Source organism: Peromyscus californicus, unplaced genomic scaffold (assembly GCF_007827085.1).
Source record: "Peromyscus californicus insignis strain IS unplaced genomic scaffold, ASM782708v3 Scaffold_5__1_contigs__length_169319896, whole genome shotgun sequence".
Taxonomy (NCBI): domain Eukaryota; kingdom Metazoa; phylum Chordata; class Mammalia; order Rodentia; family Cricetidae; genus Peromyscus; species Peromyscus californicus.
This window is the reverse complement of record NW_026294573.1, coordinates 101,062,728-101,133,967: the sequence shown is the minus strand read 5'-3', so window position 1 is coordinate 101,133,967 and position 71,240 is coordinate 101,062,728. Positions and strand designations below refer to the sequence as shown.

Sequence of the window (71,240 nt, the reverse complement as noted above, 5' to 3'; positions counted from 1 at the left end):
ACATACACACACACACACCCCACACATACACCACACATACACTACCCATACACCACACACCACATACACACCAAACATACACCACACATACACTACACACACACACATGCACACATACACCACACACACACTCACATACATACACACACACCACACATACACCACATACACACACCACACACACACATACCCCACATACACACACACCACACATACACCACACCACACACACACACACACACACACACACACCCCACATACACCACACCACACCACACATCATTCTGAGGATCTTGGACTTCAGTGTTCATCCTCTTCCTAGGAAGTGCTGCCTCCTTGGTGGGCTTTGCCAAGACAAAATGTCTGTGAAAAAAACTTCTTGATGAAAAGGAATTTTGATGGCAGTCTGCACCATGAAGAACAGGCCAGGGCAATGCTGTTCCCAGGATCACATTGCAACCTACAAAAAAGCCGGGGCTCACACTTCTCAGGGCTCACACTTCTCAGGGCTCACACTTCTCAGGGCTCACACTTCTCAGGGCTCACACTTCTCAGGGCTCACACTTCTCAGGGCTCACACTTCTCATGCTCACACATCTCAGGGCTCATACTTCTCAGGGATCACACATCTCAGGGCTCACACTTCTCAGGGCTCACACTTCTCAGGGCTCATACTTCTCAGGGCTCACACTTCTCAGGACTCACACATCTCAGTGCTCACACTTTTCAGGGCTCACACATCTCAGTGTTCACACTTCTCAGGGCTCACACTTCTCAGGGCTCACACTTCTCAGGGCTCACACTTCTCAGGGCTCACACTTCTCAGGACTCACACTTCTCAGGGCTCACACTTCTCAGGACTCACACTTCTCAGGGCTCACACTTCTCAGGGCTCACACATCTCATGCTCACACATCTCAGTGCTCATACTTCTCAGGGCTCATTCTTCTCAGGGCTCACACATCTCAGTGCTCACACATCTCAGGGCTCACACTTCTCAGGGCTCACACTTCTCAGGGCTCATACTTCTCAGGGCTCATACTTCTCAGTGTTCACACATCTCAGTGCTCATACTTCTCAGGGCTCATACTTCTCAGGGCTCACACTTCTCAGGACTCACACATCTCAGTGCTCACACTCTTCAGGGCTCACACATCTCAGTGTTCACACTTCTCAGGGCTCACACTTCTCAGGGCTCACACTTCTCAGGGCTCACACTTCTCAGTGTTCACATGCATTCATAAGTATGGGGGTGGGCAGGAATACCATGAGTGTGCATTCTGTGGAACCCGGAGATGCGGGAGACCTTCCCACCATTTCACTAGCATTGGTATGAGAGCAAGGGAGACTCTGTCTAGCCATTATCCGCTGTGGTGGGAGCTAGGAGAGTGCTGAGGGCTGCTGGTTTGCAGTAGAATGCAGCTTTCAGGGCTGGGGCTTCTCTGTTAAGGCCCTCATTGTATGGATGGATACACTAGGCAGTGGTTAAAAAACCAACTCAAAACACCAGGAGGAGAGCAGAGTAGCTCCAGTTCTCAAAGCAAATGGAAGTGGCGAAGTGGGGGTGTGGCTCAGTGAGTAGAGTGTTAGCTAGTGTGCATGATATGTAGATAGATAGATAGATAGATAGATAGATAGATAGATAGATAAATAGATAGAGATTAGGCAGACAGATAGGAGATAGGTAGAGACAGAGATGATACAGGACAGATAGATGATAGATAGATAGATAGATATAGATATAGATATATAGATATATAGATATATAGATATATATCAGGCGCAGTGGTGCAAACCTGTACCCAAGACAGAAGTTCAAAGTCATCCTTGGCTACATAGTAAGTTCAAAGCTAGCCTGGGATACACAAGCCTCTGTCTCAAAAAAAAATTTTTTTCATTAAAAAATAAAGAAAACTGGCCAGGTGGTAGCACACACCTTTAATCCCAGCACTCGGGAGTCAGAGCCAGGCGGATCTCTGTGAGTTCGAGGCCAGCCTGGTGTACAGAGCAAGACCCAGGACAGGCACCAAAACTATACAGAGAAACCTTGTCTTGGAAAAACAGAAGAAAGGAAGGAAGGAAGGAAGGAAGGGAGGGAGGGAGAGAGAGAGAGAGAGAGAGAGAGAGAGAGAGAGAGAGAGAGAGAGAAAGAAAAAGAAAGAAAGAAAGAAAGAAAAAGAAAGAAAGAAAGAAAGAAAGAAAGAAAGAAAGAAAACTGAGATGATAGACAGAGAGGGAGCGGGAAGAGGCAGGTCCTTCATGATCATGAGCTGGTGCAAGTCTTCCCCTTTGTCCTGCGAGCCATTTCCCTGGCTGAGACCAAAATGGCCTTTGCAGTGGTGTGGTCCTCATTGCTTGACCACATCTGCTTCCTGTGGAGTTCAGCCTGCATGGTGCCAAGCCCCACACTCCACCCGTTCCCAGAGCCAAAGCTCAGATTTCTGGCTGAACCCAGAGGGCTTCCTAGGTCCAGGAGGGCAGAATCTGAGAAGCCTAGGGATCAGGGATCAGCCCCTCCCAGAGGGAAGAGGGGATGGGGAAGCTGAGTCAGGATGCATCTCAGGCTAGTGATATCAACACCTGGGAACCTGGAGCAGCTTCTTGACGGGGTGGGCAAAGCAAGGCAGCTATGGTTCTGCAGGCAGAGAGACACGGAAACGAAGTCTGAGGACCGTGCCTGACAGAGCTTAACCCTCCAGCCACTGGCAAGGGTCTCAAGCATGCTTCTGCCTCCTGCCTCCACCCTGCCCCCAAGGCCAGCCCATCAGGAAGCTAGTTTCACCCTGGTGTGACATACAGCCCCAGCTTTTCACTCTCTCTCTATACCCTCTGCCACCCTCTCCCTGCCCTCATCCCCCATAGCTGCCATGCCTGTCCCTTAAGCTTCAGCCACTGTGCATGCCATTTGCTATTTCCAGACACCTCATGAGCCCTGTTCACTGTGAATTTCCTCAGACCACTCCCTCGGTGACCCACCTGACCCTGCCTCCTGGCTCCAGGACCCATCACACGGGAGCCCCTCCTCTCTCTCAGCCTGTTCACAGAGCTTCCTGATGCCTCCTCATCTGTCCATCTGTCCTCACCTAGCAGACAGGGTGCATCTTCCGCTGGACCAGTCCCTTTTAGGGAAGGAGCCTGACCTAAGACGAGAGAGTTCAGAGATAGGGATTAATGTGTCAGGAACAGTCCTCATACTACGAGAAAACCATATTTTATGTATTTTCACTTTGCTTTCTCTAACTCCAATTTTTCGCCAAAACTTCACCCCACTATTCAGCTTTGTGTTAAGGGTCCTCACTGTCCCTGGCCAGAAGTTCATGGGGACTGGGCATGGCCACAGGGCTGTTTGAACCCAGGGCCTATGCATGGTGCACAAGCGCTCTGCCCCATCCCAGCCCCCAGTCCTTCTACTCTGGGCTTTTGGTGGTCCAGCTGGGGAGTGGTACAGAGTGCTGCTGGGGACAGAAATAAAGCACTCCATCTTCCCTCCGGTATATTCAAGGGGCACACAGCCAGCCAGCCACCTCCCTGCCTTCCTGCCTTCTTTGCACACATAGCCCTTTGGATGTTGAGTGTGACCCCTGGAAGCATGGCAGCCAAGTGAGGCCCAGGGTATCTAGCCTAAAAACACATCAGCCTGCCCATAGGGGCCTGGAGCCTGGGGATATCACCAAGCTGAACCAAACTGGAAGCCGCCATTCTACTGTGGGCTCTGTTGTTGGAAATAAACCATATCCATCAAGTCTGAGACTGTCCTTAAGTTTCCTGCTACCTAAAGCTAGGTGTATGTCAACTGATGCAGAGGTGACCTTTACCGGATAGGGTGTTGTGGGACAGACTGACCCTGGGTTTATTTCCCTAAGAATTCTTTTGCCATTCTTATCATCAATCACAGCCAAAAGATCCTGTAGTGTTACCTCATGCTTGACGGCAAAGAGCAGTAAGGCTAAGGCTAACATACCACAGTTCCTCTGTTAATTAATGTCAGTCACAGACCCAGGCCAGGACCCTTCCCAGCTGCCCAATGGTCCCTAACATCACCACAGAACCCAATGCCATGGGGGTTTACAAGATTTTTAACCTCTAGATTCTCACAACAGCCCTGAGGTGGACTAGACTTCTCATGTGTTCTTTGGGCAAGAAAAGTGAAGTGTGAGGAGGCTGGCTCTAGGCCACATGGTCTCTTCAGGACTGACAGCGTAGGTGAACAGAAGTCTGAGGAATTTCCCTGCCTGGATGTGCAGTCGGGACGCTTGTGTGTTAGTCCTGCCTGGAGCCTTCTCTCCTTGGGCCTCTGAGCTTGGCGACTCCACACGCCCATGACTTATCTCCACAGGGCGTGTGAGGCTTAAAGATGATGTATGTGGATCTAGCTGCCTGAGATGGTTAGTGCCAAAGCTGAAGGGCACCGGCTTTTCTGAAAAACAAGCCTGTCTTCCAGGGCCGGGGCCTTGTGGCAGGCCCTCCCGGCTTCGGTCTACCTTAGTTACGGCCGAACGGCAAGAAAAGGCTGGTGATTTATAGAACACCTGGAGAGGCTGGTTGTGGGCAGGTGGGTAATTTCCAAATTAATTGTGGGAGAAACCTAACAAAACAATCTGCAGGGTCAGCATCCCAGAGCCCTGCCCCCGGGGAGACTGACAGCTTGGAATCCAGAGAGCACAATGCCCAACCACAGGCAGGAGGGCCCTTCCTCCTGTGGGGAGGAGGCCTGACTTCCTTCCAGCAGAGGCGGGCCTGGGCCTGCAGCCGGGCCAGAGGAGAGCACGGCATGGAAGCAGCTTTCTACCCAAACCGCGATTCGAATGCGTGCTTTCTCAAAGAACTGCACCACTCTGCCAGGCTGGCTGGCCAGGAACTATTTTCTGACTGATGCTCACTGTTTGTCAGGAAGAGCTTGCAGGCTCCCCTGAGGGCTTCTTCTGGAGTTCTCTTCCAGAGACAGGGCCACTGCCATCAGGCCCTGCACACCACACCAGCAGGAAATGAACCTAGTCTCCATGCTGTCTCAGAATGCAGCTAGCTCACACCTGTAATGTGAACTCCGCTGTCTTCCAAAGGGCTGCCTGATTTCAAGAGAAGGGGCTCCGATCCTGCTCAACTTCCCCAGCAATTCAAAGGGAGCATCTTCCCTTCCTGGTTCTCCAAATGTCCAGGGCTGGCCTTCTGTGTTGGTTCCAGGTTACCCCACGGCCTCAGCAGCCCCAAAGATGGGGCTCAAGCAACAACCTCCCCCCCATCCAAGCAACCTGACTGAGAGCTGCCTCCAAGGCACTCACGATTGGGTAAGGCCCCAATCCAAGCTTTGATGATTCTGAACCCACAGGAAGATCCTAAACCCACAGTGGGTACCCATGTGCAGGGATGCAGGGAGATGGCTGAGCCTGGGGTCCAGCCTGGTCCTCTCAGCTTGCTGGCTTCCCCTCCCTGGACTTGGATTGTCTGTACCATAGAGTCAGTGTGGTAAGACTGCCTCATGCCCTCACCAGTGGGGCTTTGTGAGATAATGACATGCAAGGGCTTTGAAAGCCTAAGAACTGAGGCCCCTGTACTGGAGATGTAGCTCCGTGGAACAAGGTTTGCCTGCTGTGCGTGACACTCCGGGTTCGATCCCCAGCAGCACAAAACTGCAAAACAAACACACACAAACAAACACCTGAATACTGTCAACAGCCACACAAGTGAGCCAGGAAGATGATGATTGATCCCCAGCAGCACAAAACTGCAAAACAAACACACACAAACAAACACCTGAATACTGTCAACAGCCACACAAGTGAGCCAGGAAGATGATGATTCCGGGTCCATCTCAATGGGAACGTAGGCTGTGGGAGTCCCTGAAGAGGACCCAAGCGAGGCAAGCCACAGAAACTATGAGACGACAAATGCCGTTCTTGTGTGTCACTAACTTTCAGAGCAACTTGTTATGCAGCACTAGCTGACTGAATCACAGATGGTCACTCATGCCACAGTCTCCAACCAGGATGCTACACACACACACACACACAGACACACACACACAGACACACACATAGAGACACAGATACACAAACATACACACACAGACACACAGATACACAAACACACACATACACACACACACACATACATACACACACGCGCACATACTATATAGGGTGGGTAGGAGGACTTTTCCCCCTGAAGTGGAAGTTTTAGATCTTTCTTTGTGTGTGTGTGTGTGTGTGTGTGTGTGTGTGTGTGTGTGTGTGTGTGTACTCACACCTGTGGCACATGTGTGGCAGTCAGAGGACAACTTCCAGAAGTCTGTACTTAACTTGCACCTTGAGGCAAGGTGTCTCTTGTTTCTGCTGCTGCATTGTGTACAAGGTAAACTGGTTCATAAGCTTCTGGGTGATTCTCCTGCCTGCGCTCCCATCTCACCACAGGAGTGCTGGGATTTTAGATATCCCCACCACATCCTGCTTTCTCAGGAACTGGTAGCAACACCGTTACCTGTTGATCTATCTTCCCGCCCTTTAGCACCTTCAAGGTCAGCCAAGACTTGTCAAGAGCAACCTAGAACCTGGGGACCCACCTTCTGCAATACTGACAGTCAGAGGGAGCAGAGAGGCTGGGAGGTCCCTGAGTTGACAGAGGCAAGCATGATCAGGTGAGCTGACCCCCCCCCCCCCCCCCCAGCGCCCGCGAGCATTTGATGGTTTTTGTGGACAGGACCCAAGTTTCACAGTTATCCAGATCCACTTTGTAGCCTTTCTGAAAAGGACCGTGCATGGCACGGATAACTGCAGATTCAACCTACTGTCTTTTGGCTGTTGAATCTGACGTTAAGATCGGAATTAACCGCTCCCAAAAGAAAATGAGTAACAGCCATTACAGAGTGAGCAGAGGCTTACCTTTAGAGATCTCAGCCAGCCCTAATCTGGGCTGTGGCTCTTCCTGGCCCCAGCTGTTTGGACGCTTGGAGAGCAATGCCAAGCTTCCTAACAGGCCCTTCTGTGTGCTCACAACCAGCACCGCCAGGGAATCCAAGGGTAATGTCCTTCTGAGGGTTCTATAGCAAAGTTAGGAGGCTCTGCTATGTTTTTAACTCGGGCTGTAAACACACACACACACATACACACACACACACACACACACACACACACACACACACACACACACACACACAAGAATAGGGAGCCTGCGAGCCAACTAGGGAAGGGAGGGGAGGTGGAAGCATGTGTGAAGAGGGCTTAGGAGAACTAAGCCCATGAGTCAGGAGCGGCAGGAGCGGCAGCAAGCTGCCTTACATCGAATCTTATTGGAGGCTACATTTTAAAAAGTAGAGGGTCCAGAGGGAGGAGGTGATTTGACCTTTTTGAGTGTTTGGGTTGCCCCTCTGCCTCATATTTGTTGGTAAATATTGTTTAACTGGAACTAAATATTCCCACTGGGGGCAGCGACCTAAGTCCTGGGGACATGAGCTTTATGCTGCCTGAAAAAAGCCAGTCTGGGGCACATTCTCCTGTCTTATATCTGTGAAGAGCCTCCCAGGCAGAGAAGGGGGAGTGGGGTACATATAGAGGATCAGTACTGGGTCACATCAAATTCCGGCTAAGAAGAGAAAGAAATGATTGGAGGCAGTCAAGGGTGGTGCCGGCTGCCTGGGAGAATCTTTTGCTTCTGGAAGGGCCCCTAAGCAATGCTCAAGACAGTCAGTAGAGATGGTGTAAGAGAACCCACTCCGTGGGTGGAATCCCATAGGATTTCTAAAGACTTTTCCAGCCTCAAGCCTCTGGGATATTATCACACCCACTGAAGACTCATGCACACACACATTTCTCGGTTCCACGCCCTTCCCACAGGGACCTCCTTTCCCACAACACCATCAGTCAGAATACTCCGGCTGCAAGCAACAAATACAACCCTAAATAATTAAGCAAAAGCAGGGATGTAACAGAAGGCAAGGGATCATCTACAGGCAGTAATGAAATGAACAGTTTTGAAAAGACTGAAATTCAGGACAAATCAAGGACCCAGATCTAATGGATGGACCCTTCTGACTATAGCAAAAGCCAGGAGCCAGTAAGCCGCCAAGTTTACAGCCCAAAACCCAAGCTGTTTGTCCTGTCTCTACAGAATCATTCTCACTGTGGCCAGCAGGGGGCAGGCTATGCTGACCAGAGGGAGATATAGTAATCCTGATGCAATCCAAAGGCTGAGGGCCCTCCCCAAAGCACCGTCAGGAAGTAGAGGCCAGAAGAAAGAAACTTAACACCGGGTAGCACAGATGGCCTAATCTCAGTACCTGAGCTGGGGAGCAGGAAGATCAGGGGTTCGAGATCATCCCCTGTACATGGTCTGGCCAGCCTGGGGCACATGGCCTACCTGGAATACATGAAACTCTTTCATAAATAGGGAGGAGACTGTACTGATGTAATGAAGGATTGAGTGACTGGCATTTGGTCTTGGGAGAAGTCAGGCAGGAGTGATGTTTCTCCATGGCTCTCCGTCTTTCCCTAGCAGTGGCGGCCGCACGCCCCTTTGACTCTGTGAAAGGCACACAAAGCGGAGTGTATGCCTTTGCTGGAGCCGAGCCCTCAGAGTTCAGGGTGGATAACTTATATCCTTTGCCCAAATAAGTCAGCCTTGAAGCTAAAGGAGATAGCATCTCAGAACACAGACCCAAAGGCCTTCAGCGTCTAGTCTTCTTAAGCATGTAACTGGGGAGGACACTTCTGCTCTCCAGCAGTCAGACCACTCAAGATTCACCCCACCCACAGCGCTAGGCCAGGGTGGAGACAGGACCCAATCTGTGGCCCCAGGATGGGCCGAGTGGTGGTCCCCAGAGATGACCTCTGTGAGGGTTGTTATAGGCAAAAAAGACTGTGTCGGCAGGATGGGCTTGTCCTGCATTATCCAGGGAGCCCTAAAGGTCATCACAAATGTCCTCCTACGAAGCAAGCAGAAGGATATATTCCAGAAGGAGAGGTAAGGATGAACACAAGAATTAGGAGAGACGTGGCAATGGCTTTACTAAGAAGTTGCTTTAGCTCACAGGTACTGACTTTGGACTTCAGACCTCCAGAATGGTCAGAATAAATGTGTCTTCTCCAGGCTTGGTGGGGGCTGAAGCAGGAGAATGGCGAGGTCAAGGCCAGTCTGGGTAACTTAGTGAGATTCTATCTCAAAATACAGAATAAAAATGGGCGGGGCTATAGCTCAAGGTAGACCGCTTGCCTAGCCTGTGCAAGGTCCCAGGTTCAATCTCGTGTTTTAAGTCACCAACTCTGTGGTTTGGTGGCTTTCAGAAATTGACATAGCTGGGTTGTGGGGTATTTTGATCACACCCTGACACTCCTGAGACTGCCAATAAAGTTTACTTTGAGTCAGGGAGCGGAGCTGGCTACTAGCTGACCAAAATTAGCCACAGAGGTTTTGGAGAACCGAGTACATATAGAGAGACATGGGAAGTAGTGGGGAGGGCTTAGAAAGTTTCTCCGCCTTTTTGGATCGAGGAAGGAGAGAGAGAGGAGGTCACTGGTCCATTCTCTGCCACTTCTCTGATCAATTAGGTTATTACCCCAATATCTGACTCCCGGGTTTTTATTAAGAAGAATAATTAAATGCTTCATAGCTGTCTCCCAGAAACTCACTTCCAATTATTTGCCACAGTTGAAAGTAGAAGAATCTAAAATCTTATCTCATGTAACACTGGTCACAAGAAAAGGGTTGCACTAAGATTAGATAAGGTCAACCTCAGAGGAGAGAAAAAGAAAAAAACAACTAAGAACAAAGAGGAATATTATATGACAATGAACAAGTCAGTTAACCTAGAGCACGTCATAACCCTGAATGTGCAACACCAGAACAAGTAGGGGAAGCAGAGCTGGATAACACTGAAGAGAAAAACTCAAAAATAGAATTGGAGACTTTGGGCCAGGCATTGTGGCCCATGCCCGTAGTCCCAGCACTTGGAAGGTGGAGGCAGGAAAATCAGGAGCTTGAGGCAAGTTAAAGGCCAGGTGGACTATATATGTGACACCTTGTCTCAAAAAAAAAAAAAGTTATTCTAAAATGTAAAGCTGTTATAAGTCAGGATTGTGGCACACACATGCCGGCCTTCCAGAGGTGGAATCAGGAGCATCCTCAGCTCCACAGGGAGGTCATTGTCAGTCTGGGCTATAGACACTGCCTCAGATAAGAAAAGCACCGGGGGTGGGGGGTGCCCACCTTTAGTCTCAGCACTCAAGAGGCAGAGGCAGGAAGATCTCTGAGTCTGGGGCCAGCCTCTGTCTACACAGTGAGTTCCAAGCTAGCCAGGGCTCAAAGAAAAAAGAAAGAGTGAGAAAGATCGGAGATTTCAGCACTTATCTTTCAACAACTGGTTGAACTACCAAACAGAAAAGCAGGAAGGATACAGAATTCAATAAAACCAGCAAAAGGCTCTAGTTGATATTTCTAGACCATTCCACCCCACAACAGCAGAACACACAGGTCATTCAGGTGCGTATGGCACGTGTACCAGAACGTACCGTACACTGCACCAGGAAACGAGCCCCCAAACTTAAGAGAATTGAGATTCTACAGAGTGAATTCTCAAAAGTTCTCAGACTTTCTCTAAGAAAAATAAAATAAAAATCTCCAAATACTAGGCTAGAGAGATGCTCAAAAGATGACAGTTCTTGTAGAAGACCAAGTTTGGCTCCCAGCACCCACGTGGCTGCTCACAACAGTCTGCCACTCCAGTTCCAGAGCATCCAACACCCTCTTCTGGTCTCTGAGGGCACTGCACTCATGGTTCACATCCATACATTGCGGACAGGTGCTCCTACATATACAATAAAAATAAAGAAATCTTTTTTAAAAATCACCGAACACTTGGAAAACACGCCACACACCAATAATAACAATCCATGGGCCAAAGAGAAAATATCAGTGATGTTCCAAAGAAAAATCACAAACGTGAATCAAAGTTAAAATACAGCATCTGTGGGATTCAGCTAATGTGTTCTGAGAGGGACCTGCCATGTTAGATACACACGTTAGAAAAGAGGAATAGTCTCAGACCATTAGCCTGAACTGCCTAAGTGAGAAAGGATCAAAATAAACCTGAATCAAAGAGGAAGAAATGTGTCCATGAGCAGAAATCAGAGAAACTGAAGAATAAAATATCACAGAGAGCCGAGGAGCTGATTCTTGGGAGGAAAAAAAGAATAAATCAGACAAACACTCTAAATAAACCAGGGGCAACAGAAAGGGGACCCAGTTACCGATGTCTGCAAAAAAGCGGAGAGGACCCCTAATGGCAAGGGGTTCTACAAACACCCCAGCATGGAAATGAGGCGACTTACAAGAGGCACCCCTCCCTCAAAACATAAGCTACCTCAATTCACCCAATGCACAGCATTGAGGAACCCTCTAACTACTCAAAAAGTTAGCTTGTAATTTTTCAAAAATCCCATGGTGGAAAGATGGGTGAGTGTGTAAGAACGCTTCTCATGCAGGCATAAGGACCCGAGTTTACACTCCCAGCACCCGCCATAACCCCAGCACTACGATGGAAGTGAGACAGGAGGATGGCCCGGCCTGGTGTTTGCCAGCCTAGCTGGAAAACAGTGAGTCCTCGGTTCAGAGAGAAGGAAAGAGAAGAGCTGGCATCTCCCTCTGGCCTCTGTTCATGTGCACAGGCACATGTGCACCCCCACACATATACACACACATATATGACCACCACACATACACACACACACACACACACACACACACACACACACACATATAACCACCACATATGTACATACACATATAACCACACACATAACCACACACATACATAATCACACACACATAACTACCACACATGTACATACACACATATTAACACCACACATGTACACACACACAAATAATCATACACACATAATTACCACACATGCACACACACACATATAACCACATACACACATAGACATGACCACACACACACACATAACTACACACAATTTTCTTCAATTCCTAAAATGAAATGTCTACAATTGTATGGGTTTCCTGGGAAAACTCCACCAACTGTTTGAAGAATTAACTAATTAACAACAATTACACCATTTATTCCCAGAAATAGAAGAGGAGGAAATATATCTCATTTTATTTTGGGGAGCTAGAGTGACTCAGACACCGAGACTGTGTAAAGCCAGCACAAAAGGATCAATGCCATGGCTCAGCAGGAAAAGGCCTGCTCCCAAGCCGGATCGCTGAGTTGGATTCTCCACATGGTCAAAGGAGAGAACCAGTTGTCCTCCGACCTCCACACCCACATGCAGATAAGTAAGTAAATAAATAAATAAAGGCCCATTCTCATGTATGTGAAAATTTTTTAAAAAGATAATACAAAATCAGAAAACTGAGAAATCCTAACTCCTCATAGATACAAATGGAAAAACCTTAAACGAAACATTTGCAGATAGGATCCGGCGATGTGCAAAAAGTTGTACACTACGACGGACCAGAGCTTATCTCAGAGATGGCTGAGTATTAAACTGTATCAGGCTGAGTCGGCATTAAAAATAAAAAATTCAAATCGTGGTTCTCCGGGAGAGCTCACTCGCTTATAACTTGTATATGGTTAGATTGATTATAACAGACTTCAAGCAATACTTGCAGCCAGTCTTCAGTACAAAGACGGAGGTAGTCCTGAAAACTTTGACTTAAACTGTGGTCAATTGAATTCTCTTTACTCCATTCACAAAACAAGACATTCATAATGTAGCAAAAAATCAATATAATCTGCCATATTAACAGATAAAGAAAATCACATGGTTATATCTGCGAGTTGAGGAAAAGCATTTCACAAAATCAATGCATATTCATGAAGGGGAAAAATCTCAGAAAACAAGGAAATGGGGGAAACTTCCTCAACTTGATGGAGAACAGACACAAACCCCACAGTGAGCGGTCTAGTGAATGGTGAAGGACTGAAGTCTCCAGACAAAGGTGCCCACTGTTCTCCAGCACAGTGCCAAGCCACCCAGTCAGAACAGAAAGGATGCAGGGAAAAGAAGCGGTACTCAGGTTGGGAAGCTGCTGTTGAGCCTCATAAAACCAGATGTGGTGTTTTACACTGGCAATCCCAGCACCCAGAAACCCAAGGCAAGAGTATTGTCGGAGTTTGAGGTCTGCCTATCTCCAAAGGGAGTTAGTTCTAGGGCTACCCAGAGCTACACAGAGAGACCCTGTCTCAAAAATAAATAAACACCTTTAGTAGCATACAAGCAGGCATGTAAATAAATAAATCTTTTAAAAAGAGAAAATATCGGGCTGGAGAGTTGGCTCAGCGGTTAAGAGCACTGGTTGTTCTTCCAGAGATCCTGAGTTCAATTCCCAGCAACCACAGGGTGGCTCGCAACCATCTGTAATGAGATCTGGCACTCTCTTCTGGCCTGCAGGCACACATGCAGACAGAACACTGTATACATAATAAATAAATAAATCTTTTAAAAAAAAAAGAGAGAGAAAATATCTGAAAGTCACACATTTGACAAAGGATTCCCTTCTAGAATCTAGACCACTCTCAAAGACCAGCAGTAAGAAGACAAACATTCCCACTAGAGGATGCATGGAAGATAAAGAATTTTCATCAAGAGGACAATAAAAGGCACATGAAGAGACGGACAGCATTGTCCGCCACGCAGGAAGTGCAAATTAAAACCACAGATAAGGGCAGTGACGCCAACAGAAGCTGGCAGGGAGCCAGAGACTGCTCACTCAGACAGGGCTGTGGGAGTTCCAAGTGGGAAGGCCACTCGGCTTGGCGGTCCCCGGAAAGCCAAAACAGAACCACTGTGTGACTCAACATTCCAACTCCTGGGCGTTCATTCTAGAAAAAAAGATTTGTTCACACTGAAAACAGTTCAAGAGAGCTGGAGAGATGGCTCAGGGGTTAATGCTCTTCCAGAGGACCCGGGTTCGATTCCCAGCACCCACTGGCTGCTCACAGCTGTCTGTAACTCCAGTTCCAGGGGACCTGACTCCCTCACACATGCAGGCAAAACACCAATGCACATAAAGATAAACAAAGTTCACGAATGTTTGCAGCTGCTTTGCTCACATTAGCAAATGACAACACGAAAGAAGCAAGACAGTGGGAAAGCCAGAGCGGCGGAGAAAAGCACTCCCTGCTCTCCCGCAGGACTTCAGTTTGGTTCCCAGAACCCTCATCGGGTGACTCATGAGCCTCTGTAACTCCAGCTCCAGTGGATCTGATGTCATTCGCTGGCCTCTGTGGGCATCTGCACACCCATGGCATGCACTCACACAGACACATATGCATTCATATAAATAAAAATATAGGTAAATGTTTTTATCATAAACTTTCTTTTTATTCATTCTTTGTGTCTTTCACATCATGCATCTCGATCCCATTCATCTCCTGCCCCTTTGTATCTGCCCTCTGCCCTTGCAACCTCCCCACCAAAGTAAAATAAAATAAAATTTAAGAGAAAAAAAAAGAAAGAGAAAAAGAAGAAAAAAGACAGAAGAATTTCATCATAGAAGCTGTAGTATGGCACAGTGAGTCACACAGTAAACTCTTTTGTCCATATGTCTTTACTTGCAGTGTTCATTGCAAAGAGTCATTGGTCTGATTTGAGGTCTCTGGCTTCTGCTACACTATCGATGCTGGGCCCTTACTGGGACTCCTCTGCCTCACACATGTATGAGCACAAAGGTACATGAACATACATGCACACATACATATACACAAGAACCTTTCCAAAAGGCTATGGAAATTTAAATCAAATAAATTGAATAGAAAAGCTCCAAATTAGCCCCATTATAATGGTGCGTGTCTGTTATACCAGCACTTGGGAGGGGGAGACAGGAGGATCAGGAGTTCAAAACCAACCTCAGCTACATAATGAGTTCCAGGTCTGCCTGGGCTACCTGAGAGCCAGTCTCAAAAGAGAACATTAAAAGGGGACTGGAGACCACCAGGCGGTGGTGGCGCACGCCTTTGATCCCAGCACTTGGGAGACAGAGGCAGGCAGACCTCTGAGTTCAAGGCCAGCCTGGTCTACAGAGTGAGTTCCTGGACAGAGAAACCCTGTCATGAGAAACCAAAGGGGAGAGGGGAGGAGTCTGGCGAGATGACCTAGTTAACTGCACTCCCTGCTCTTGCAGAGGATCCAGTTCCTGGGTCATGGAGATCCTCCAGCTTTGGGTCTGCAGGACAGACCCTCACATGCTCCAGCAGATCATAGATGGGGTGGATGTTGGAGTGGGCCAAATCATAACCCTAGTTCTGGGCCTCAGTAGTTAATAGATATTTTTTAACTGGAAGAAAAAAAAAACTCATGTTCTTCAACACAATAGATAAACCATGGAACATTCATACCATGGAACATTACTCAGCAAGAAAAAGAGATAAGTTATTGACACACAATTGCCTGTGACTTCTAAAGAATAATGCTGATTTTTAAAGGCCAGTCCCAATAGGTCACATGCTTCGTGAATCTGTTTACAAAATGTCTGTCTGTCTGTCTGAGACACTATGTCCATATGTAGCCCAGGCTGGCTCAGACTTGCCAATCCTCCTGCTTTAGCCTCCCAAGTTCTAGGATTACAAGTGTGTGCCATACCTGACTTTACATAATTTTTATTTTATTTTTAACTATGTGTGTGTGTGTGTGTGTGTGTGTGTGTGTGTGTGTGTGTGTGTGTGTGTGTGTTATGCGTTGGTGTACCCACATGGGGCAGGGGGTGCCTGTGGAGGTAAGAAGCAGTCTTCAGATTCCCCCAAAGCTGGAGTTACGGGCAGTTGTAAGTCACCGGACACGAGGGCTGGGAACCAAACTCAGGCCCTGTGCAAGATTAGTCCATGCCCTTACCCGGGGAGCCTCCACTCCAGCCATCGCATAACACTTTCGCACTGAATAAATTATTGGAATAGAAAACCATTCAGTGACTACCGAGGGCTAGGAATGGATGCAGGTGGGAGGAAGGGGGGATGGATAGAAAATGGTGACCTGAGAGACCTGTTCACCCTGTCCAGGCCTGTGCCACCAACCTCCTTACCGGAGTGCCTTGCTACCCTGGGAAAGATGGGGTAAAGAACACACAGGGTCTCTGTGCGTGCTCCTAAAAATCATGCAAGTGTTGAGGGTAAACAGCGGGCACTGGAAAGGTATGGTTCTGTCGGTTAGAAGCATAGAATGGATTAAACAAACTGACACCATTCTCGCGTGGAGGCCACTCTTCCGGGAGTGATGTTAGAAAGATCTGCCGACTAGCTCAACACAGCCTCCAGGCGATCGGAGTGGCACCTGCTGTCACCAACACTGTGCCCGCCCGAGGAGCTGAAGAATGGCTGTCCTCCACACCACTGAGGCAGGACTCTAAAGAAGGACACAGGTGGCAGGGGGACAATGCAGCTCAGGGGTGGAGCATTTTCCCAGAATTTTAGAGGCCTTGGGTTCAACCCCCAGGACTGCAAATAGTGGTGAAGAGGAAGAAAATAATGAAGAGGATGATGATGATGATGATGACGACGATGACATCCACAGGCAGAAAGAAAGAACTGATTAGGGGCTGGAGAGGTGACTCAGCAGTTCAGAGCACTGGCTGCTCTTTCAGAGGACCCGTTCTATTCCCAGCAACCACATGGCAGCTCACAACTGTCTGTGACTCCAGTTCCAGAAGATCCAGATATATATGCATGCAAAACACCAATGCACATAAAATAAAAATAAATAAATCATTTTCTTTAAAGAAAAAGGAGCTGATTAGTCCCAACTAATTGGTGTTTGTGCCAGGAGAGAAGGAATCGGAGAGAAACATGGGAGCAGTTAGTCTATCCTGTCTTTCCTTAAGCTGGTTGACGAGTTCCAGAAGGTTCCTTTGGGGCTGCAGAGATGGCTCGGCATGTAAGGGTACTGGAGGACACAGGCTCTGTTCCCAGGATCACATAGCGACTCCAACTTCCGGTAATCTGATGCCTTCTTCTGGCCTCCATAGGCGCTGCACACGTGTGGTACACATACATACGTGCAGGCCAACACCCATACACATATGATAAAAATCAATAAATCTTCTGAAAGAAAGTCCGTAGGATGCTAGTTGTCAGCCAACACACAGCTGTAACCCTCGAAGGGAGCATGAGATGATTTCTTCTCAGCCAAGCACGAGAGGCCATAGCTCAGGAACACAGATTAGGTTGTCCTGAGTGACATGTTCTGCTGTGGAAGTGGTTACACAAGACTTTCGTAGTCACAGAACAACAACAACAAAAGCATCATAAGCCAAGGCACTAAACAAAATGCCTCAGAGGGGACAGCAGGTGAGCAGGCCAGAGCAAAGAGGGGTCGCTCTGTTACGGGCTTCAGATGAGTCTCAGCCTTTGGGTCAGGGAAGCTACTGTCTGCTAAGTTAGTACAGCTCAAAGGTTTTATGTGATAGTGGAAAGGACATCAGGTCAGACACAGAAGTGGGGTGTACAATGGCCAGTAGTGGGACTACAGATAGCCAAAGATGTCTGGATTTGCAACATTCCAACTCTCTACAGTCAGGGAGTTCCAATCAGTCAGCAGAGAGTCTTCACCTTGTTTACATGGTGATGGTGATGGATGCAGTGTCTATTCCTTCTTTTATGTGGATGATATATCTCCTCAAAACTATTTGTAGGCCTAGGAGGATAGCTCAGTCAGTAATGTGCTTATCATGGTGTGAAAACCTGAATTCCCAAAACTCATGTTTTTAAAAAGCCCAGTGTAGTGACAAACACTTGCAATCCTACCCTGGGGAAGGGGGAGACAGGCTGGTTCGGGGGCTCCCTCACTGGCCAGCCAGCCAGCCTAGACTAGTGGACCAGCTCCAAGCCATAGACAGACTCTATCTCAAAAATAAAGGGAGTGGCAGCTGAGAAATAACATTCAAGGTTGACCTCTGCCCTACACACACACACACACACACACACACACACACACACACACACACACACACCACGTGCACAGTCACACTTTACTAAGAATATTGAGCTCAGAGAGGTCTGACAAGGGCCTATAGAACAGGAACCTAGCTGGCCTCCTGAGCGCCGGAAGAGACTGACCACTGGGCTCCACGATTCCCTTAAGTCCCATCCTCTTGGGCCTCCACGGTTTTTCAATAATGCAAGTGCAGCTGGATGAACCAGGGGTTCCAGGACGAGGCCACTGTGTACATGACCATCTGTGTGACTGACTGGTGCCCCGAAGTGGGCAACATGGATCATACAACATGGTATCCAAATCTGAACCTTAAGGGAGATTTCTGAAGGAAAAAAAGAAAACAAAAGAAATTTACTGCAGGTTCAAGATTGCCTATCCCCTGCTGAGATGAAGGGGCTGGAGAGATGGCTCAGCAGTTACAAGCACTTCCTGTTCTTCCAAAGGACCAGGGTTTCCTTCCCAGCACCCATGTCAGGCAGCTAACAACCATTTGTAACTCCAGCTCCAAGGGAGCTAACGCCTTCTTCTGGCCTCCAAGGACACCTGCACCCGTGTGCGCTTACACACACACACACAAATAGAAATAAATTTTTTTTGTTTGTTTTGTTTTTTAGAGACAGGGTTTCTCTGTGTAGCTTTGCGCCTTTCCTGGAACTCACTCTGTAGCCCAGGCTGGCCTCAAAAACTATTTTTCAAAAATTGTGACGTTTTAGCCAGACATGTTGGTTCACGTCTGTAATCCCAGTCTTTAGAATGCTGAGGCAGGAGGATTGCCTCAAGTTTCAGCCCATACTGGGCTACAGAGTATTAAAAACTTAAAAAGGAGCCGGGCGGTGGTGGCGCACGCCTTTAATCCCAGCACTCGGGAGGCAGAGCCAGGCGGATCTCTGTGAGTTCAAGGCCAGCCTGGTCTCCAAAGCGAGTTCCAGGAAAGGCGCAAAGCTACACAGAGAAACCCTGTCTCGAAAAACCAAAAAAAAAAAAAAAAAAAAAAAAAAAAACTTAAAAAGGGCAGTTTGGAATCAAAACCATCCTCCGATACAATACCCAGCTCATACCCATCTCTTCCTCTTGTCCCAGGCTGGATTTTACCCTTCACATTACCAAGTATCGGCAAACCTGTTGGCCAGGGTCCCAGGCTGGTGCCTGCCCTGACCACAGCTGGCGTTCACAGCTGTTCTCCTCCAGGTTGAGCATTTCCCAGATGTTTCTCTCTCCCCACAAGACCGTGGAGCAATCTCACCATAGTTTACTAACACCCACTCAGCCAGGCTTTTACAGAAGCCCCTCCGATGGTCTCTTTTCCACACCACGACAGCACTACTTGATTCTCATTAGCTCTGGAAGTCTGAAACCTGAGGAAAATCACATCATTATTCACGGTTCTTAGGAACCATGAAACCAGAGCTTTCACCCTCCTCACTATTGGTGTTCGGGGCCAGGTAACACTTTGGGGGATGAGTCCATGTGTTGTCGGACATGTGGCAGCCTCTCTGGTGCTGTCCCCTAGATGACAATACTCACCCACTCCAGGGGGGTGTGGCAATGGTCTCCAGACACTGCCAGATTCTAAGGCTGCCCCTTGTGGAAACGGCTGCCCTAAGCCTCCGAAGGTGGGGCAGGGCCCAGTCACTCGGTGTTCCTGTGATTCTGATGCTTGTCTGGCAATGTCATTGTTTTCCATCTTCACGGTCCGTTATGGCGGCACACATGTGTGTCCCCAGCACTGGGGAGATTGAGGCAGGAGAACAAGGCCAGCCTGGGCTACATGGTAAGATCCTTCTCTCAAAACAAACGGCAAAAAAACCTTCCAACCTTCGAGTTGCTTCGTTAAGACCCCCTTGGGAGCTTTGCTGGCTTGCTCCGATAGCTTGTTTTCTTACGTTTTCCTGTTGCTGGTATCAGCACTACTTTGGTATTTTTCTTTACACTGATGCCTTAGCTCACGGTAGTCAAAGCTCTTGCTGTAACTGAGTTTCCCACAGAATCAGCCCCACAGAAACAAACCGGCTTCCCGCTTTTCCAGGCAACCAGGGCGTCTCTAACTGCTGTAAGGGAATTTCACGTTTTTGACTTAATGGGATTTATGGCCTACTCATGGACCACCCATGCGGATGGATGCCTGTGTCCCTTTGTTCTGTGTGGTGATTTGGGTTCCTAGAAATCCAGGCAGCAAAGAGAAATGACCTCCATGAGAGGAAGGTGAAGCCAGCAATGGGGTGCTGGGGTCCAGACCCAGACAAGACACACCCACACCTCAAACTGACCGAAGCCGCCTCCCCCACTCCCAGGAGCAGGCAGCAGGCCAGGAGGCAGAGTCCGCACTGAACATCACCTCCCAGGGATGTTTGAACACCGAGGAACCCAGGGAAGCCCTGCCAGCTCACATCTCAGATGTCTCTCTCTCTCTCTCTCTCTCTCTCTCTCTGTCTTCCTCCTTCCCCCTCCCTCCCTCTCTTGCCCTCTCCCCCTTCCTCCCTCCTCCCTCCCTTCCCCTCCCTCCGTCTCTCTGTCTTTCTCTTCCTCTCTCTCTCTTTATGTGTGTGTGTGTGTGTGTGTCTTTCTGTCTGTCTCTGTCTGTTTCTCTGTCTCTCTCTCTCTCCTTTTGTTTTTTTCAACACAAGGTTTCTCTGTGTAGCCCTGACTGTCCTGGCTTTCTCTCTCTGTAGCCCAGGCTGGCCTCGAACTCACAGAGATCCACCTGACTCTGCCTCCCGAGTGCTGGGATTAAAGGCGTTCACCACCACTGCCCGGCTTCAGATGTCTCTTTTCATCCCCCAAATACTTTTTCCACCGGTGCTATCTTCCAGTCAAACTACCCAGATAAACTGACAGCAGAAAAAAAAAAAATCCACTTTCTAAGTCAGAGTGGTCGCATAGGAAAGCTCCTGTCTCCTACACATTCTCACTCTGCGGTCCACCCTGCGCCCTTACGGGCATGGCAAATCCAGGGAGGAGAAGAGCCAGCTGGGGCTTCAGTAGGGTATGATCAGCACAGGACCCCTAGCTGCCTGTTCCAGGCTTGCTGCCCTGCATCTGTCCACCCACCTTCCCGGAAGCAGCTCAGGGAATTAGTTCTGATGCCACGCCCCAAGCTGGAGTTCTTGACACCTCTTCTTGGATCCCGGCCCTTTCAAAAGGAGCATTTCAAATAGCAGCCATCAACACTCCCAGAGGGTGGGTCTTAATCCACAGAGGATCATTAACTTCACCCAAGTGATGGGTCGTCTGTCAGCACCTCCCGTTCTTCCACCAATTATCTATCTGCTAATTATCTGGGATTAAGAACTGACACGGAGCGACATGGTCATTAACCACATATTTGCACGGCTTATTCATGTTAGGAGGGCAGCTCGGTCTCACCGAGTCTAATTGGACACGCCCACAATGCTGCAGAACATAGTTCCATCTACTGGGCTGTCAGCAGCCCATGAAGGACCAGCAGGATGTTGTGTTGACTTCTAAAGGGGCTTGTCCCGGCACAAGAGGGTTTTTTTTGTATTGTTTTGTTTTGTTTTCTTTCACACTGGATGCCTTGGCTTTCTGGCAGGATGGATGACAGCTTAACTGTGAACGCACATGTGATCATTTGTCAAACACTCATTAGCTGAGGCACAGTACCAGGCACAGATTTGGCCCTAGGGGGTTTTACAAAGGTGAAAGACACCATTCCTACCACCCCTCAGGTTTCCCTTCAAGGGAATTACCGGCAAGCAGAGACCAGAGTTGGGAGACGGGGTGGAGTAACAGCGGAGGGGCTGAGCCACCAGAGAGGCTTGAGAAACCTCACGGAGAAGGCCATATCCTCAGACAGAACCAGGTGAGGATTTTACTTCATGCTGAAGACACAGGGAAAAGGCCTCCAGGACACAGCCCAGCCAGCAGAAGCGGAGTGGCCTAGATGGCAGACAGAGAAAGCATGGGTGGAAGGAGGCGGGCTGTGAGCATCCTGGAGAGCTCAGTCTGTTTCCAGCTTTGCAGGATTCTCCTCTGGGTATATGGGGGGAGGGGGGAGGCAGGCACAGTGAGTTTTCTTTTTTTTTTCTTTCGTGTTTATTTTGTGTGCATTGGTGTTTTGCCTGAAAGTATGCCTGTATGAGGGTGTCAGAGCCTCTGAACTGGAGTTACAGACAGTTGTGAGTGCTGGGAACTGAACCCGGGTCCTCTGGAAGAGCAGTCAGTGCTCTTAACCGCTGAGCCATCTCTCCAGCACCCCCCTCGCCCCCCAGTGAGTTTCTATGGAAGTATGAATGTTATATGGCAAACTTCTCAGAAACTGACCACACCTTTGGAAACAGCAGCCAGATAAAGAAACCAATCATTACCAGGCACACCTGGAATCCTAGTGCTTAGGAGGCAGGGATGGGAGGATCCGGAGTTAAAGGCCAGCCTGGGCTACATAGTGAGACCCTGGGAAAGGAAAGAAGGAGAGTGGGGGCGGGGTGGGCGAGGAGTGAAAAACAGATGTTGGGACTAGAGAGATGGCTCAGTGGTTAGGAGCACGGGCTGCTCTTCCAGAGGGCCTGGATCCAGTTCCCAGCACCCACATGGTGCTTCACAACCATCTGCAACTCAAATTCCAGGAGATCCAACACCTTCTTTTGACTTCTTCAACCACCAGAAACATGATGCACAGACATACATGCAGGCAAAACACCCATACACATAAATAATTTTATTTTGTTTTGTTTTTCAAGACAGGGTTTCTCTATGTAATAGTCCTGGTTGTCCTGGAATTCACTCTGTAGACCAGGCTGGCCACAGACTCACAGAGATCTGCCTGCCTCTGCCTCCCGAATACTGGGATTAAAGGTGTATGCTGCCACTGCCCAGCAATAATTTAAAAAATACACACACACACACACACACACACACACACACACACACACACACACACACACACACACAAGATACAGTTGTTGGAGCTGGAGGGATGTCTTTGCAGTTAAGAACACTTGGAGCCGGGCGGTGGTGGCGCACGCCTTTAATCCCAGCACTCGGGAGGCAGAGCCAGGCGGATCTCTGTGAGTTCGAGGCCAGCCTGGGCTACCAAGTGAGTTCCAGGAAAGGCACAAAGCTACACAGAGAAACCCTGTCTCAAAAAACCAAAAAAAAAAAAAAAAAAAAAAAAAAAAAACACTTGGAGCTCTTGCAGAGAACCTGAGTTTGGTTCCCAGCATCCACTTCAGGCAGCTCACAGTCTCCTGAAACTCCAACTCCAGGGAATATGGCGCCCTCTTCTGGATTCAGAGGGCACTTGCACTCCTGGGCACATTCTCACACACAAATATACATAATTTTAAAATAATAAAAATAATTTTTAAAAGATACAAATTGTTGCTAAAACTCCTGAAATCCATGGTGGTCCCTCTCAGGAACTCTGTACACACAGACAAAGCACCATCGTGGCCGCACCAGAGACCTTCCCCTGTCTTACCCATGTATGTGACTTACTCGGCTAACCTCCTCCGGTTTCCTCTTACTGCTCCGTAACATCGTATCCATGGACAGCACCTTCTCCAACGTCCCGTGATGTTCCAGTGCAGTGGGTCTCAACTTTCCTAATGTACTGCGACCCTTTAATATAGTTCCTCATGTTGTGGTGACTCCCAACCACAAAATTATTTTCATTGCTACTGTTATGAATCATAATGTAAACATCTGTGCTTTCCAGTGGTCTTTGGTAACCCCTGTGAAAGGGGTCGTTTGATCCCCCAAGAGGGCCGTGACCCACAAGTTGAGACCGCTGCTCTAGTGGCTGTGTATTTACTGGGTTCAAATCTCACGGTAGTCTCGTTGGGCCGTGGGTTGTATATTTCCCTCTTTAATAGACACAACTAGTTTTCCAGAGTTGTTTGTCCTTCCACACACCCGCCTGGACCTGCACCAGGCTTGGGTTGCCCTGTGTCCCTGCCCACACTTGGTAGTGTCTGTCTTTTGATGCTTTGGACTTGCTCATAAGGGAATGACGACCTGGTGGAGGCAGTATCCTGCATCCTTCGGGCAGCGTGAGGATACAGTGTTTAGAGAAGTGGGAAGAGATGGAAAATGGGTCCAGTCATGGCCAGACGTTAGTGGTCAACACATAAGCAACGGAATTGACAGTGACGGAGGTGGAAGGAGAAAGGCCAAAAAGCTGCACCGTGAGGGGCATGTGGAGGCTTGAACACACATGGAAACAAACTAAGCTGGAGATGAGAGTGGTGTCCATTTGAAGGCAGAAGAAACAGACCCCTTCCGGACACGTGTGAGATGTGCAGAGGGGATGAAGATGTTCCCGGGGCTCGGGGCTCGGGAATGATGAGGTCAAGGCTGGAAACAGCTTGAGATCCACAGGGGTGAGGGTCTGAGTCAGGGGTGTGGCTGAGATCTCCCAGAGAGTTACGTGAAGTCAAAGCGAGGAGGAGGAGACGCTTGCCTCCAGGGGGCAAGCAGAGGACGAACTGGGGGAGACTGCATCGCTTCCCTCGGAAATGCTGGCATGGGCTGAGAAGCGTGAGTCAGGCACTCCCAGCCCCAACAACAGCCCAGGGTCCATCCAAGCAGCCGGGACTTTCTCCTCCTGGAGCTTGCTTGCATCACCGACCTGAGAAGATGGTTGTGAAATCCGCATCAGGTTGCGTACCTCTGGCAGCGTCTTAGGGACAATGGGCACCGAAGACTCAAAGCATCTTGGTGTTGGAGTCCTCATCGCCTCCACAACATTGGTGCCAATTTAGTTATCCCGCACCCCGGGCAGGGAACTCACAACTTCCCACGGCAGCCCACTCCAATCCTGGGCACGAAGGGATCTAAAACCAATCTCCATCACATGGGAAGTCAAGGAGAGCGATAAAGCTGTTCCTACTCCAGTGGGAATTGCCCTGGGTGGAGTCAAAGGCCAAAGACATCGTGGAAAATACTTTTCTACCCTACCTCCCCCCCCGCCCCCCCCCCCCCCCGCGCGCGCGCAACACACACACCCCGTCCCTTCCTGCTGGGCTTGGGGTTACAGAGCCGGCCCACCCCCACCCCCACCGACACACACAAAGCTGCGGGGATTGCATCACCATTTGCACACGGCCCCGGAATGCGCTCAGCCTTGCAGGCATTCCTCTGGCTCCTTCCAGCGGGGCCTACACCGCCTGGAACCCGGCCAGGGTCTCAGGGCTGAAGCGGTGCGTGCTTCAGCGCAGACCCACTAGGTTGGACACGTGGGAGGATGAGCGGCCGTGGGTGAGAACAGACCCGCTGCAAGCCGCTTCAAGCTTCCCTCCCTCGGTGTTACCCGCACCCTGCCCTGCGCTGGGCTCTGAGAAAGAGCTGGGCGGATCTGATTTCCCAAGGGCCCCTTGGGGCAATGGATGCTTTGAGAGACAGGCTCACAAGAAGGAAATGTGGGTCTGTTCTCTTTGGGCTTCGTTTTTAGAGGTTGGCAATGAGTTTTTTCAAAGTAATACCATTAAGTAGGTTTTTTGGTTTTGTTTTCAATATGATTGTATTAAAAGCTTGGTCTGGCCGGAGCCTGTGTCCCTTGACCTGCCTTGAATCCCTCCAGCCTTGTCCCCAGAAGCTGTGGGAAGTCGCCTCTTAGGTTAACTGCTATTACATTTCTCAACCAGATGCTGGGTCAGGGGTGACCGGCAGGTCTCCGCAATTCACATTCTCCACTTTTAAAAACTATTTTCCCTTTCTATTTTGTGTGTATGAGTGTCTTATCTCCATTTTGTATATGCACCACATGACTGTAGTGTCCCAGAAAGCCAGAGAGGTGTCAGATCCCCTGCAACTGGAGTTTCAGTGACTAACCATATAGGTGCAGGGAATTGAATCCAGGTCTTCAGGAAAGGCAGAGGGTGCTCTTAACCACTGAGCCATCTCTCCAGCCCCATAGGGCAATCTGAGGTACTATCTTCAAGAACTTCATCCATCTCCTTAGAGACTCTTTTTAAGTAGGACGGTGTCCACCACCTTCATTTACTCACTTGGGTATTCTGCATTGACCCCTTTATTATACGAACAATGAGAATTTGGCTTACACCACGTTCTTCGCCTCCTTAACAGTCTTACCGTAATTCTGTCGCAGTGTTCAGTGTCTCTGATAATATCACTATTTAACAGGTTTTGTTTTTTTCTTTGAAAGAGGGTCTCACCACGTGGTGGTGGCACACACCTTTAGTCCCAGCACTCGGGAGGCAGAGGCAGGCGGATCTCTGTGAGTTCGAGGCCAGCCCGGGCTACAGAGCAAGTTCCAGGACAGACACCAAAACTACACAGAGAAACCCTGTCTCAAAAAACAAAACAAAGAGAAGAGAAGAGAAAAGAAAAAGAAAGAAAGAAAGAAAGAAAGAAAGAAAGAAAGAAAGAAAGAAAGAAAGAAAGAAAGAAAGAAAGAGAGGGTCTCTTTAAATAACCCAAGGTGACCTGGAACTTAAGATCCTCCTGCCTCAGATTCCCCAGGAATAGGAGTAGAATTGTACACCACCTTGTCTGCCTAACACTTTCCCCAAGAACCTGGTGACCCTCCCTTTTCCAATTATATTATTGGGCTTATACAGAAAGAAGGCCTGGGTGAGGTGGGTGGCATTTCATTGTAGTGTGAGCTCATCTTGTGGCAGACTCTACTTTTAGGATCCTCTTCTGTGCCCGTAGCTGGTATCTTCGATCAAACCCTCTCTCTCCACCCGCCCCACGCCCTTCCTAGTATTGACCAACCTCTGCTTTTGCGCGATCAGCTTTTTAGCTTCCACATGAGTAAAATACATCATGTCTGTCTTGCTGTGCTTAGCATCTCTGTCGGTTTGAAAGAAAATGACCCCCATAGGGAGTGGCACTATTAGGAGGTGTGACTTTGTTGCAGGAAGTATCTCCCTGTGGGGGTGGGCTTTGAGGTCTCCTATGCTCAAGCTACACCCAGAGACATAGTTGCTTCCTGTTGCCTGAGGATCAAGATGTAGAACTCTCAGCTCCTTCTCCAGCACCATGTCTACCTGCGTGCTGCCATCCTTCCCAACATGATGAGAATGGACTAAACCTCTGAACTGTAAGCCAGCCCCAGTTAAACGTTTTCCTTTATAAGAGTTGCTGTGGTCATGGCGTCTCTTCACAGCCTAACTAAGACAATGTCTTTCACTTAACATCTTCCAGTTTCATCAGTATTGCAGCGAATGGCAGGAGGTTTGTTTGTTTGGTCAGGAGTTTGTTTATTCTTTGTTTTTTGTTTGTTTGTTTGTTTTGAGACACAGTTTCTCTGTGTAGCCCTGGCTGTCCTGGAACTCACTCTATAAACCAGGCTGGCTTTGAACTCAGAGATCTACCTGCCTCTGCCTCCTGAGTGCTGAGATTAAAGACGTGCGCCGCCGCCACCACCACCACCAGGCTGGCTTTTTGTTTGTTTGGTTGGTTGGTTGGCTTTTGGCAGGGTCATATAGCCCAGGATAGCCTCAAACTCCTGCCCTCCCAGCCCCACCTGCCAAGCGCAGAGATTACAGATGTGGACCAGGCCTGGTTTAGGATTGTACCTTTTTTAATGGTGAATAATGAATGCTATGTTGTAGATATATTAAAAGTTCCTTAGTCACCAAAATTTGTTTAGCTCCATAGCTGAACCAAAGGGCATAGTAGGTGTTATCTGTTTTGTATCATTGCTCTTTAACAACCTTCTTCACAGAAGTCCATCCTCATTCACCATTTAAGGATTTTATTTTTATTTTTTCTACTCACTCCTGTAAAACTCCAGCCTTCCACTGTATCCTGGAGTGTAGCCGCTAATGAACAGCTTAACCTTTTTTTTTCTTTATAGTAAACAACCCCAAAATTTAGTGGCTTAAAACTACAAACATCTTGCCTAGTTGGTGGTTGTCTTTAATCCCAGCACTCAGCAGGCAGAAGCAGGTGGATCTCTGAGTTCAAGACCAAATGGTCTACATAGTAAGTTGGAGGCCAGCTGGAACTACATAGTGAGACCCTGTCTAAAACACAAACAAAATAAACAAAAATATCTCAACCAATAAACACCTCTCCTTCTCACTCCTGGTTTGGTTTTGTTTCATTTTGTTTTCTTTTTCCTGAGCCCTGGCAGCTAGGCCAGGTCAGAAAGAGTTGGATGGTGTGAGATGGCCTCCCTTCCACATTCAGTTACTGGACTGACGTCCTCGGAGACTTGACCGTGACTGGCAAGCAGGCTGATCTGCAGAGGGCCAGTCCTGATGCACACGCCCTCCCACCTCACTTCATGCACGGACCCTAAGCTCTCCTAATTTAACGGCCGCTAGTTTCCCTTGCTGCCGCTCATTACTTAAGTGCTTTTTTTTTTGCATTTAGAAATGTTAAATGTTTGCATTGAAAATATTTTGTGTGTGATATATGTGCACAGACACCGGAGGAATGTATCTAGCAGCCCTGTTCCTCTGAGGCAGGGTCTCTCTCCGAACCCTGAGCTCTTGTTTTTCAAGACTGGCAATCAGCAAGCCCCAGTAAGCCTCCTGTGTCTGCCTCCTCAGTGCTGGGCTTACAGACACATATGGGACCATGTCTGGCTTTTCCTGGGTCCTGGGATGCAACTCTGGTCCTCATACTTGAGCTGCAGGAGCTCTTTTGGGGGGTTTCTTTCTTTCTTTCTTTTTTTTTTTTTTTTTGGTTTTTCGAGATAGGGTTTCTCTGTGTAGTTTTGATGCCTGTCCTGGATCTCGCTCTGTAGACCAGGCTGGCCTCGAACTCACAGAGATCCACCTGGCTCTGCCTCCTGAGTGCTGGGATTAAAGGCATGTGCCACCACTGCCTGGCTGCAGGAGCTCTTAATGGCTGAATCATCTCCACTCCATACACGTGCTCTAAAGCATCTTTCAATGTAAGTGAGCATGCATCTTGGCAAGAATAGGAAGGCAGGAAGGCTCAGCTGTTAGGAGAGCTTCCTGTTCTCGCAGAGGACCCATGTTCAGTTCCCAGCACCTACATGGTGACTCATAACTGTGTGTAGCTCCAATCCCAGAGGATCTGATGCCCCCTTCTGGCCTCCGAGGGCACTGCACACGTGGTGCATTTACATGCACTCAGGCAAAACACTCATACACACACAATAAGATAAATCTTTTCAACAATATAATAATAAATAATAATAAATAGGAAATTAGGAGAGGGGGAAAAAGCCCAGAGGAAAACTCTCTGGTCTCCCTAGTGTTCCTAGACTGTATCTGCCTTGCTTGGCTCTACCAGTTCTCTTAGATACAGACTCCTCCTCCACCCCCAGGTCTATGGACAGTCCTACTGCACACCACACACACACAGGCTCTGCCCTGCCAACATGCTGGCCTGGCCTTCCTCCTGTTCACCGCCCCTCCCCCCACACGCACACACCTCAGTATAGGCACTCACTCAGTAGACACAGTCAGTCTTGGGTTGCAAAGTGAGTTTTTATTGCTGACTCAACTGACCAAGTTCAGGGCTCCCACCCAGACAGCAGCAGGCAAGAGGCAGCTCTGGGGACACCTGGAGAGCAACCTCTGCAGTCACAGAACAGGTGAGTGCTCTACGATGCAAGTACACGGCCAGCCAGTAGATGGCGACAACGAGTGAGTGCATCCTGTAAGCAGAGCCCCTTAGTCCAGATGGGATGGACCGCTTGGGCCATTTCTGGACCAAGCTCGCTGGTGGCTCAGACCTTGGCCAGCAGCACCATGCACCAGGGCACCTTTTACTCCCGAGAGACACAAGACTATGCCCAAAGGTCTGGGAGAGCAGGAAACAGCAGGCCACTCTCAGAGGCAAGGCTTCAGCCCCAGTTACCTGCTTGAACATGCCAAGTTCAACAGCACATGTACGACGTGGGTAGGTTTTAGCTTCGTGATTCACGGGCAACATGGCAGGAAAGACCATGTCCTTTATCATAAAGGGAGGAAGGACACACAGTGGTGGATTTAAACACAGAGGTCTAACTCATTAGTTTACACTCACCCACATGTCAGACCCACTCCAGGTGGAATGGAGGACATTTTCCTTATGTTCCTGCTCCTGGTCAGAAAAAGTGCACAGTAGACTTAAGAGAACACAGCAAGCAGTGCCTTTCCCAGTAGTTCCAGAGAACCCTCTGCAGAGACACCACTGGGCTGGGGATGTGACTCGGGCACAGCACTTGCCAATGCAGGCAGGGGACACTGTTCAACCCACAGCACCAAGAAAAGAAGTCATCTTCACCAGTACGTGTGTCTGTCCTCCCAGAACTACCTCACATGTATAAGCTTGGATTTGTATAACCTCAGTTTGCACACGTGGACGGGAAATATAAAAATACGATACAATTTACTCCACAAATTTACTCAGTTATAAAAACCCTTTTATATCACAAAGAGTATCTTAGTATTTGTGTGAGAACATTAAAACTTTATTCTCAAATAACTTTTCTGGAACTCCAACACCACTTCCGAGAATCAACAATCTAGGTCAATGGTCCCAGTCTTTCTAAAAAGGACCAGTTAACAATACTTCAGCTCTGTGAGTCCATCTGTCACGGGCTTGGGTTTTTGCTTTGGTGCTTGAGTAGTTTTCAATTATATTCTTCCTCTGACAATGTAAAAACCAATCTGAGCACCAGCCAGAGAAAGAACAGGCTTTGGGAGACCAATGAGATGGCTCAGTGGATAAGGGCACTTGGTGACCTTAGTTCAATCCCCAAGATCCACTTAGGAGGAGAGAACCCATTCCAAGAAGTTGTCTTCTGACCTCCACAGGTATGTATCTGCACATGTACATGTACACACACACAATTAAGTGAATAAATGGAAAAAAAATGTATAAAGAGTCGGCTTTGAGCCACTGTTAGCCACAGTAGTCTGAAATATTGTTGAGATACCAAATGAGGTAAAATACTTAAACTTGCTTTGTGAGTCGAAGTCTAAGGTAAAAAATTATTACACATCTTTGTTATGTAACGGTTGCATATGTCTTTATTTTAGAGTAGTGAAGGTATGTGCTAAGGTGTCTATGTGGTCAGAAAACGTCAGGAAGTAGTCAGCTCTCTCCTCCAGCACATGGGTCCTGGAGAGCAAACTCAAGTGGTCAGGCTTGGTGGCCAGCACCTCACCTGCTGAGCATCTCACCAGCCCTAGAGTGTTATCTTTAAAAATCACGATGTGGAGTATGGTACTCTAAGGCTAGTCAAAAGCCCATGGCTCGGCAGTACTGTCTTGTGAAGTGGTCCTGCTGTCAAACTGCCTTCTGAATATTTAAGTTTGTTAGGTTTGAGGAATCATTTCTATAGTTCGTCTCTAGAGCACTTTCTCTGTGTAGAGCACCCGAGACCATCATGAGGACCAGACACAGCGCTCCCTCCTGAGTATGCAGCCGGCTCTAGGTGCTGCTTTCTGCTGAGCCTCCTCCTCTTCCGCTGATGGTCATTCTTACCTTCCCTTGGGAGAGGGAGAGGGAAAGGGAGGGAATGCAGTCGGAGGGGGGAAATATATGTATTTATGTTTGCAGCCACAGATCTGTGCTGCTCTCAACCTTCTCTTTTACATGCCAGGGTACAGAGCATAAAAGATTACAGAATGCTCAGTCCTAAGAGGAACTAACACGTGTACCACACCATCCTCCCAAGGTTCATGGACCATTACAAAAGAAGGGATGTACAGAGCGGAGGAGCCAGAGATGAGGGATGACTACAAGAATGTAGTATCTTCTCGACAGCAGGGCAGCTGCACTATGAACTCACAGTAGTTTGCCAGCAAGACTTCGGCCGGTCCCAGCCACCAAATCCCAGCATGGAGACGAGAATTAGGCATCAAATCCCACCCCTAGCCATGGAGCTATTGGCAACGGATAGCTGCTGGGAGAGGAAGAGAGATGTGTAAGAGCGCAGCCCCTGAGAAGTCAACCACGCCCTATGAAAGGCCACACACCCAAAATTATTGGGCAGAGCAAACTGGTCTTGATGGGTTCAAAAAAAAAGAAAGAAAGAAAAGAAACAAAGTTGGGTGGGTGGGCAGGGTTGGACCTGGGAAGAGTTGGAGGAGGAGTGAATATGATCAAAACATGCACAAAACTCTCAAGAACTAATAAAAAAGACTTAAAAGAGAGAGGGAGGCCGGGGAGATAGCTCAGTGATTAAGAGTACTTGTTCTTGCAGAGGACCAAGGTTTGAGTCCCAGCACCCACATGGCACTCAGAGTCATCTGTAACTCCAGTTCTTGGGGACTCTGACACCTTATTCAGAATTCCATTGGTGCCAGGCATGCAGGCGGTACAGATACATACACCCAAGAGAGACACTCCTGCACACAATTAACTCTACTGCTCTTGAGGAGGACCAGAGTTCAGATCCTAGCACCCATGCCAGGCAACTCACAATCTCCCTTCGTACCTGTTCTCATATGTAACACCCACATGCAAATGCACGCATACACATAACTAAAAACAGTGAAAATAATTTTTTTTTTCAGAGCTGAGGACCAAACCCAGGGCCTTGCACTTGCTAGGCAAGTGCTCTACCACTGAGCTAAATCCCCAACCCCGAAAATAAAATTCTAAAAAGGTAGGGCACATGAATTAGATAAGAGGATATAAAGCTAATTGTTTTTCTAGTTCTAATTCTGTACAGATCTTGTATTTCAGTGGTGGATAAGAGTATATAATATGGGGCTGGAGAGATGGCTCAATGGTTAAGAGCATTGACCTTCCAGAGGTCCTGAGTTCAATTCCCAGCAACCACATGGTGGCTCACAACCATCTGTAATGAGATCTGGCGCCCTCTTCTGGCCTGCAGGTATACATAAGGCAGAATATGCATATATAATAAATAAATAAATTTTTTAAAAAAAGAGTATAAAATATATTCAAGCAGAGCAGTGGTGGCACACGCCTTTAATTCCAGCATTTAGGAGGCAGAAGCAGGTGGTTCTCTGTGAGTTCGAGGCCAACCTGGTCTACAAAGTAAGTTCCAGGATGGCCAGGACTATTTCACAGAGAAATCCTGTCTTAGGAAAAAAAGAAAAACAAAACAAAACAAAAACCCAAAAAACTCACTTAAGCTGGTCATGGTGGTACAGGCCTTTAATCATAGGACTTGGAGGAAGAAGCAGGCAGATCTCTGTGAGTTCAAGGCCAGCCTGGTCTACACAGTGAGTTCCAAGACTGTGAGATGGATGTCTTTAAAAAAAAAAAAAGGTATAAAATATATTCAATACTGAAAGTGGAAAACTTAATGTGAAGTTCAACAACTTCTACTCCAAATGCTAACTCTAACTGTATAGAAGTTCATTAAATCGTAGAGACACAGGTCAGGCAGTGGTGGCGCACACCTTTAGTCCCAGCACTCAGGAGGCAGAGCCAGGCAGATCTCTGAGTTCCAGGCCAGTCTGGTCTACAGAGTGAGTTCCAGGACAGGCACAAAGCTACACAGAGAACCCCTATCTCGAAAATCAAAACAAAACAAACAAACAAACAAAAAATTGTAGAGACATTAGATCTGGTTTTTTATTTTGTTCTTTTTTTTTGCATTTTTGTTGTTGTTTGGGGGTGGCAGTTTCGAGACAGGGTTTCTCTGGATTTTTTCATAGTAATACTTTTCTTATGTGGATTCCATCTCTGGCCTCCACACACATGTGCACATATATACACAATATACACCCACATGAACACATACACACACACAAAGGCATCAGAATCAGACTAAAGGGCCCTACCAATGCCAACTTTTTAGCTATAATACTTCAACATACTTTTAGATGTTTCCACTAGAAGAAGCCAGGTAAAAGCTAGAAGGAACCTCTGAGTTATTTTTACAGCTTCTTACAGTCTGTATTTTTTAAAAAAAGGCTTTAGAAAAATCGAATTGAAGATCTTGTCCCAAAACATTGTTAAGTAATGATAAGGCAACAGAGCTACAGAGCAGACTTCCCAGGAGTGGAATGTCATCAGCCACAATTGGACAAGTCTCCACAGGCCGTGGGGTTCTTTCCAAACCATGATCAATCAGCTCTGAGATCTGTAGCTGTGATTAGGAAAGAGTGTCAAGTTGACAGGTGTCTAATTTGGCTACACCGATCATAAATCCTCAGTTATCTCAGAGCATCTCATTAAAATCACCTACAGGCCACACATTCCTCTAATCGCTTCCTACATGGCACAGAAGTATACAGTGTTAATTAGTTTATCAAACTGTAATACACTAACTCATTTATGTCCACTTCCTCCACAAACCATGACTTGAGGCACAAAACGTATCTTGAGCCAGGGGTGGTGGTATAGGCCTATCATCCCAGACCCAGGAGACCGAGGCAAGAGGATCAGAGTTCCAGGCCAGCCTAGGCTACATGAGCGAGCACCCTGAACTCTGCCCCACATTTTGTTCAGCTCATGCTAATCACTAGAAGCTGAGTCATGGCAGCCTCTTAACAGTCAGTCAGAGACAAACTAGTAATAACTCTCTTGAGGTTGGGGGTGGTTTTCCTTTCTGACTCGGGATATTCAAAGAAGCTCAGAGTTTTTATTTGCATGTGTGTAACGAAGTCCCTCAAAAGCAGGAATTTAATTCATAAAGATTTCTATAGTCACTTCATTTTATTTGTTAGTCACCTAAGACATTACAACTCAGTGTGACTTACAATAGAGAGGTCAGGCTCTTGAGGGAGAAAAGCCAATATGAACTGAAGAATGGATCAGCTGTACAGTGGAAGCCCGTTAGGGTGTTCGCTGTCACCGGGTGCGGTGGCGCACACTTTCAATCTCAGCACACAGGAGGCAGAGGCAAAGGCAGATCTCTGAGTTTGAGGCCAGCCTGGTCTACAGAGAGAGTTCAGGACAGCGACAGCCAGGGCTGCACAGAGAAACCCTGTCTTGAAAACCCAATGAGATAAAACAGGATGTTCTCCGAATCAAGCACCAAGAGTAACAAGTGTTTTCAGGCACTCATCCACAGCAGCACTCTGGGGGCTTCAGCACTGGAGCAAAGCACAGGGTGAGCACTCCATGCTGTAGAGCTCTCAGTGAAAGAAGTTTATTAACACATATTTCCTTCACCAGGCACGATGGCACACACTGGAGGCAGAGGTGGGTGGAGCTTTGTGAGTTTGAGGTCAGCCTGGTCTACAAAGAGTTCCAGGATAGCCAGGGCTACATAGAAAACCGTCTTGAAAAATCAAAACCAAAACCAAAATCAAACCAGTTACTTCAAATAAATATTTTATTTTTTGGTTTCTTGAGACAGGGTTTCTCTATGTAACAGCCTTGGCTGTCCTGGAACTCGATCTGTAGCCCAGGCTGGCCTCAAACTCACAGAGATCCGCCTGGCTCTGCCTCCCAAGTGCTGGGATTAAAGGCGTGCGTCACCACCACCCAACTCAAATCAATATTTTAAAAGGCACCAACCAAAGCGGTAAAACAACAAAAGCAGGAACATCCAGAGGTCAACTGGGCTGTCTAAAAACACCATGAGGCTCAAGACCCCAGAGCCACCAAGGACTCCTTAGGGTCAGTCATCTCAACAGGCTCAGAAGCCAGTTTAATCCGCAGAACCTCAGCAAAGCCATCGCCAAACCAGCATGTGACGTGTGCCGTGTCGACAGTGAAGAAGAAAAGTCGGTCCTGACAGAGCTTCCGTCGGTACACAGACCGGGGGTCTGCCGAAAGCACAGCCTCAATGGCACACTTGGCTTCCTCTGTGGACTGAAAGTATTTAAAGGACATCCGACCAGCATCTGCAACGAGAAAGACACAAGCTTGTACTTACGATCACGCAGGTCAAACTTGGAGACAGTGAGTTTTGGCATGAGATGTGGTAGCTCAGCAGGTCATATTTAAAGGAACAGGGTCTGGAAACCTATTCATTACAGAGACCTGCGCCTCCAAAAGTTCTCTTCTACTGAACAAAATACTCGCGGTGTATTTTCTATAAATCTCCAAAACAGGAGAGGCAAGCCTTCATTTCTGTCCACAAATACCACTCTTTCTATGTTCAATCTATACTTTAACTCTTGTCATTTTCCTAATGGAAGGGACATTGTCAAAGAAACAAGTGGCATTCTCAGTATTCTCAAGGCTGCCCACCATCCACCCCAGACATCTTTAATTCCAGCACTTGAGAGGCAGGGGCAGGTGCTGTGGAATAATCCTTCAATACACTGTGAATATGCATTACTCTCATTGGTTAATAAAAAGCTGACAGGCCGGTAGCCAGGCAGGCAGTTAAACAGGAAAGCCAAACTGAGAATGATGGGAAGGGTGGATTCAGGGAGAGACGCCAGCCAGCCACCCAGGAAGCAAGACATGCTAAAGAACAGGTAAAGCCATGAGCCATGTGGCAATACACAGATTAACAGAAATGGTTAAATGTAATAGTTAGCTAGTAACAAGCCTGAGCTATCAACCAAGCATTTGTAATTAATACAAGCCTCTGAGTGATTATTTGGAAACTGGCAGTCGGGAGAGAAATGTCCAACTACAGGCAGGCAAGATCTCTGTGAGTTTAAAGTCAGCCTGATCTACATAATAAACCCCAGACCATTTAGTGCAGAGGGAAAGAGGGAAGAAGGAAAGGTAGAAAACCAGGCATCCAAACCCCACTGCTAGAAGCAATGCCACATTCCTAACAGATGGAGAGTCCAGGACAAAACTTCAAAAGACCATTAAGAAGCTCAGCATCCTCAGAGAGGCCCAGTCATATATTTCAGGTAAACAGATGGTCTCCCTTTCAAGTGACAAAACCTCCCATGTGTATGCATTCTTCAACAAAAATAAAGTATATATGGGCAGCTGAAGAGATGGCTTAGCAGTTAAGAGCACTTGTTTTGCAGAGGACTAAGATTCAGTTCCCAGCACCCATATGGTGGCTGACAACCATCCAAAACTCCAGGGGATCTAACACCCTCTTCTGACCTCCTTGAGCACCAAGTATACATATGGTGCACACACACCCATGTAGGCAAAACAATCACACGCATAAAGTAAAGTAAGTAAATCATATATGTGTGAGTATGTGTATTTTAAGGAACTGGTGAGAATGACAGGGAGTAAAGGTGTTTGCTGCCAAGCCTGACAACCTGAGTTCAATACCTCGTGGTGGAAAAAAAGAACTGATTGCTGCAATTCCACATAGGCACTATGGTGTGCACAGGTGCAACACACACACACACACACACACACACACACACACACACACACACACACGATAGATAGAGAAACAAACAAATAAATTTATGTTTGGGGGTTTCTTTTGGCTTTTTGAGACAGGGTCTCTCTGTGTAGCCCTGGCTTGCTTGGAACTCACTATGTAGATCAGGCTGGTCTCGAATTCACAGAGATCTACCTGCCTCTGCCTCCTGAGTGCTAGGATGAAAGATGTGTGCTACCATGCCTGGCCAAATGGTTTTTGTTGTTGTTGTTTAGGATTTTTGTTTGTTTATTTGTTTTGAGACAGGGCTTCTCTGTGTAACAGCCCTGGCTATCCTGGAACTCACTCTGTAGACCAGGCTGGCCTTGAATTCAGAGAGATCCGTCTGCCTCTACCTCCCATGTGCTGAGATTAAAGGCGTGTGCCACCACCACCTTGCTCCAAATGTTTTTAAGTGGCATATAAAACCCCATGTGGGCTCATGCCCTTAATGTAGGCTCTGGGACCCTCCTCAGTTCACTATGCTACATGACCTCTCAGAAGCCACACCCCCTTCCTCTCGGGCTATGCACTGGCTCTCCAGAGGCTGGCTTCCTTTCCCTGGTTAAACTGATTCACTCCTTCATCTCCTTGGTGTCTGCTCTCGTGTGTCTCCTCAGTGAAGCCTCCTCTGGTCATCTATTTCCAAATGCAACCCTCTAACACTGCCCTGCTCTTTGTTACATCCTGGGCCACCATTACCTTCTAACAGTGTATATTTCTATGTGCTTCGCACGGCAGTGTGCTGACTTCTATGCCTTGAGCTTACATCTCTCCGCCCATTAGAATGCAAACTGTGGAGGCAGGGCTTTCCTGACCCCCTTTCCTCACTGATGTTTCCCCCACAGGCAAGAACAGTGCTGGAGAGGCTCAGTGAGCAGCTGCACAGTAAACAAACGCACTTACCTCACCCTACGGCCATGCTGGCTGTTTACTGAAAAGTAACACAAGAACAGCTCTCAACCCTGTGCAGATCTGTCATCTCCTTGGAAACCAGCTACTTCTTGCTAGCATCCTCATTCCCACCTCTTAACAGCCACCAGCTCCCTTCATCCTCCATCTGCTATGGACTGGGGAAGTCAAACAACACATGCTAAGAACCATGTGCTAAATGGGCTCCCAAACAGAGCCCTGTGGCCTTCTTTTGGCAGGAAGTGCATGCCCTGTAGGGGGAAGCACTATGGCAGGAGGGTCTTCTCTCCCTGTGAGATCCTGGGGTCCCCTGACAGAAGAAAACAGATACCTTTGGCCAGATAGAAAAGCAAGAAAGAAATTGGGTGTACCCAAGTATACGCAAGCACAATCTACCATCTGAACACTGTCACAAAAGAGAACAGAGAAAGGCAAGCGGAGCAGGGAGAGGGCTCAGCGGTTAAGAGCACCTGCTGCTCATACAAAGGAGTTGAATTCGGTTTTCACTACCCACATCGGGCAGTTCCCAAATGCCTGTAACTCCAGCTCCAGGAGATCCAGAGCCCTGCCCTGGTCTCCACCAGCACCTACATGGACACATACCCCCAAGACAGACACACATGCATACACGTGATTACAATCAAATAAATATTAAGTAACTGAAAGATGAAGGCTAAAAGTCATGGGCATCTCCTGAGGCAGCTGTCACTCTCAGAGGCCTTCTGAGCACCTGAACTAACCACCAACCACACAGTTGTCAAACAGAAAGTGCCCTGTGATCGTGCATCCAGTTTATAATCCTGCTCCTTAGAAATCCAGTCATGGGGCTGGAGAGATGGCTCAGGGGCTAAGAGCATTAGTAGCTCTTCCGGAGGTCCTGAGTTCAATTCCCAGCAATTTCATGGTGGCTCACAGCCATCTACAATGGGATCTGATGCCCTCTTCTGGCATGCAGGTGTATATACAGATAAAGCACCATATACATAAAATAAGTAAATTTTAAAAAACTATTTAAAAAGATGGGCAGCAGTGGTGCACACCTTTAATACCAGCACTCACAACACTCAGGAGAGAGAGGCAGGTGGATCTCTGTGAGTTCAAGGCCAGACTGGTCTACAGAGTGATTTTCAGGACAGAAACCCTGTCTTGAAAAAGGCGAAATATATATACACACATATATATGTATATATAAATTAAAAGGGGGGGGTGCTGGAGAGATGGCTCAGTGGTTAAGAGCATGACTGTTCTTCCAGAGGAGCCAGGCTTATTCCCAGCACCCACATGGTGGCTCACAACTGTCTGTAACTCCAGTTCAAGCGGATCCGACACCCTCACACAGGCATACATGCAGGCAAAACATCAATGAATATAAAAATAAATAAATTATTAAAAAAAATCACACTGACAAATATTCCATATATATAACTGCTTTCGGAAGTGTCAATCCTGGCTAGATTTCATATATTTCATCATGTGACTGGGTCTGTAGCTGACATGCACAGGCCCTGATCCCCAGCACAGTAAGAAACGATATAAAACAAAAGAACGTGCGCTCACCTCTCACTCAGGCCTCGGGGACCCTAGGTACCCTGGCTTACCTCCTGAACTGAGCTTCCTCAGGTCCATGTCTGCATGAGGAGTAAACCGGACTCGTAAAGAGGCTGCAGGAGCCTCCTTCACCCAGGTGGGGACGACACTGCAGGGCGCTCTGTCAGCTGTCCCCGCACGGCAGGAAGCCCACCCTGTCTCTGCACTGCTCCCCTGCAGGACCAAGGCATGCTCCACGTTCCTAGACCTATCTGTGCCTTCGTTCAGAAAGCTCTTCAGATCCTGTGGGCCAAGCTGCTCTTCAGCCATACCCACACTGTCACCTCTGCTTGATTCCAGCACCAAATCCACTGTTCTCTCTCCGTCCTCAGGGAAAATGTGCTGGGTTTCTGTGCTGTCTCTAGACTTCTGGGAGTTTTCTTCTGGGGTTCTGTCTTCAAGGCATTTCAGTTTCTCCTCAGCGCTCTGGCAGTGCTGTGCTTTCCCACACCCTGAGAGCAGGCGCTGGTCACAACTGCCAGCTGTGCCATCAGCCTGGGACGCAGCCTTCGGCTTATGGTGGTTATTCTGCATATTCAAGTCCTCCAAAGGCTCCAAGTTCTGTGGTGAGTCATAGTCAGCAATGTAGGGCTTTATGTCTAGCACAGGCGTGCCATGGATCATGTCAATTCCAGACAGGTATACAGCGCCACCTGAAGGGGAGAAAGATCCTCTTACATGCTTACAGTAGAGAGGGGTACAGGCAAATGGAGGGAGGGATTACCCCCTAAGTCTCTCTCCAAACACCCGCTTGCACTTCATTGAGCCCACTTACACTGTTCTGCCTGGAAACCCACATCTTCACCTGCCAAACTCCTACTCCTCAAGGCTCACACAGAATACGTCACTTACAAATCTTCCTGGCTCTTTCTTCTCGGTCCCACAGAGGCATAAGTGAATAAACCTCCACTCAAGCCTTTTCATACAGAATGGCAATGGCTTACGATGCCTCTGTGCCTTGACAGTGAGCAGGTCCCCGGAGCACAAGCTGGGGTTCACTCATCTTTGCATCACTGCTAGGCACATGCCAGTCTTCAGCATGTCACCAAGACCAATGCATATTTCCGCTGGGGCAAGCAGACTTTAGGAGGCCTGACATGCTCCCCAACTTGGTGCCCATGCCCTGTGTAACCCCTTCTCTGAGTTTAACTTAATCTAAGCCAAAGAATATGGCAAAAGAGTTCTGATACCCTCCAAAGATGATTTCCATATAGGACTCCTTGCTGGCCACAGACTCAACCTGACCAACTCTCCCTGCAGCCCGGTGAAATGTACAAGCACGCTGGGAAAGCCCAGGTGCCAAGCAGCCATAAAATGCCCTAGAAATGTGGACAGCCTTCAGGACCTCAGGGTACCTCCAGTCAACACCAGCATAAAGCTGGGGCCCTCAGTTCTACACCTATAAAGAAATGAACTCTGCAACAACCTCACTGCAGAGATGAGCCAGCAAAAATGAGCTCCAAAAGCTCATATATTTGAATACTAGGTCCCCATCCTGCTGACCCCTTGAAAAATAGCAATGTTTTAAACACATCATCAAGGTGTGCTGCCTAAACAGATACACTTTGGATCATTTTATTACACAAAACTAGAGATATGTCCATGAAGACTCAAAAAAGTCAGCAGGGCACAAGACCCTATAATTAAATATGAAGAGAGGTCTCCAGCTGTCCCACTCAGATAGCTCTTGTCCACTTCCTGCTACTCGTACAGAGTCTCCTACCCTGACTCTTAGAACGTTGACTGAATGAGAACCATATACAGCAGGTGTTCACATTGATTCTGACTCTATTTTAGAAAAACATGATTGCAAGAAGACCCAGATGAAACATGTGATGTGCAAGCCTGGAACTGGGTAAAGATGGCACAGGACTATCTAAATGACAGGTCTCACAGGAGAACCCAAGAGTTCAGAGGAAATTCCCATGCTGCTCGTGGCTCCAGGCTGTATTTGTCCCTGTGCATGACCATTACTTATTATGCTTTTCTCTTATCAACCTGCCTTCTGACACAGGAGTAGGCACATGATCTTTATGAGGGCTATGAAAAGAAGCACTCCTGTCTCCACCCCTCCACTATTCATAATTGATTAGAGCTTGCCCATTCACTTTTCTGATTTCACCTCCGTCAACAGAGAGAGGCTAAGTTCTCTGCAAGCAGGAATTTTCATCTGAGTTAATCACCAATGTATCTCTATCATTATCTAAAAAACAAGATGTGTAGTGGTAGCCTGAATGAGAATGGGCTACAGAAGCTCATCTATTTGAGTATTTAGTCCCCAGTTGGTGGGACTGTTTGGGAAGGATTAGGGGATGTGCCTTGCTGGAGAAGGTGTGTCACTAGGGGTGGGCTCTGAAATTTCAAAAGTCCATGCCTTTCCCAGTTAGCTCTCTCTGCCTCAAGCATTTGGATCAAGATGTAAGCCCTCAGCTACTGCTCTAGCACCATGTCTGCCTGCTGCCATGCTGGTGGTCATGGACTATAATCTTCTGAACAAACACTTCCTCTTATAAGTTGCCTTGGTCATGGTGTCTTACCACAACAATAGGGAAGTAACCAAGACAAGCAGTTTACATGCATGCTCAGAAAATGTTCTAGAGCAATTGTCCAATTTGGTAAGCCATCTTTTTTTTGGGGGGGGGGTTTCAAGACAGGGTTTCTCTGTGTAGCTTTGCGCCTTTCCTGGAACTCACTCTGTAGCCCAGGCTGGCCTCGAACTCACAGAGATCCGCCTGGCTCTATCTCCCAAGTGCTGGGATTAAAGGCGAGCGCCACCACCGCCCAGCTGGTAAGCCATCTCAATAAAGTCAGGTGGGTAAGCAATGACTTTGCTGGAAAGCCTACCATAATTGAGCACAATTCAGCACAGTTTAGATCCCAAAAAGAACAAAACAGCCTCTCGACTATTTAGTCCAGTGTCCTGAAGAGCACTGAAGACCTACTGTGTAAGATCCTCAGCAACAAAAACTCTGTAGAGTCAGAGAGGCAGGCCCTATGCTTCCGCCCCCTTCAGGAGCAAGCGCTCAAGATGCAGCCTGGAATGGGCTCCCTGCTCCTATCTACATGCTGTCATCCTCTGCCTCCCTAACAAAAACTTGGTCTGTTAGTCAAAAGCGAGAAGCTCTCTGAGCTTGGGTAGAACTCAATGGGTAGAGTGCTTGCTATTATGCACAAAGCCCTGGGTTCAACGCCAGCACCACGTAAACTGAGTGTAATCAGTTCTCGGAGATCATAGTTCAAGGTCATCTTCAGCTCTATATGGATTTCAAGGTCAACTTGGATACATGAGACCTTGTATCAAAAACAAAAACAAAACAAAACCAAGAAGCTCTCTGAAAACCTCCAATTAAAAGCAATCCCATCTTCTACAACGGCACTTCACTTCTACAGTCAGACAGACAGACGTTAAAGCCTATAATGTAATATCCCAGGGCACTTAAAACAGCACAGCTGTGTTGGCCTGCACTGCAGTCTCTTTCCTTCAGGCTGCAAAGAAGAAATAACACTACTCTTCTCCTGCTTTCCACATGTGCATGAACAACTGGGCATTACACATCACAATTGAAACTAGTCAGTGAATTTTAATCATCTTGTATTTCCAACATCCCAAGTCTTAAAAACGTTATTACTAATCTAATGATTACAAAATCTACAAGTTTTTAAAGTAGCACTGGTTTTTTATAGCAGAATGATAAAAACAAGCTCTGAGGGCTGGAGAGATGGCTTAGTGGTTAAGAGCACTGACTGCTCTTCCAGAGGACCCTGGTTCAATTCCCAGCACCCACATGGCAGCTCACAACTGTCTGTAACTCCAGTTTCTGAGACCCAACACCCATGGCAAAACACCAATGTACGTGAAATAAAAATAAATAAATTTAAAATTAAAAAAACAAACAAAAGCCGGGCGGTGGTGGCGCACGCCTTTAATCCCAGCACTCGAGAGGCAGAGCCAGGCGGATCTCTGTGAGTTCGAGGCCAACCTGGTCTCCAAAGCGAGTTCCAGGAAAGGCACAAAGCTACACAGAGAAACCCTGTCTCGAAAAAAAAAAAAAAAAAACCAAAAAAAAAAAAATTAAAAAAGTATTTTTGCCGGGCGGTGGTGGCACACGCCTTTAATCCCAGCACTCGGGAGGCAGAGCCAGGAGGATCTCTGTGAGTTCGAGGCCAGCCTGGGCTACCAAGTGAGTCCCAGGAAAGGCGCAAAGCTACACAGAGAAACCCTGTCTCGAAAAACCAAAAAAAAAAAAAAAAAAAAAAACAAACAAAAAAACAAAAAAACCAAGCTCTGAGCACCTTCTAAGAGCTGGTTTTGTAGTGTTCCCAACACTGACACCCTCTCAATCATTGTACATCCCTAAGTGTCTGAGGGCTCTCAAAGGTGACGCCACCAGTGTTGGCATGAACAGCAGCTAACAGTGAATTCTCAGCTGATTTGACAAGACTTTTAGGAGTAAGATAGGAAAGGTCAAAGTTGAAGTGAGTGAGCTATTTCCTCCTTGCCCAGCGTGGCCAGTGTCAGTAAAGTAGAAGTGAGTGAGCTACCTCCTCCTTGCCCATTGTGGCCAGCATTAGTAGAGTACAATGAGTGAGCTACCTTCCACCTTGCCCAGCGTGGCCAGCGTTAGTAGAGTACAATGAGCTACCTTCCACCTTGCCCAGCGTGGCCAGCGTTAGTAGAGTACAATGAGCTACCTTCCACCTTGCCCAGCGTGGCCAGCGTTAGTAGAGTACAATGAGCTACCTTCCACCTTGCCCAGCGTGGCCAGCGTTAGTAGAGTACAATGAGCTACCTTCCACCTTGCCCAGCGTGGCCAGCGTTAGTAGAGTACAATGAGCTACCTTCCACCTTGCCCAGCGTGGCCAGCGTTAGTAGAGTACAATGAGCTACCTTCCACCTTGCCCAGCGTGGCCAGTGTTAGTAGAGTACAATGAGCTACCTTCCACCTTGCCCAGCGTGGCCAGCGTTAGTAGAGTACAATGAGCTACCTTCCACCTTGCCCAGCGTGGCCAGCATTTAGTAGAGTACAATGAGCTACCTTCCACCTTGCCCAGCGTGGCCAGCATTAGTAGAGTACAATGAGTGAGTTACCTTCCACCTTCTCCAGCTTGGCCAGCGTCAGTCCTATCGCATTGGGGCGATGTGGGCTCCTTGTGGAGAACACTCCAGTCTTTGCCCCATTTAGCCTAGGTGGCTGCACTTTTGCCTTGTAGTTCAAATGGCCATTTTTGTGAAAAACAAACAAAATCCTATTGAAAATAAATCAAACCACTTGTTTAAAAAGAGGACAAATTATTTTAGTATAATGATTTGAGAAGGGAATGTAATCTCCCACTAATTAACAGAAAGAATAGTTTTTCTTAAATTATCAGTCATAGAAAATGAGCCCTCCCTCCATCCTTGTGGGAAGAAAGTCATCTCCACATGCTTAGTACTTAACACCAAGACCGGCATACAGCAAGAACTTAAGACTTGTACGTGGCCAAGTGAACACCACTTTGAAGTGCCTGCTGTTTGCCATGTAGTATGCTAACGTTTTCATACCCATTCAGTGCCGTAACAATCCTAGGAGGTATTATTTAGCCCTCACTCTGAGGGTGAAGAAATCGAAGCTCAGAAAAGTTCAACCTGGCAAGGCCTTTCTAAACAGAATATGAAAGCCAGAAACCATGAAGAAAAACAATAACAGGTTTGAATTAATTAAATCATTCAATCTAGGTCTAGGAGATGTTTGCTATACATAGTGGGTTAGCTGATATTTACAATATATAAGTCATTCTTACGTATATCATCAAGTAAAGAACTCAACACAGGACTCAAAGCAAAGAACAAGAATGTGCAACAGCTAACCCTGAGTCTCAATAACAATTCAGAGGACAAACTGAAAACATAACACTGTATTTCTCTACTGGGCAAGGTAAACATGGACGGAAACAGAATTCCTAGTGAGAGCAAGTAGTATCCAAATTTTTAAGGCTTTCTGTCTTTTAGGAAGGGTAAACTGAATTCTTCAAAGGCCTACAATAGAGCCTTTCTCTATAAAAGGTCAGATGGTAAATAGTTTAGGATTTTAGGCCAACCAGTAGCGGTTTAAACTATTCTGCTACCAGAGCAGAATTTTACAGTGGCAGCCACACACAATACATAAGACAATAGCATGCCACTGACGGTATACAGATTCAGATCATGCTACACATCGGGTGCAGCTGTGATCCCATAAGCTAATGTACACAAATAAGCAGTGAACCATATTCGGTCCACAGGCCACAGTTTGCTGAGAGACCAGCATAAAGACCCATGGGCAGAGTCAAGGAGGTCTATGGTTTCAGTTCAACAGAAGGGAGCCATCGCCGGGCGGTGGTGGCGCACGCCTTTAATCCCAGCACTCGGGAGGCAGAGGCAGGCAGATCTCTGTGAGTTCGAGGCCAGCCTGGGCTACAGAGTGAGTTCCAGGACAGGCTCCAAAGCCATCATAATCAGAACAAGTTGAAGTTAAAACATGTTCCCTTAGTGACTCCCAAGATCCTAAAGGTGCCCAAATATGCAAACCACCAAGTGCACAAGCTGAGTATGGGAATCCATACATAATCCATAATCATACAGATAGGGATGGTATAGATGGCAGGCTCCAGAGCTGCCTTCAACTGGCGTACTTTCTCAGGGCCCAATCTACCACTTCTAACTATAAAACAACTTACCAAACATGAGAAAACTGTTCTAGGCCCATCAAGGAATGTTCAGGATTATTAAAGATGCTCTTTCTGATTTTCAAACAGGCTCTGGAGTGGCTACAGATGGATGGCTGCCTTGGAGTACCATTCTTGGCCATGAAACATGATTCTAAGTAGCCTATTGGCTCAGTGAAAAGATTTCCTGTGAAAGAAAATTGGGTAAGATTACTCAAAAGGCCAAAGATGTATTGGTTTCATAGTTCTAAAATCTAGGTACAACACAATTATTAAAAACATTTTGTTTAAATACAGAGTCCTGCTATGTAGCTCAGGTCAGCCTCAAACTCATGAACCTCTAGTATCAGCCCCTTGGGATCACAGCTGTGCACCAGCATACCCATCTTAATTTTTATTTATAATTATATAAATACATAAATTATATTAACATAATAAATGTGTTGATTATATATTGAGGTATAATTTACAATTATAATTTATATTTACAATTACTTCTTTGTATGTTCTTTGAGATGTCCCAGATCTCCATTTTACCTCATTTACATTAAATCTGATTAGCACAACCAGTAAGACTATAAATCTGAGACTGTCTTCTCACAGAACATTTCCTTACTTTTTACTTATAAAAACTCTATTACTTATACAGAGAAAAAATTATATGCAACATGTATGTAAGTTAACGGATAATGTACCAACCAGCCACACCAACCACAGTCCCTAACTGCTTGTACTAACTGCTTGTATCTCTGTAGACTGCTTCCAGGAGCTGCAATCTGTGCTTTATCATCATCTGTTTCCTTCCAGAAGATGATCTTATCATATGTACTTCTGAGCCTAAACAATACTTCTTTTACTCTGAATTCTGTAAAAAACAGACATCACACTGTAAATTATCTTCCTAGACTGGCTTTCTCTGTCCCTCTATATTGTGTATGTTTCTGACAACTTTCAAGTTTTTTTTCCAAGAGTATTTTTGGGTACTGCTGTGTTATTTTTGCTTGTTTGGGGTGCTTGTTGGGGTTTTTGTTGTTTTTAAGTCCTCGTCCATGCTCCTGTGGAAGAGGATTAAAGACGAAGAAACTGCCAAATGCCAAATGCCAGCATCAGCCACATACATCCTAGCTCTCTGTATCTCCCTAAGGAAAAAGATCATAAAACACACATGGTCGACCCAGCGAGCTACTGTGTTGGGACTAAGGCCAGGCCACACCCCGTAAGGAACATAATACGTCACTCTCGTTGGGCCTGGGCGTGTCACGTGATCGCGGGGACACGTGACCCTAACTTTGGCGGCAAGGACAAGAACGCCCGACAGGCAGTTCGCGTTCTTCTCGGTGAGGAAGCCAGCCGCTTAACGTGATGCTGCCCCGGGCGCGGCGCCTCCGGTTTCCTATAGTTTACCTGTCTCCAGGGCCGGCTGAGCGCACCCGCACGGGGCTGCTGTGCAGCTGGAACCCCGCTCCGCCAAGCCGCGCATGGCTGCGGGCCGCTGAGTCGTCCACACGCCGTGCGCAGCTTTCTGTTTCCGCTTCCGCCCTGCAGGCTTGGGCGCCTGCGCAGTAGTCGCTCGGTGCCGGGTCTCGGAGAACGCCGGCAATGGCGGCCCGGTTGCCGCGTGGAGGGCTGAGTTGGGCGCGGAGAAGCTGTGCGTGCGGCCCCCCTTCCACCCGTTATGCGGCTCTGGCGCTCTTGGGAAAGCCTGCAGTGTGCCCTCCGAAGATGGGACACGTGGGTAAAGATGTCCACGCAAAGATACCCTTGAATTATAAACGGCCTCCGTGACCAAAGAATGACCCAGTTTCAAAGGGAAATGATGTGAATATCTGTGATCACATAGCAAAAGAACTGGAGTTTAGGGTGCTTTTTTTTTTTTTTTTTTTTTTACATTCATGTGTGCGTGGGAGCGTGTGGAAGTCAGATGACAGTGCGGGAGCCGGTTCTCCCCTTTCACCGCGTGGCTCGTCAGTGTTAGCGGGTTCCTTTACCCCCTGAGCTAGAGAACGGAGGTTAAATGTTTAAAATTCTGCTTGGGCGTGGGGTATGGGTTATATTTACCACGCTGCTCCACTTTTTCAGCAATAACTATTTGTTGAATAAGAAGCCCAAGTAAATCAAGAGTGGTGCATGTTACAGCCAACCTTGTGAACGTTTCTTGAGCGCCAAACCACAGGAACCAAAATGAGAGTAAAGAACCAGCACATACATTGGAAAGCTGGGATTTCAAAATCTCGTGGGTTTAGAAGGAGGTGGGATGGGGAATCCACCACACATTACCTGTTACATAAAATATTAAAAATACGCAAGTCCGAAGATTAAAGGTTTAGCCATGAAAAACTGTTTCTTCTAAGTTCATTGTAACTGACTAGCAAGTCACTAGTAGGAAATAACCAATATTAAGAGGCAGGTTTTTAAGAAGAAATTGTGAATCTTTTAAAAGTTAAAACTGATACTGTGTCCTCTATAAGGAGTTTTGTAAATGAAATTAGCAAAATGCTTTTTTTCCAATTTTCTTTTTGGGGGTACTGGTCTTGTCTAGCTGGAGAAACAAGTTTTGAGTACCCTTGGGCAACATCTGCGGGCTTTTAAAAAGAGCTGAATAAGCTGCAACTGCCACTAGTCGGCGCTGTTAACACCATAGTCAAAACTGAAAAGTGAAAGGTATTTGTTCTCCAGAAAGACATGCTAGTCACTTGATAATCATACCAAAAGTGTGTAATTGCCAACTGTGCCAACTACTGAAACTCAAAGTAGACTTGGAGACACTAGACCTAGGAATCTGCCTTTAAAAACAATAGGGGGAGGGGGCGCTGGAGTGATGGTTCAGCAGTTAAAGCACCAGCTGCTATTCCAGAGGATCCAGGTTTGATTCCCAGCACCCATGTGGCAGCTCACAACCGGCAGTAACTCCACTTCCACGGGATCTGATCCCCTCTCCTGGCCTCCACAGGCACCTGCACACATGTGCACACATATATACACACACACACAAAATTAAAAGCTGGGCATGGTGGCTTGTGCCTTTAATCCCAGCACTGGGGAGGCAGAGGCAGGCTGATCTCTGTGATTTGGAGGCCAGCCAGGGCCACACACACACAATTTTTTTTAAGTCTTCAGATGTAGTTCCAACATGCCCAGACTCCTTGCTGCCACAGAAGAGGACAGCACAAAGTGGAGCTAAGGTGGATTCTTGGGGAATTATAATTCATGATCTCAAAGCTCTAAACCAACAAGAAAACAGGAATAATTCGATGCACACTGGTGCCTGGGTGTAATTAAGAAAGTAGCATGGATTTATAGGGAATGGTGAAGGAAACAGGACAAGGGACAAGGGAGATGGCCCAGTGGATACAGTACTTGCCATGCAAGTAAGGGAATAGAGTTTGGGTTGCCAGCACCCATGTAAATGCTGGGTAGGTATAGTGGTCTGCAGAAGGTAGAGACAAGTAATCCCTGGAATAATCTGGCTAGCTCAAGCATCAACTCTGGGGTCAAGTGAGACCCTGCCTGAATATACAAGATGGAGAGCAATTGAGGAAGACAGACATCAATATATGGTCTCACATGCATGTGCATATGTGGGCACCCATGAACCCACACACTTTCACTAGGTCCCAAGAACACATTTACACAGACATATTTTTTTAAAGCAGACTGGGGATGTAGCTCAGTTGGAAGAGTGTTTGCCTAGTATGTGCAAAGTCCTTGGCTCAAGCCCTCACATTGCATAAAGCCAAGTGTGGTGACACATGCTTATAAGGTGAGTTTCAGGCCAGCCTGGACTCTGTAAGACCCTGTCTTCAAAAAGACAAACGATAAAGAAAAGAAAAACCTGAGTAGTTAAGAGCACTTGTTGCTCTTGCAGAGGATCTGGGTTCGATCCCCAACACCCACATGGACAGACATAACTCCCTATATCTGTAGTTCTAAGGGATCGGATGCTGTCTCCTGACTTCTGTGGGCACCAGGCATGCTATGGTGCACAGATGTACATGCAGGAAACATACACATAAAAAAATTGACTGTTTAAAACCTTAGAGTGGGGTTGGGGATTTAGCTCAGTGGCAGAGCACTTGCCTAGCAAGCGCAAGGTCCTGGGTTTGGTCCTCAGCTCTGGAAAAAAAAAAAAAAAAAAACCTTAGAGCATAGGCCATTCAAAAAACAAGTGTATCTATGCCTAGATGTCACCTCAAGTAGAACCCTGGAGTAGAGTCCTGAGCACCTATATTCTTGAAGGCTCCTCTGATGGTTCTCATGTACCATGAGTGCTCTGTGCCACCCATTGTAAGGGGTGGGGCTTGCCTTTTTGATACAGCCTCAGAACCTAGCACATGGTCTTACTGAGTGAGCTTTTATTTGCCAAAGTTTGTCTTATTTTTAGCCTCCAATGATAGCCCAAGGAAAAATCCAAACCAACTGGATACCAGGGAATATTTTCAAATATTTTCCCAGAATTGTTTGTGTCCCTGCCCCGGTCTCCTGTCATTTTTAGTTCACTCTGACCATTGTCACCAGATGACTCCTGAAATACAAAACCTTCAACTTCATTGTAAAGCCTTACTCCTCAGTTATCTAATAAATGATTAAGTCATTTACGTCTACAAGACTACACCCCGGCCTGGAGACATGGCTCAGCCGGTTAAGACTACTTTCTGGCCGGGCGGTGGTGGCGCACGCCTTTAATCCCAGCACTCGGGAGGCAGAGCCAGGCGGACCTCTGTGAGTTCGAGGCCAGCCTGGACTACCAAGTGAGTTCCAGGAAAGGCGCAAAGCTACACAGAGAAACCCTGTCTCGAAAAACAAAAACAAAAAACAAAAAACAAAAAAAAAAAAAAAAAGACTACTTTCTGTGGCCACGTGTAGTGGTGTATGCTTTAGATCCCAGCACTCAGGCAGAGGCAAGCAGATCTCTATGAGTCTGAAGCCAGCATAGTCTATATGGCTTGTTCCAGGGCATTTTGGAGCTATACAGTGAGACTGTCAAAAGAAAGAATAAATACACTGCTCTCCAAGAGGACCCAGGTTTGCAGGGTTGCTTCCTAGTACCCATGTTGGATGTCTCACAATCTCCTATAACTCCAGGTCCGGTGGCTCTCTACACTCCAATAATAGATTCGCTGCCTCATGACAGATCTTAACATGTAAATATGGACCCGACATTGACTCAGTTAGCATACAGTTCTCTTGACCTTGAACTAGTCTGGGTGTCCTGTGCAGATACTTCCCATCCTTCAAGTCTCCACATCAGGATAGATGAGCGCTCCTCCCATTACATGTACTATGCATATGGCAGCAGCACTGTTCCCTTTGGGGGAGGTTATTAAGGATATTTAATATAGATTTTAAGTATGAGGGTTAAGAGAGAGGCCCTCTCATAGGAAGGAAAACACCCCTGAGAGCCAGGGCATAGGCTCCTCGGAGAGGAAGCTGCTGCACTCGCTGCTTACGTTTGGAATGATTTGTTTCCCAATGAGACCAGGTTAAACCCTAGTGAACAAAGATGGTTTCAGTGTTTTTACCACCCCACCCCACCCCAGAACATAGCAAGATGCTGTCTTGGTAACAAGCTTAGCCCATAGTAATGATTTCATGTACATTTTTCACAAATACAGTTTAAAAAAATAGAAATAAAAGGTCCAGATTCGCACACAGAAGTAAATGACATTTATCAATCCCAAAATATTTTGCAAGAAGTTCCAGAGTAAGAATTGTTCAGATTAGCTCAGAGAGCCTTGTAAAGCTTGAATAAAATTCTGATATTACAACATCAATAATTGACAAAATTCACAAGAAACTATATACTTTCAAAATATTAAGTGTTCCTATCAAAATGCTATCTTCTCAGAATTACCAAATATATGTTTCTTCTTAGAGGGGAAAAACCAACTACTCACCCCTTCCCCTGCTCTTATTCATCCCTCCCTCTACTGTCTCCCCCCATATACATATGTACATCCTCAAACAGCACGCGCGCGCGCGCGCACACACACACACACACACACACACACACACACACACACACACACACACACCACTATTGTGTATGTGTTAGAGCCTTTAAAAGTTAGTTCTCTCTTTCAGATAAGATCTATATGGAAAAAAACACCAGCTAAAATAGTAATGCAAATTGTAGCAATTGCTACAATGTTTCAGGAAAATCATACAAGAGAAGATGTGTATGCTCTGTTCATTTGGACTGCAACTTCATCGCTGAGTCGTGTTAAAACAGAACATAGCTATACGTGTCATCTTCTCGACAGATCTCTTGAGGACCCTGTGGACTTGATGGTGTTTCTGCATCTTGATTTACTTTGGCTTTTTCCTTCAATTCTGTAAAATCAAATAAAACACAAAACAGATTCAATAAACAATATTGGCACAGTTGGTTACTCACTTGGGAGAGGGAAGCCATGCCACAGACCACGCACACACATTTTAGCTGGGTTAGATACTTAGATATTAAAATGCCATGTCACAGAAATGGTGTTTCTATACTCTTGGAATTTTCTTTTTAAGTTTTTTGAACAGGGTTTCTCTTGTGTAGTCCTGGTTGTCTTGGAACTCACTTTGTAGACCAGGCTGGCCTCGAACTCCAAGAGATCTGCCTGCCTCTGCCTCCCAAGTGCTGGGATTAAAGGTGTGTGCCACCACCGCCCAGTGGGATTCTTTTTTATAGAGAGCAACATGTGCTGTTTTTTAAAGATTTATTTTTATGTGTGTTTGTGTGCTATGTTCATTTGTGTGCACCAGGTGTGTGCAGGAGCCTTTGGAGGCTAGTAAAGGGCATTAGATCTCCTGGAGTTAGAATTACAGGCAGTTGTAAGCCACCAAATGGGTGCTGGAAGCCAAACTTGAGTCTTCTGCAAGAACAGTACATGCTCTTAACCACTAAGCCCTCTCTCCTCCAGTCCAAGGTGGGTTTTGTTTGCTTGTTTTGTTTTTGGAGACAGAGTCTCATTATGTAGCCCCAGTTGTATGGAACTCACAATGTCGGCTGACCTGGAACTCACAGAGATCTGCCTGCCTCTGCCTCCTCAGTGCCAGGATCCCTCCCCGTGATCTTTTTTAGGGCTGGAGAAATGACCAAGTGCTTAAAAGCACTTGCTGCTCTTCCAGAGGACCAGCATTTGGTTTCAAGCAATAAAACCAACCAGCACAGCTACATAGTGAATACTAGCTCAAAAGCCAAAACAGAGCATTTTTACACATAATTAATCCTATTTCAGATTTGTTTCTCTTACTGTAATTTCTCAAAATGGGTAAATAGAATTTTCAGTTATCTACGTTTTTTGGAAATGTGCTAACAGAATGTTGGTCGCCTGAAAAAGACATTGTACTTGAAAGGAGCCAGTGCTGTTCATGGCTCCCGTTGAGGTAACTGGTTACTGTCAAAGACAGCTTTAAATCACGAATTCTGAGGGAGTGGTTGCTATACAAATACCCTACCTTGAGAGAAAGCACAAGCGCCCTCACTGTCCTGGTGGGCGTTAGGGTCCTGTCCTTGGGCCCCACCTGCTTCCTGGGTGTGTTCTGGAAGGCGGTCCTTAGGCCCATCCCTGTTCTCACAGGTCTTGATGGAGAGGTCTTCAGGCCCAGGCATTTCATGGCAGGTTTCAGGGGAGTAGTACTCAAGCCCAGACATTGGTTGACATGTTTCCAGTGAATGGTCTTCAGGCCCAGGTGAGTCTTGGATTGTTTTATGAGAGGAGACTGTAGGCTCAGTGGGTTTGTAGGTCTCATGAAAAATGAATTCAGGTTCAACTGCTTCTTGGTGTGTTTTTGAAGAAATGTCTTCAGACACGGCGCATTCTCGTGTTTCAGAGAAGCAGTCTTCAGTCACAGCCATTGCCTGATCTGCTTGGGAAGTTTTCTCTGGGGTGACTGATTTGGGGCATGTATCAAGTGGACAGCCTTCAGGCACATCTGTCTGGAGGAGTGCTTCAGGAGAGCATCTTTCTGGGCCAGCAGCATCTCCAAGTGTTGTCCAGGGAACAACAGCCATCTCTTGGCGTGTTTTAGGGGAGACGACTTCAGGTCTGGTCACATCTTGGCACATGTTCAATGTATGCTCTCGAAGCACAGCTGGTATTTGGCACATTTTAGGAGAGAGCACCTCGGGTCCAGCCGTATCTTGGGGTACTTTGGAAGAAAGGTTTTGGGGCACAGCTGTTTCCTGGAACATTTTAGGAGAGAGTGCCTCGGGTCCAGCCATATCTTGGGGTACTTTGGAAGAAAGGTTTTGGGGCACAGCTGTTTCCTGGAACATTTTAGAAGAGTGCGCCTCGGGTCCAGCCATATCTTGGGGTACTTTGAAAGAAAGGTTTTGGGGCACAGTTGTTTCCTGGAACATTTTAGAAGAAAGCACCTTGGGTCCAGCCATATCTTGGGGTACTTTGGAAGAATAGTTTTGGGGCACAGCTTTTTCCTGGAACATTTTAGAAGAGAGCACCTCGGGTCCAGCCATATCTTGGGGTGCTTTGGAAGAATGGTTTTGGGCAAGCACAGCTGTTTCCTGGCACATTTTAGGAGAGAGTGCCTCGGGTCCAGCCATATCTTGGGGTACTTTGGAAGAATGGTTTGGGGACACAGCTGTTTCCTGGCACATTTCAGGAGAAGGCACCTCAGGTTCATCCGTGTCTGGGCACATTTTAAAAGAATATTGAAGTACAGCTCTTTCTGGGCACGTGTTAGGAGAGAGGTCTTCAGGTTTGGCCCTATGTTTGTGTGCTTGAGAATGGTTCTGTATTGCTAGATCCTGGCACTGAACGCTTTGTTGGTGTGCTTCAGAACAGTGTTCTGCAGGCACAGCTTTTGGGGGGCATGCCACCGATGGGAGGGCTTCAGTCACAGGGTTTACAGGGTGCTCGGTTTCTTCCTCAGCAGGTTCCATTGCTTTCTGCATCCTTGGATTCTCTGTTTGTGACAGAGGCTGTGCCCTCGTCCCTGTGCCCCCCTGTCTCTTCGGGCCTCTTGGGTTTCCTTTTCCTGTTCTTTGACACTTGCGTTTTTTCTGTTCTCTGCAGAGAGACCAGAATTAATGTCAGCAACAGGGCTGCAGGGTCCAAATGAATGCTTCCAATATCCACCCCTGTCCTTGTAGCCCTGTTTCATGATCTTAAACAAGCCCTTACTCTCCCCAGACCTAGGTGTTCAACTACTAAGAAAGTGTTCCTGTAGGACTTTATGGTTTTAAAGTTAAAGTGTGGTGTGTGTGTTTGTGTGTGTGTGTGTGTGTGTGTGTGTGTGTGTGTGTGTGTGTGTGTGTTGTGGTGTGTGGTGTGTGGTGTGTGTGTGCATGTGCATTGTGTAATGCGGGGAGGGGAAGAGAGAGAGAGCACGTTTGGGGAGATAGTAGTTCCCAGGGTAAAGGGCTTAACCGAGTTCTAGCTTCAGCACCCAGGTGAAAATACAGAGTATGTGGTGCCATGAGTTTGTAATCTCAGAACTGGAGAGGCAGAGATCCCTGGACCTTCCTGACCAGCTAATTGAACCCAATTGATAAACTCCAGGCCAATGAGAGACCCTGTCTCAAAGGAGGTGCATGGTGTTCCTGAAGATGACACTTGAGGTTATCTTCTGGCTAGCTCATACACACACACACACACACACACACACACACACACACACACACACACATGTACCTGCACATACACATACATTAATAAGAAGAAGGGCATGTGTTAACCCAACCTAAGACTGTATAAAAAAGCCTGTGGAAACTCACTGCTTGGCAAGCTAATTAAAATTTTAATTAGGACTAAGGAGATGGCTCAGCACTTATTGCCAAGCCTGATGACCTGAATTCATTCCCAGGATCCATATGGTGGGAGGAGAGAACTGACTCCCACAAGTTGTCCTCTGACTTCTACATCGTGGATGCACCCACACACTCACGTACTAAATACATAAAATATAACTTAAAATATAACTTTAAAAAATAGAGTTTGGATGGAGAGATAGCTTAACAGTTAAAAAGTACTACTTTTTCCAAGTACTCAAATTCAGTTCCCAACATCCACATGGGGCAACTTACAACTGCCTATAATGCCAGCTCCAGGGGGATCCCATGTACCTCTGGTCTCTGGGCGCACCTGCACTCATGTGCACACACACACACACACACACAAATTTTTAAAATAATAATAAATCTTTAAAATACAAAACAAAGCCAGTGATAAGGCTCAGTGGGTAAAGGAACTTGCCACCAAGCCTGATTCATCACTGGGACCCTTATGGTGGACATAAAGAACCAACTACTGAAAGTTGTACTCTGATTCTCTCTCTAATAAATTCTCTCTCTCTCTAATAAATCATCATCATCATCATCTTCCAGGCCAGAGAGATGGTTCAGTGGTTAAGAGTATGTCTATACATGCAAACAAAACACTCATTCAGATAAAATAAAATGTAAAATAATAATTTAAAATTTATTTTAAAAATGCAAAAATACCCAAGTGGCCTAAAGCTTAGTCCATGCTCCCTCATAACTAGGGCAAGTCATTCAACCTCTCCATTTCTTGGCTTCCTTATAGGTAAGATGAGACAAATAACACCTTCCTGTTTTGTGTGGTGGCTATAAGAATTACATACAGGGGCTGGAGAGATGGCTCAGAGGTTAAGAGCACAGGCTGCTCTTCCAGAGGTCCTGAGTTCAATTCCCAGCACCCACATGGTGGCTCACAACCATCTGTAATGAGATCTGATACTCTCTTCTGGCCTGCAGGAATACATGCAGGCAGAACACTGTATGCATAATAAATAAATAAATCTTAAAAAAAAAAAAAAAAAAAAAAAAAGAATTACATACAACTTAGGTGAATGAATCACAAAGACAGTATAAAGTAGAACTATGGTATTACTGTAAGAGCCTTCTCTAGTCTTTCCTAAGTCTCAGGCACTGTTGTGATTTACTTCTGTTACTTCAGGCTATGAGGTAGATGCTATTATCTCCATTGTGCAGAGGACAAAATTGAGGTGTGCTGGGATGTTCCATAAACTGCCCATGGTCAATGACTAGGAAGTTGGGGGCGTTAGGCTGGTCATCTTTGCTTATCAGCTGGGGCTTGCCCACCTGCCCTCTAATTTTAGTGTGCGTGGATGCTTTGCCTGCATGTACATCAATACCACATGGGTTTTGGGAGCGATGCTCCTGACTGCTGAGCTGTCTCTCCAGGCCCTGGTTTTTGTGTGTCAGTATGTGTTCTCACTAAGCCCTGTGAGGCCTAGAACTCATAACTTCCGACCACCACTCTATTGAGTGCTGAGATTACTCGTATGCACTACCAAGTCAGGCCTTAGGCACCTTTTTTAACACCAACAAAACCAATAAAGGGTAGCAGGAGCTACCCTGCATGGTCCAGCTTCAGTGGCTGGAACCTGCCTCAGGGGATGGTAGAAACAACAGAGAAAGAAAGCAGGGGAAAGTTCTGTTGTCATGACTACCGCTGAGACATTAGGCAAGAGAGTTAACCCATTGGAGACTACTTTAAAAACAAACAAACAAAAATAAAAATTTAAGCACACGAGCGCAACACCACCTGACTTAGAGGATACTTGGGAAGGTGGTGTGGGCATGGGCATGGCATGACATGTAACATCTACACCCATCCCTCTCCCGGGTAAAGAACCTACCCAAAGTTCCATTGTGACGTCTGCTTCTCCTGTGCTTCAGCTTTTCTCTTCCTGAGTTGTTCTCTGTTTCTCAAACTCCAGGTTCCAATGACATCTGCCAGGTGAAAAGGAAAGTTACTGGGGAGCGTGACAGTGACTGGGGGGTGCCTCAGCAAGTATCCCACCACAGAAGTTTTATTTATCTAGTTATCACTTATAAATCTTGTTATTTCATGTGTATAGTGTTTTGTCTGCGTGTATGTCTGTGCATCACATGTATGCCTGGTGCCTAAGGGGGCCAAAAGAGGGCATCAGATACCTTGGACCTGGAGTTAGAGACAGTTAAGAACCACTATGTGGATGCAGGGAATTGAACCCAGGTCCTCTGAAGATCAGCAAGTGCTCTTAACCGCTGAGCCATTTTTCCAGTCCCTACAGAATTTTAGACCCCCTCTCCTGAGTTTTGCCCTTGTTTTTTGAGGTCAAAGACCATCTCCTCCTTATTCTTCCACCTTCAGAAAATGTGGAGGAGATTTTTTTTTTCTTGAGACAGAGTCTCACACTGTAGTCCTGGCCTGGCACTTGCTGTGTAGAGCAGGCTGGCCTCAGACTCACAGAGATCCACCTGTCTCTGTGCCTGGAGTGCTGGGATTAGAGGTATGTGGTAATACACCCAGTGTAGCAGACCTTTAGTGAGCATTTGAGTGTGAAAAGCTTTGAGACCTACACAGATGATACTACTGTTCATAAGTGTGCTGTTGACCTACTGACTTATTCAAAATAAATTTATATTTGTACAAATAATAAAAAAATAGATCATGTTCGGTCATCTTTGTCATAGTAACCTGTTTTCATTGTATTCCCTATTTCCATCCAGGCCATATATTATACAAAGTAGTTAAGATAGCACATTCTATCTTTTATTAACCTAACTTAGATAAAAAATAGTTCCTTGACACAGCCTTCAACACTATAATTTTCCAGTGACATGGTACTGAAGCTAGTTGATATGTTCTCTAGGCACTTGAAAGAAAAAGACACTTGATGTCAACCTCTGGCCTACACACACACACACACACACACACACACACACACACACACACACATAGGTCCACATACATGCAAATATGCATCATACACACAAAGTGTGCAAGAAAAAAATTTTAAGAGGTCTATGGCCACCTAAATTTGAGAAAAACTAGTAGATCTTTGAGACTGCCCCTCTCAGCCTGTGGGGGTGTCCAGTCTGCACGGGAACTCCAAGAAAGGAAATGCCCTTGGACGAGGGCACTTTTTGTTCTTAGGACAAGAATTCTTTATTCTTTCTTTCTTTTGTTCATTCTTTCCTTCTTTCTTTTTCTCTTTCTTCTTTCTTTCTTTTTTTTTTCTGGTAGTGCTGGGAATTGAGCCTAGGGCCTCACACATGCTAGGCAAGCATTATGCTACTGAGCTTTGTTCCCTGTCCAGGGATTCTTGATGAGGAAAAATCATATTTTTACCAACTTCTAATTAAATTTACATTTTCCTTCAAAGTGTGAATGTAAGTAAAAGCCACAATGGTCTTAGCAGTGTGGCACTTTATCACTCAAATAAATTACAGAATTTTTTCCTATATGACATTACAATTCTTGCACATAGCTTCAGTGATCACTTGTGGATATGGGTCTGTTGGATTTGATACTATGTTTATACTGTATCACATGACTTAATGCATCTATAAATAAGCACATACATTGCTGTATCACAATTTTAACAATCTTAATAGCTATCTTAATACAATGATGACCTTTGTAATCACATGTATTTAATATTTTTTTTATTTCAAGAAAAGATATATAGATTCATCAGAAGCTAAAAGTTTTCACACTGTGCCCTAGGGTATCTCAGAGCCCAGGGTTCCACAAAACATTTTGAGAAATGCTGCTCTAGAACAGACCTTAAGATAAATTAGAAGCCAAAAGAGTGAGCATCAGACAGATCAGGCCCTGGTGGAGCTCCTGTTACCACATCCTTCCAGATGTCCTGGCGGCTTGCTTTGCCGCAGAACAGGAGTGTCCTGGATATTTTCGCTCTCTTTCATTGAAGAGACTTTCTCACTAACAGTTTGTTTACGGCCCCTGGGTTCTTAGCACCAAAATGCAGCTCATCGGTTAAGTCCATCTTCCCCCGGACGTACCCCACTGCTACTTTCTATCCGACCCATACCCAGTCAATAAAAGAGGAAAATGATGTGTCCCCCGCAGCCACAACCTCCAAAGGTCTGTCAGTACCTGGAGCATGGGCTCTCCGTGGATGAGGTTCAGGTGTCTGGAGGAACTTCAGAGGAGATCCATCCTTTCCCACGTCCATTTTGCCACAGCGCCTTCTTGGTATTCTCTCTGACTTCACAAGCACCCTAAAAGCTTTTTTTAAATGTCAAAACTAACACTTAAAAAAACATACACACAAGTTTGCTTGTCACTTCCCGCCTAAAAGTTTTATCTGGTTAGACCACAACTGTGGGCAAATTCCACTTTCTTTATCACACTGCACAGGTGTGAGGGGGAAATGGCTGGTGCTGGCCCTGTCATCCTGCAAGCCTGATATTTCTATAGGGAACCCCTCTGACACAGTCTGGCATGTGCAGCCTCCCGCCCAGCATGTGGCTCCTTGTGCCAGCATGTGCCTGGGTTCCTTTTAAGGCACCAAATGACTGGGGGCTGTGCACTCCAGGCTGTGGCCAGAGGGATTTTTTTTTTTTTTTTAATGAATGGAGATGGCCAAGTACAGAAAGAACCCTGGGTCTAGGTTCTGACCAACTCAGTGGCCCAGAGCAACCCACAGCTCTTTCCTACGCCTCTATTTGCAGAGTGAGTAAATAGTCACTCTCTTGCCTATTTCATACATTTCTTATGACAGTGAAGATTATGGAGTTAACTATTGATTAATCTTCCTGGGTGTGGCTCTTTTCACCATAACCTATTGCAAACGATTAGCAAGCCTTGCAAAATTAAAATTTTAATTACCTTTTAATTTTTTGAATTTTTCATGTATAGGATTAAAGGTCTCAATATAATTTTGAAAATTATATGTTTTATGATCTAGAGCAGAATTTTGAATGTTATAAGGTTTTTTGTTTGTTTGTTTATTTGTTTGTTTTAGACAAGGTCTCTCTACACAGCCCTGGTTGTCCTGGAACTCAGTATGTAGACCAGGCTGGCCTATAACTTAGAGTTCTGCCTGCCTCTGCCTCCTGAGTGCTGGGATTAAAGTCATGTGCCACCATGCCTGGCACTAGAATGTTTTAATTCTTATAGTTGGGTGATAGTTCAATATAACAGTGTTATAGAATCCTTCTGAGAACACCTTCAGAGGATGGCAGAGGTACTTCTAAATCAGATTTTCTCCAGAACTCTTGGCACCTGTTCAGGAATGGAGCGGACTAGACAGGATGTCCATTCTGTGCTCCCTTCTGAGCACAATCGTCAGGCCACAGAAGTGGGCAATAGAGTCCCTGAACTCTGAGTACTCCAAAGGGACAGAGGACATGCTTTTGGTTTTAAAGTCAGAGTTTAACGTATCCCAGGATGAGTTTTGAACATCTGATCTTTCTGTCTCCATCTCCCAAGTGCCAGGAGGACTGGAATTACAGCTGAGCATCACCAGGCCCTTTTGGTGCTGAAACGGAACCCAGGACTTCATGAATGCCAGGCAAGTACTCTACCAGCTGAGCCATATTGCCAGCCCAAGGACACACATCTTTTGTTGTTGTTGTTGTTAAGGGCACACATCTTTATTGGAAGGAAATAGAACTTAGATCCTTTGTGCCCCATGATGACTCCCCAAGACCATTCTCTGCCTCTGCCCCACTTTCCTTGTATCTAGAATGGTGTGAAGAGACCTCCAGAGGGTGGGGTCTCAAGTTAACAACCTGAGGTGATGCTGGGCGGGGGAGACCAATGGAGACACTTTGGAGGGAACTAGATTGGAAGCCAGGCAAGGTGTCTCTGGTGTGATAAGCAGTCAAGAGCGGGAAATTGGGACAGAAATAACCACACTGTTATTTTGCAAGCCTAACTTATGGTCCCTCCATCTCTAGAAAAGTCTAGCTTTATTCCCAGAATGTGAGAGGCTAAGCATTCTACCTATAAGGCCAGATCTTTTTTTTTTTTTCATTTTTCTTTATTAAGAAATTTTCTACTCATTCCACATACTATCCGCAGATCCCCCCTCCTCCCTCCTCCCACCCCCCAGCCCTCTTTCCCAAGCCACCCCGCATCCCTACATCTCCCAAATCAAGGTCTCCCATGGGGAGTCAGCAGGGCCCAGCACACTGAGCCTAGCTAGGCAGGTCCAAGCCCCTTCCCACTGCACCAAGGCCGTGCAAGGCATCTCACCATAGGCACCGGATTCCCAGAAGCCTGCCCATAGACCAAGGACAGATCCTGATCCCCCTAAGGCCAGATCTTTTTAACGAAAGCTGCATTAGTCTACAGATATGGGCATATGTACATAACCTCCCTCTAGGCCACAAACTCTTGGCAGGATAGGAAGGTACCAGTCTTGAGTCAACTGGCCCCATCTTGAAGGAGGCTCGGTCCCAGTCATCTCTGTAAGCGCCCACACGGCTGTGTGTGGGGACAGCTTCCTGGAACGAGGGGCGGCTTGTCTGCTGTGATTTCCTTACAACAATGCTATGAGCCATTCTAGAATTCTTTCTACTATCATTCACCCGATGCCCAGCTTTCAGGAAGCTAAAGGAGGCTCGGGAGCGTAAGGCCACCCTGAGCCACTAGCAAGACCTATTTAAAATTAAAAAAGAAAGTTCCTGACATTATCTAGTTTTCAGTTTTTGTCTTGTTGTGTTTTGTTTCTTTGTTTGTGTTTGTTTATTTTTGGCTTTTTGAGACAGGGTTTCTCTGTGTAGTCTTGGCTGTCCTGGAACTCTCTCTGTAGACCAGGCTAGCCTATAACTCAGAGATCTGCCTGCCTCTGCCTCCTGAGTGCTAGGATTAAAGGCGTGTGCCACCACTGCCCAGCATAGTTTACAGTTTTTATTTGTTTGTTTGTTTGTTTGTTTTTTGGAGACAGGGTTTCTCTGTGTAGCTTTGCGCCTTTCCTGGAACTCACTCTGTAGTCCAGACTGGCCTCGAACTCACAGAGATCCGCCTGCCTCTGCCTCCCGAGTGCTGGGATTAAAGGCGTGCGCCACCACTGCCCGGCTAGTTTACAGTTTCTAAAAGAGGAACAGAAAGCAAGTAATATCAGTGTATCCAAAGACACAAATTGCCAGGAATGCAGGGATAAGAATAAAGAAATGGGGTTGGACAGTGGTGGCGCACGTCTCTAATCTCAGCACTCAGGAGGCAGAGCCAGGTGGATCTCTGAGTTCGAGGCCAGCCTGATCTATAGAGCGAGATCCAGGACAAGCACCAAAACCACACAGAAAAACCCTGTCTCAAAAAAAAAAAAAAAAAAAAAAACCCGGGGGGCAGGACGGGGGGAGAACAAGGGAATCCGTGGCTGATATGTAGAACTAAATTATATTGTAAAATAAAATAAAATTAAATTTAAAAAACCCTAATAATAATAATAATAAATAAATAAATAATAAAGGAATGGGGGCCCAGCAGTAATGATGTAGTAGATCTAGACCAGGGGTCTTGAACCAGACCAGTGACTCTTTGTGATGAACGCCTGCATGTAAAAACATATGGATACAGGGGTTTTCTGTGTGACTCACTGTGTCACACTGTAGCTTCCATGATGAGGTTTCCCTTTCTCCCTTTCTTTTTTCCTTTTTTCTTTAAATTTTATTTTGTTTTATTCTGGGAGAGAGGGTGATGGGTGGGATCAGGAGGCACGATATGAAAGACAACGAATAAATAAAAGAAAGTTTAAAAGAAGAATGAAGGGTCAGAGGTGGCTGCTGGTGACTGCTGTCTTTAAGTAATGTGGGAGCATGAGGCTTGACTTGAGAGGAGAAGAAGAACCAGGGTGCTGACAGTGTGGAGGCCTCCCAGGAAGAGGACCTGAGGAGAGAGGGACAAGGAGAAGGCTCAGAGGGGACCTACTGGGATGGGCAGCCATGGATGGTCTAATACAATTTGACTCCTGGCTCTAAAGGATGGTTCTGGTTCCTGTGTGGGCCGGGGAGAAGGTGAAGCAGGGAGAGCAGTCAGAAGAGCATTTCCATGATCCACGTGAGAGCTGATGGAGCTTGAACTTCAACGGTGGTGGTGAAGCAGCGGTCAGAAACACACACGGTGGCCATGTTCGTTTACAAATGGGAGGTGGGTTGAAAAGCCAAAGACAAGGGTTTGGGTCTGAACAGCTGGGAGGATGGAGTCGTCATTGCCGGGAGGGGAAGATGTGGGGAAGATGAGCAGTATAATATGAATGTGCTGCCCCAGAGGGAGAGCACAGCCCGCGGGAACAGCCAAGGGACAGAGAACTGGAAAAGCCGGACGTGCGGGAAGCCAGATGCAAGGTTCTTTAGTTGGGGAAGACTGATGTCTCCCTTAAACTCCGTGTCAGATTTTGCTGGTGTGAAGTAAAGGAAGGCCCTAACAATTTCTTTCCTAACAATTCAATTCAGTTAATTACAGACTATGGCACCCAAGGAGGTTAAATAGAGATTTGGCTGCGGACATACAGGTTAGACCAGATACATAATTTGCTGGGGCCCAGGGTAAAATGAAAACCCAGGTCTCTTCCTTTGAACATCATGAAGATGGCGGAAACAGACAATTAACCTAACACAGGGCCTCATTTAGCATTTCACTGGGTCCTTGCAGCATCCTTACAACACAGCTCTCTCCGTCCTCCATTCCCAAATCAAGAAACTCCATCAGGGGGGGCTGGAGAGATGGCTCAGAGGTTAAGAGCACTGGCTGCTCTTCCAGAGGTCCTGAGTTCAATTCCCAGCAACCACATGGTGGTTCACAACCATCTGTAATGAGATCTGGTGCCCTCTTCTGGCCATGTTGACAGAGCACTGTATACATAATAAAAAAATAAATTTAAAAAAAAAAAAAAAAAGAAAGAAACTCCATCAGGACACTGGTGTAACTAAGGTCACAGAACTGGACTGACAATTCGAGCTTAGAAACTGGGCCTTCAGCCTCCAGGCCTGGCCCTTCTTAAACTATGTGAAGCTGGGTACCAAAAGAGGAGATGGCTCTCCTGTCCGGCCACCTGGAGCAGGTCCAGCTAAGGAGAGAGGTCTTGGCTGTGTCTTGCAGAGGCCCAGACAGTCTGGAAATGTGGGAGGGAAGGAGGCATACAGCTAAGACCCCCTGGCTGGAGGTCTTCATGGAGACAAGAGAGCACAGGGAAACAGCTTAGCCATGGAGCAGATATAATTTACTCAGTAACAAAACTGATTAGAAATTAGCATTGCTGGGCGGAGGTGGCACACGCCTTTGATCCTAGCACTTGGGAGGCAGAGCCAGGTGGATCTCTGTGAGTTCGAGGCCAGCCTGGTCTACAGAGTGAGTTCCAGGAAAGGCGCCAAAACTACACAGAGAAACCCTGTCTCGAAAAACCAAAAAACAAAAAAAGACTTAATTTATTTATTTGAGTGTGTGTGTGTGTGTGTGTGTGTGTGTGTGTGTGTCTGTGTGTGTGTCTGTGTGTGTGTCTGTGTGTCTGTGTGTGTCTGTGTCTGTGTGTCTGTGTACGTGTACCCATGCGCACCTTGGTACAGACTCCTTACACCATATGGATTCCGGAGACTGCACTAAGAGTCAAGCTTGGCAGCAAGTGCTTTTACTCACTGAGCTATCTCACCAGCCCTAGATTTAAACTTTCAATCCTCCTGCTGCAGCTCCCCAAGTTTCTAGAACCACAGGCCTGCATCACTGACTGATAGAATTTCAGAGACCTTAAAGCAAGGGCGTGAGAGCCTGTTCTACTTAGAGTCATCACTCCTCAGCTAGCTTGGTGCTGGGAAGGCCACGTGAGCAGGGTTTGAAGTCACCAAAAAGAGCAAAGGGCATGGGCCAAGCCATTCCCTCACAGTAATTTGGATATAGTCACTTAATCCTTTCCACTCCTCAGTTTCACTCCCCGTAAAACAGAAAAGCAAGGCAAAGTCTATCAGGACTAAGGAGACAGGAGAGCTCTCGAGGAGATGAGCTCTGTGCAGATGTGAGGCCCACACATCTGCAGCAGTCATTGCATGTCGGAAGTGCCCCAGTGAGGCACCTGGGCCTGTCCCCAAAACACACTGGGTGGAAGAGTCAAGGGAGGAGCCTCACTGTGTAGCCTTGGCTGGCCTAGAACTCACTCTGTAGACCAGGCTGGCCTCTAACTCACAGAAACCCCCTGCCTCTGCCTCCTGAGTGCTGGGTCAAAGGCATGTGCCACCACCGCCCGGCCGCACTCCTTTCCTGACAAAATACTTTCGGAAGCTTCTGGTCATTCCTCGGAGAATGGAAGGAGCTTTGTTGGCTCTTCTTTCCCTCTCAGTCTGTGGTCATGTGATAAGGAGGGCTGTCCCTGCACACTCAGATAATGTGTTCTCCAGATGTAGAATGGCTGAAGCCTGCCTTCCATCTAGCCATTACCTTAAAAGTACACACAGACACTTTCAATACTAAATCTGACACTCTAGTGTACATATGCATGTATTCTAATGGGTGTATGCACAAATATGACAGTATTTAACAGTAACTCAGCTAAGCATTGGTGAGTAGACGTTAGGGAGTGAATGCTTACCTGGGGAAAGACAAGTGTGCTTCTACCTTAAGTCACCCTCTGACCTCTATCTATTTGTCCCTGAACAATGGAATCTCAGATCCTCCTCCTCCCACACCACTTCATGGGGTGAGAAGTGTAGCTGAGAGGCAGAGCACATGCCTAGCAAGGTGCTGAGTTTAGTCCCCAGGCAGAGCACATGCCGAGCAAGGTGCTGAGTTTAGTCCCCAGCCCTGTAACACACCTGAACAGCAAGACCTCCCACGGCACTTCCGTCCCAGGCACCTGACTCCAGCTTTTCCTTCCACCTAAGACGTCAGAGTGTTCCTAGTGGTGAACCTAGTGGTCCCTGCTCAGCTTCTCTCTTCAGCTTCTCTGCAGCTAGCTCGCTCGGAGCACTCCCTTCTTCCTTGACTCTCACTCTGCTAGATCGAGGTTTCCCTAAGGTGTTTGTCTCCACTCTTTCCTCTTCCTCCTCATGGGCTGCTCTTTCACTCCCCTAGATGTGGGTGGGGTCGACTGAGGATGAGTCCCTGTTCTTGACTTTACACTCTCATCTGAGAAGCTGAGTCAGCCATCTGCTCCCAGCTATTACAGCTATGCGGTAGTACTGACATAAATGGGTACGAAGATCCTATTGTCAAGTATTCCCAGACGATCATTCTTTACTGCCAAGAGGTCTCAGGGTGCTTAAACCTTAGCGTGGCTGAGCAGGGGGGGAGGGGGGAGTATGCTCAGCTCAGCTCAGCAGATAGTGTGCTTTGCCTAGCCTGGCTGATGTCTTGAGTTTGCTCTCCAGCATTGCATAAAGTGGTGTGTGGTATTACACACTTACAATCCCAGAACCAGGAGGACCAGAAGTTCTAGGCTATCCTTGGCTACATGAGATTCCTTCTCCAAAAAGAAAAAAAGAAAGAAAGAAAAGAAAAAAGGGCTAGCAAGGGAACCCAGAGGAGGGATATTTAAACATGATGAAGGGAAGCAGTCAAAAGGCCTTACAAGAGATGACCTTGATGTTGTTTGGGGGATGAGCAGGAAATATATGTTTTGTGGAGCTTGAGTTTGAACCCAGGGCTTTGCACATGCTAAGCAAGCACCCTACTACTGAGCTACACCCCAGGTCCTTTTTTTTTTTTTTTTCATGACAAGGGTTTTTGTTTTGTTTTTTAGGATTTTTTATTTCGAGACAGGTCTCTCACTAAATTGCCCAGACTGGCCTTGGATTCACTCTGTAGCCAAGGAGGCCTTGAGTTTGCAGCCCTCGTGACTCAGCTTCCAAAACGGCTAGGATGGGACTCCAGGCTGTGCCACCAGGCCCGGCTTTCCCCTTGTTCTTTCTTCCTCCTCTTTCTTTCCTGTTTTATGCAGGGTCTCACTCGGTACAGCCTTGCCTTGCCTGGAGCTCACTCTGTAGAGCAGGCTGGCTGCTGCCTCCAGAGTGCTGGGACTAAAGGCAGGTGCCACCATGCCTGGCAGGCAGCTTCTTCTCCACCCCATAAGCTCTCTCTCTTGCCATCGTCCTCCTGTCAATCTTGGTTCTCCTCATCCACCTCTCCCTTGCCCACCACTTTGTTAGAAAAGTACGGGGAAACCTCAGGAGACCTGCAGTCCCCTTTATTTCCGATCACTCTCCCAGCCCATCCTGCACAAATAGCTACAAGATTTCCCCTGTTGCTGGCACTGAACCACCACCGCCCGGTTTAGAATCCTAGAAAGTCTCCTCGCGCCTGTGGAAGAAAGACTGACCTTGGTCCAGCAGGTAATGTCAGCTTCCCGGTGTTCTCTCCCATTCCCGTCAAACAGCACCACTTGCCCTCCCTGTCTCTCCCTGGATCTTTCCAGCACACCCAGTACCTTTGGTTACCACCCAGTATTCTTCCCTGTGCCCAGCCGTCCAGGCAGTAAGTGTATCCATCACAAAGCCTTTGATGACGCTGCTGAAGATGCTGGCCAGATGATGAGACACTCTGTGAACTCATAATGGATACCCAACACTTACCTGAATGATCTTACTTAGGTTTGCCAACTAATATATTCCCATTTCACTGGTGAGAAACTACAGTTTAAAGAGTTTAAATAGCATCCTAAGATTTCAGAAGAGGCAGAGCTAAAGGCTCAAAACTACAATTTCACTGCCTTTTCCTATGTACAATAATTAATCTCTTTTCAGAACCGTGATCTCACTTGTTAGCACATATTTTTATTTTCCATATATAAATACATCTGCTATGCTATATTCATTCACCAAACATTGAATAAATTTCTGCTGTCATTTTTTGGGGGGGGAGGCATGATTTTTAAGACAGGGTTTCTCTGTGTAGCCCTGGCTGTCCTGGAACTAGCTCTGTAGACCAGGCTGGCCTTGAACACACAGAGATCCGCTTGCCTCTGCCTCCTGAGTGCTGGAATTAAAGGTGTGCGCCACCACACCTGGCCTGCACCACCACCGCCCGGCCAGCTATTGTATTTGTTTGTTGGAGACCAGGCCTTCCCACGCAGCTTGGCCTTGGGTTTGCCATTCTCCCAATCAGCCTCCGAGTGATGAGAGTCCACACCAGCATCCCCCTACCTGGCCACACTGTGATTCTTTTAGATTGATATCTCTGTGTTCTGAGGGTAGAAATGGATACCTAATGCTGCTGCCATGGGACTGAAAAGGCGAGGACATTGCATGTTGTAGCCTATGATGACCCTGGCCTTGGCCGTCAGCTGGAACTGGAAGGATAGCAGAGCTCTTTTTGATATATAGCATCTTGTATTTTTTTTTCCTGGTAGGGATACATTCTTCACTTTATTTCACAGAAATAAAAGCAATAACTAATATATACTAAGTCTTTGCTTGCCATATCTTAGGTACTGTCCTACGTATGTCACACATGATAAAAACTCTTTTAAAACATCCTTCAAAGCCAGTACTATTGAGGTCTCCATCTACAGAAGAAGTCCCAGAAGCACAGGAACTAAGCCCATGCCCTATGTCACACCTCTTCACATTTCACTCCTTGCTGTGATAAAACACTGACCAAAAGCAACAGAGAAGAAAGGGGTTGTTTTAGCTTATAAGTCACAGTCCATCACTGAGTGACCGGAAGGAACAGGAATGCTTGCTGTTCCGTAGTATCACCAAGGAACTCATTCACAGCCAAGGAAGTACAGCAGAAACTGGAGAAGAGTGGAGCTTTACCGGATCAACTCATGCTTAGCTAGCTCTCTTATATAGTACAGGACCACCTGTCTAGGGAATGGCGCCACCCACAGTGAGCTGGGTCCTCCAATATCAATTAATAACCAAGACAATCCCCCACAGACATGCCCACAGGCCAACCTGACCTGGGCAGTTCCTCAAGTGGGCCCTCCTCCAGTGATTATGTCATTTGACAGTTAAAGCTAACTAGGATAACACCCTCAGAGACAAAGATAGGCAGTTGGACTGAGAGGCTGGCCCTGTCTTGAAGGACCTTGCTGTCCTGCCTCTCAAGCCTGCTCCCCTGGTGTTCAATACGATAAGGTAGCAGCATATTTCCCTTCCGAGTCCCTTTTTTTTTTTTCCTTATCCCTCCTTCATACTTGCTCTCTCTCCACCCATTTGTTGATTATTCTATGCCCAGAGCTATGCCAGCTGCTGGGTATACAAAGGCAACTCCCCCATCTCCCGCCTCAAAAAAAAAAAACCCACTGAAGATAGAAAAGTAAGAGAGGAGCACACCTTTAATCCCAGCACTCGGGAGACAAAGGCAGATGAGACTCAGTGGGTTCGAGGCCAGCCTGGTCTACAGAGCGAGTTCCAGGACAGCCAGGGCTACACAGTGAGACCTGGGGGCAAGGGGAGAAAAAAGATTAAAATTAAGGGAAGGGAATGGGGTATGGCTTAAGGGTGGGGGTCATGCTTACCATGTGCAGTCAGGACCAAACAAAACCTTAAGGAGAAAAGATGAGTTATGGGAACTGGAAAGTTGGCTCAACACTTAAGAGTACCTGTTGTTCCCCGCCCCCCCCCAAAAAAAAAAACCTGGGTGATGGTGGCGCACGCCTTTAATCCCAGTACTCGGGAGGCAGAGGTAGGCGAATCTCTGTGAGTCTGAGGCCAGCCTGGTCACTAAAGGGAGTACCAGGACAGCCAGTGCTGTTATATAAAAAAAATCCTGGGGTGGGGGGAGCACTTGTTGCTCTTGCAGAGGGCCTGAATTTGATTCCCAGCACTCTCATGGTGGCTCAGAACCATCCATAACTCTGCCGGTGGTGGTGGCGCGCGCCGGTAGGATTTGCTGAAGGAGGCAGAGGCAGGAGGATCATCCATAACTCTAAGTCCAGAGATCCAACATTCTCTTCTGACCTTAAATAAATCGTTTATTATTATTACTAATTTAAAAATTTTATTTATTAGATGATTTTTTGAGACAGAATTTCTCTGTGTAACAGCATTGGCTGTCCTGGAACTTGATTTGTAGACCAGGCTGGCCTCACAAAGATCCACCAGCCTCTGTCTGGCTAAATAAATAAATTTAAAAGGAATATTAAATTTATTTTCTTACGCAGGTGGCCTGCTCCTCACTCGCAGTGTATTTCTTATCTGTATTATCACTTTGCTTTTGAACAACGTGGTTCCTTCCCACTTCGCAAAATAAATAAAGTTAAAAGGAAATACAACAGCAAACAAAGAGGGCTGTAAATGTAGTTCAGTGGTTGAGCGGTTGCCTGGCGTGGGTGAAGCC

General features: G+C 46.9%; 2 protein-coding genes and 1 non-coding gene across 5 annotated transcripts; 1 reads left to right on the top strand and 2 right to left on the bottom strand.

Annotated features, from left to right (window-relative positions):
- Positions 1 to 31,148: 31,148 nt before the first annotated feature.
- LOC128098129 (small nucleolar RNA U3) lies at positions 31,149 to 31,366 on the top strand. The gene has a single exon (XR_008214147.1). It is a non-coding gene; the product is annotated as a small nucleolar RNA U3 (small nucleolar RNA).
- A 1,992-nt stretch (positions 31,367 to 33,358) lies between these two features.
- On the bottom strand, positions 33,359 to 48,087 carry Trmo (tRNA methyltransferase O). Of its 3 annotated transcripts, none has more exons than XM_052717162.1 (5): positions 47,644 to 48,087; positions 46,252 to 46,426; positions 44,645 to 44,802; positions 39,567 to 40,208; positions 33,359 to 35,605 (listed from the first exon to the last, which is right to left on the bottom strand). In XM_052717162.1, the coding sequence occupies exons 1-5, from the start codon at positions 47,717 to 47,719 to the stop codon at positions 35,346 to 35,348; spliced, it is 1,311 nt and encodes a 436-aa protein (XP_052573122.1). In that variant the 5' UTR covers positions 47,720 to 48,087; the 3' UTR covers positions 33,359 to 35,345. The 3 variants fall into 3 exon arrangements, with proteins under 3 accessions (XP_052573122.1, XP_052573123.1, XP_052573124.1); XM_052717163.1 differs by lacking the exon at positions 47,644 to 48,087 and adding an exon at positions 46,939 to 47,212; XM_052717164.1 differs by lacking the exons at positions 44,645 to 44,802; positions 47,644 to 48,087 and having other exon boundaries at positions 46,252 to 46,384.
- A 4,161-nt stretch (positions 48,088 to 52,248) lies between these two features.
- On the bottom strand, positions 52,249 to 60,198 carry Hemgn (hemogen). The gene is made up of 5 exons (XM_052718464.1): positions 60,120 to 60,198; positions 57,871 to 57,964; positions 54,689 to 55,256; positions 53,687 to 54,352; positions 52,249 to 52,579 (listed from the first exon to the last, which is right to left on the bottom strand). Exons 1-5 carry the CDS (start codon positions 60,196 to 60,198, stop codon positions 52,460 to 52,462), a joined length of 1,527 nt encoding a protein of 508 aa, XP_052574424.1. The 3' UTR covers positions 52,249 to 52,459.
- Between the last annotated feature and the right edge of the window lie 11,042 nt (positions 60,199 to 71,240).

Bases quoted from the DNA above. Each gene is read 5' to 3' on its own strand.
- Trmo (XM_052717162.1), bottom strand. From the start codon at position 47,719: ATGCGCGGCTTGGCGGAGCGGGGTTCCAGCTGCACAGCAGCCCCGTGC. The intron at 46,427-47,643 runs GTAAACTATAGG...TTTCTTTCACAG, and splicing joins TCAGCCGGCCCTGGAGACAG to GAAATCTTTTCACTGAGCCA. The intron at 44,803-46,251 runs GTAAGTTGTTTT...TATTTTCAATAG, and splicing joins GAACAGTTTTCTCATGTTTG to GATTTTGTTTGTTTTTCACA.
- Hemgn (XM_052718464.1), bottom strand. From the start codon at position 60,198: ATGGACGTGGGAAAGGATGGATCTCCTCTGAAGTTCCTCCAGACACCT. The intron at 55,257-57,870 runs GTAGGTTCTTTA...GTCTCTCTGCAG, and splicing joins ACGTCACAATGGAACTTTGG to AGAACAGAAAAAACGCAAGT. The intron at 52,580-53,686 runs GGTAGGGTATTT...TGTGTTTTATTT, and splicing joins GCGCTTGTGCTTTCTCTCAA to GATTTTACAGAATTGAAGGA.